Source organism: Nuphar pumila, chromosome 13, assembly GCF_984573655.1.
Source record: "Nuphar pumila chromosome 13, dmNupPumi1.hap1.1, whole genome shotgun sequence".
Taxonomy (NCBI): domain Eukaryota; kingdom Viridiplantae; phylum Streptophyta; class Magnoliopsida; order Nymphaeales; family Nymphaeaceae; genus Nuphar; species Nuphar pumila.
Window position 1 is genome coordinate 12,869,616 of NC_143261.1, and position 72,089 is coordinate 12,941,704.

The following is a 72,089-nucleotide window of genomic DNA, read 5'->3' on the forward strand; positions in this document are numbered from 1 at the left end:
CTTGTAAGTTGTTGGTTGAAAAATCAAGTGGCTAAATTTTTAGGCAATAAAGGGTAAAAGTGTTAAGTAAATAGTAAATTGGTCATGCTTATTATATTTTCTGATTTTTAGTTAGCGATGGCATTTTTAAGAAAAGCAAGGGCTATTTAGGTCATTGTCAAAAAATGGCAAGCAATTGCTGACTAATTATTTAGGGGTATAATGGACCTTTCATTCATGAGGTGCGTGTATCCTTGATGAGCTGAATACACGCATGTGTATATTTGTGAAAAATATTGGCTACTTGCGAATCCCCTAGTTGAAACTAGGGCTGCAAACGAATCCGATATGGTTCAGTATCTTTTTCGAGTTTTCCAGTTATAGATCCTTTAAGTAAAATCCAAATGTGCATTCAAATCAGATTCAAATCTATTCAATTGGATTACTTTAGGATTTAGGCCGTTCGGGTCAACATTTTAAGTCTATCTAGAATTTATCCAAATCAAAATTTGATCCAATTGCATTTTTACATGTAAATAGCTTGTTTTTGTTCAATTATTTTCAGATCCAATATTACCACATATATTTTGAATTCAGATTAAAACTTACCTACTTGAATCTGATTCAGATCTGAATCCATTGTTTAAATTTTGGATTTGAATTGAATCTAACAAGAATCCACCTGAATCCCACCTATTTGCAACCCTAGTAGAAACTCATAGGTAGGTCATTTGGAGTAAATCTGACTCTATGAATGTATTGGACAAGGTTATAACACCTTTTCAACATGAAAATATGGATTTTAAAGGGTTGAAAAGTTGGTACATTGTAAGCTATTGATTTTTCATGCCTAAAAAAATCAGACTGTTAAAAAAACATGAACCAAAGTCTAGATTCTACTCCATCAAACATTAGATCACATTTGGTGGGTCAGATCTGCAGATCTACTATATATATATATATATATATATATAAGAGAGAGAGAGAGAGAGAGAGAGTAGCTCTCTACCGTGTAGGGATGGCAGTGGACTGGTGGAAAGTGGGGCCCCGCTCCGGTTTGCCCCGTTTGGATCGGGAATGAAGGGTATGAAACGGGGATGGAGGCGGGGACGAAGGTTATAATCCATCCCTGTTCGGGGATGGAGGCAGGATGTACCCTTTTCCCCGCCCCGTCCCTGCCATTTTCCCGCCTTATCCCCGTTTGAACCGGGGATGGAGGACATGAAACGGGGATGAAGGCGGGGGTGGAGACCTTGTCCCCCGCCCTTCCCTGCCCCGCCCCGCCCCGCCCCACTGCCATCCCTACTACCGTTTTTTGTGGCTACAAAACTGGTGTTGGGGGGTTCGGGTTGTTTATCACAAATCTACCCTATAGATGTTTTTGGTATGATCAATTTTCTAAGAAATGACACTAGGATCATGCTTTTTTTATATATAAAAAAAAACATGAATTTTTATGCTTTAGATATTTATAAAAATTTTACATTCTATTTTCAAAACTTATAAAAACCTACCCACAGCCTCAGGATGCAATGGGCACAGATCAGTATAGAGAAAGAGAGATAGAACCACTTTTCTTGCTAATCAGACTTTCAAAGGGTTTTTTCCATGTTTAAATCAAATATGACCATACAGATGTGTTCAATATGATTCATTTATTAAGAAACAACACTTAGATAATATTTTTTTGATAAAAAAATATTATTTTTAGCAGCCTTGAATGTTTAAGAAAATTCTAAACCACCCATCTTTTAATCATTATAAAAAAACGTACCTGAGTATTCGAATAGGACGATCTAAGAGTCGATTTCTATGAAATCAAGCCTGTAGAACACCCCAGGTGGGGCCGCACCGTCTAAAATATTATTCCAGCATAGTGACAAATATCGCGAGATTTAAGAAAATCTCTCGATAATATTGCGAGAAATTGCCTGAAAGTTTAAAACGGCAATTTCTTGCAAGAATTTCAAATTATCGCAAGATTTATGAAAAAACATAAATACTGCGATTTAAATGCAATATTTACGTTTTAAACAGCTATTTATTTCAATTTAAACATGATATTAATGAATTTTATTAATTTTTCTTATAAAAAACATTTTTATATTTTTAAATTTATTTTTATTGCCAAGATTTTGCCCAAAAAAAAGTGAGATTTATGGATATTTTTCAATTTCTCATAAGTTTTTGAAAAACGAGAAATTGCAGATAAAAACTTTTGTCACTATGTATTCCAGGCATGGCTTGTATCATTTCAGATCATAATCTGGAAACTCTGGTTCATAAGGAAAAAAAAATCATTTTTTTGAAAACAGCAAGTTCTCATTGAATAAAATCCAGAAAGAATGTAGCAGGGCAGTTAGAGAGCACGTCAAGCGCATTTGTGAAGATTGTGATCATCCCATATATAGATATCCTTGGCAGGTTGGGTCCACTCTACGGGATCATCACGGAAACTTCATGCTTGACTATTCCCAAATCTGTCAACGTGGTTACAGTTGCTGGGTGAGGATTTTAAATGTTATCCAAAAGTTCTCACAGCTTATTATTGAAGTCAGTTGGAAATATGAGATGCATGAAGTCCTTAGAGTTTTGGCCACGGAACCCCTGAAACGGCCTGTAGATGACCTTCTTTGCGTATTAAGGCAGGTTCCTAAAGAACAGAACACTATTGCTCCTTCTTTGGCTGTAATGGCTATTAATCCCAGCCAGATTCCTCCCTTTTAAGTTGGTGGTGTTTAATCTCTAGTTAATTATTAATAAACAGGCAGGGTCTGCCTAACCCCTTATTTTCTCTGTCGAAAAAAAAAAACATGTAGAATACACCTCTACTGTCAGATTTAAGAAAAACAAAGAGAAACCCTTCACCGATTAGTTGGGCAGTAAGCTAAAAAAAAGTAGTTAGCAGCTACTACCCCCTCTCTCTCTCTCTCTCTCTTTCTCATACACACACATATATATATATATATATATATATATATATATATATATATATATATATATATATATATATATATATATATATATATATGAGTAGAGCGTAGGTGCAGTTGATACCTGCTTGATGGGTTTTTCTGTTCTTTCGGTGTTTTTTTCCAATTCAGATCCCATAAATGTGTTTGGAATGGTTGATTTACGATGAATCCACACCTGGATGATGTGTTTTCGATGAAAAAAAATTGATATTTAGAGCCTAAAAATTTTACAAAGATTTTTTGAACATTATAAAATCCCATCCATGTGTTGGAATTGAATGCTTCTAATCCCTGTAAAATTAAGTACATTTGTACGGTCAGAATTTAAAAATAAAACTAAAAAACCTAAAAAAACCATCAAGCACTTATCACAAATACCTACGCTCTACTGGTCTGTATATATATATAGAGAGAGAAAGAGATATGCAAAATTGATACATACTAAATGGGTTTTTCTGCCCTTTTGGTATTTTTTTTCACAGTTTCGACCCCGTAATTGTGTTGGGCATGATCGATTTCCGAGGAATCCACACCTGAATCATGTGTTTTCGATGAAAAAAGAGCCTAGAAATTTTACAAAGGTTTTGGACCATTGATTTTTTTGAACCTTATGAAAACCCACCCACCTGTTGGAATCGAACACTTCACGATCTAATCCCTATAAAATCAAATACATAGATCACATGTGTACAGTCAGAATTTACAAATAAGACAGAAAACCTTGAAAAACTTATTTAGCACATCATTTTGCACCTCTCTCTCTCTCTCTCTGTCTCTCTCTCTATATATATATATATATAGTGTGAATTAATTATTTTCAGTGTTTTTTTTGCAACTTCAACCATGTGGATGCATTCAACATGGTCCGTTTGCTAGGAATAGACTCTTGGATCATTTTTTTAACAAAAAATATGATTTTTGCATGCTTGAATATTTTACAAAAAAATCTAAGCCATCAATTTTCAAGCCTTAAAAAGTCATTAATGGCACTCATTAAAACTGAGCATGTAAATCACATCCGTAAAGTCAGATTTAAGAAAGAAAAACAAAAAAGACCCATCAAAATCTCAATTTGTATACATACAAGGACATTAATTCGAAACTCAGCTCGGATCTTATAAAAAGAAAAATAAAGGTACTCATTCGATTGGATTTTGCTTTTTCATCAATTTAAAGAACAGAAATATTTAAAGAAAAGTTTTCGCCGCGTTTTTTTCATCAAGGCTAATAATGTAAGCTCATTTTAATGACTTATTTGAGCTTCAACAGGTGATTTGCCTGTTATCTGGAGCAACAATCCAACGAATGGTTAGGAGCGACTCATGAACGTCACAAAGTTGAATGGCATCACAAGTTCAAAACCCATGATACGCATCCACCAAGTTCATTGGTGGGCATGGAAAAAGATGCATTCTTTTTTAGGGGACAAGACTTCTTTCTAGTTGTACAGATCTGAGTGAGGATGACTGTAGCCGTTGATCTCTGGATCTGAGCCAGGGATGCAAACGGATTGGATTTGGATCAGCTAAATACATGAGAGAGTTGGATCCGAATCAGGTCGGAACAGCCAAAAATAACAAAACCCCAATTCTGGATCTGACCCCTTTGCATCCCTCATCTGTACCAAATATGTGAAAATGCCCCATACAATGTCCAGATCTGACCAACAAGAGAAATCCACTAGCTATATACTGATATAGCATGGCAATCAATTGTGCCTTCTTCAATAAAGGATGCCAATTTTCCCAACTACCACATTGAAGAGAACTTTTGCAATCCATTCAGGCTGTTAAAATGTACACTGCATACTCAGCAATACAGAGAAACAAAATATACGTGGTTCGGCATTTGCCTACGTCCACGGATAAAACGGCTTTCACTTCTTTCTCACATGACGATTATGCATTTGGTTACAAGGCAGCACAAATAAATAACAAACTCAATCTTTCTGGATAGCTACCAATAAAGCAAAAGAGGTAACTATCCAAGATAAGTACAGAAAAAGCAAGAGTAACCGTATGCTACAAATAGAAAAGATATCCTATTCAAAATACGCCAACAATCTCCCCCTCAAGTTGGTGAACAGATATCCATCTGTCCCAACTTGTTTATACTATCAACATGTTTCTCTTTTTCTAAGGCTTTAGTAAAAACATCTGCAAGTTGATCTTGACTTTTGACTTGGGGAGTTCTAATAATTTTAGTCTGGATTTTCTCTCGAACAAAGTGGCAATCGAGCTCAATGTGCTTTGTTCTCTAATGAAATACTGGATTGGCTCCAATGTGAATATGAGCTTGATTATCGTACCTTAACTCCATAGCTTCATCAACTTTATTTTTCATGTCTCTCAACAGAGACTTGATCCAGATGGGTTCATAGGTTCCAAGGGCCATAGAGCAGTATTCTGCTTCAGCACTCGATCGAGCAACAATATTTTGTTTCTTATTGCACCATGATACAAGATTGCCTCCAACGAATACTGATAATGCATGATTATGCATTCATTTTATTACAAAAATCATGCATTTAAGTGTATTTTATTGGTTTACAATTCATGCTTATGATATTTCAGGGTTAAAGAAGTCACAGTTCGAATCTTGCAAAATTCGGAGTTAAAACAAGGAAGTTACGACCGTTTTTACTGTTTTTGAGTGAATCCCACGACAATTCGGACTATGATCCAGTCAAAAACACATTAAGTGGATCTTGGATCCAATGCTAATGTGTTCAGCAACCATTTAAACCCAAACCCACTTCATAATTTTTTAGAAACTTCTCTTGAATTTGCGCTAAACCCTCTTTTTTGCAAAATACAAGTAGTTCGGTATTAATTTATAAATAAGAAAAACTTTAAGAAGTTATTTAGTAAATAATTTTAACCTAAAAATTACTATAAATACATAGCATTGGGGGCGTGAAGGGCATCTTCAGCCCATTTCATGCCACCCCAATTCTCCTCTTTTCGTCTTCTTTTGTTCCAAGCTTTTTCCCTTTTCTCTTCTTTCTTCTTCTTTTCTTCTCATCAAGTAATGGAGGAGTGTTGGAGTTTAGTCCGGATTGGGGTTGCACATATACACCGTGTGTGATGCCTTGAATGCCAACTTCTCAGCAGTAGATTCGATGGTTTGAGAGGATAAATTCATGACTTTACGTCTAGTCTCCTCACACTGAATAATAAAAAACACCGTGTTGAAGGGAGGTAACGGCGTCATCATAAGAATCTAACTTCTCAGTGATTCAAAATCGGGTTTAAGGCTTGCTAGCAGTTTGAAAATTTTGTCTTCCTCTATTCGAGTTTTAATGATTTCAGGGTCGACGGTGATGGGACGGTATTGAGCCAGTTCATCCCATAGGCCTCGAAGAGTCCCCAAATAATTATGAAACAATTTTTCTTGTTGAGTGAGAAGTGAAATTTCTTGTTGAATTTGGTAAATGCGAGCAAGATTATTTTGCTCACCATACACATCACGAATACTATCTCACATATCTTGAGCGGTTTCTAGAAAAAGGAAACCCTCAGCAATGCTAGGATCCATAGAATTATTTAGCCATGATATAACCAAATGTTTTGCAGACTCCCATTCATCATAATGGGCGTCATCCTGTTCAGGACGACGAATTTTTCCCCGTAACAAGGCCCAACTTTCCTTTGCCACTGAGAAATAAGTTGGCAGCCTTAGACCAACTGATATAATTGGTTCCATTTAATGGAAGATCTTAAGGGTGGGGTTAGCTTCTTGAACCACCATTGTAGCATTTACAGGATTTTGCGAGAATGTATCCATAAGGCACACAAATCAGAGAGATACCTTGAAGGAACGCGATGAAGGCAATGAAGAGAACAACACGCCACAACGATCAATCAAGGCTATATGAGATCGAAAAACGAGGAGCTTTGATACCATGTTAAAATGCACACTGCATACTCAGCAACCTACATCCACGGATAAAACGGCTTTCACTTCTTTCTCATATGACGATTATGCATTTGCTTACCAGGCAGCACAAATAAATAACAAACTCAATTTTTCTGGATAGCTACCAATAAAGTAAAAGAGGTAACTATCCAAGATAACACAGAAAAAGCAAGAGTAACCGGCTACGAATAGGAAAGATATCCTATTCAAAATATGCCAACACAGGCCATGACAACATGGTATAATCCTAGACCCCGAGCTCCAACATGTGAAACTTTATAATGTTACAAACTGCTACTGTAGAAGATCTAGGGAACCTAGTCGCGTCTAGTTTGATACCAAACACAGATAGATTAAGATTTCTGATTCCTATGCATGACATTCTTCTTGGGAATGTTTGCTTCAGCAGTAGGAAAGTGAAGCACCTTCCTTATGAAAGGCACATTTTTTTTTCTAAAGAGTCGCATGGTCAGGTGGGAAAACACTTTTCTAAGGATGGAGGTGTGGAGGCACTTTCCTTGGAAATGCAGAGTTTCCAATATAAACACTGGGGCCCACTGTACTTGTCAAACCAAACTCCAAACACGCCACAAAGATCAAGCACGCATTGATGTGTTGCCATGTGCTCGAGCATCGGTAGCCAACACAAGAAAATGACATGAGTTTGGTGTATCTATTGAATTGAGCTCAAGCTCCACTGATCTGTCCCATGTCTACAGGTCTGAAGTACAATTGTTATGAAGTATTTGTACCTTTGGTTTAGCTCCAAAATGCCACCTGAAATAGAACTTGTCGAAGAGCAGCTTAAACATGAAGAACCCAGATACAAGTGAAGTTCTTCCCATCACCAACCAAAGATACAAAGCTTCTTCAATAATGATGTGATAAACAGAAATTCTGGAAACTGACCACAGGGATAAATGGCCGTTCGGTGTACTTGCATTAACGTGGCTTGCATGAGTCATGATCCTGGTCAGAGTTATGGGGGCCAAATTCTGTGTAAAAGTTTGATACTTGCATATACATGGTGACTTGTATAATATAACTTGATATTTCAAAAACATGGTAACTATAATATGGGTCAGAGACAGGGATGTCAATGAATCAGACTTTATCTGATATCCAACCAACTTTGATTCCATTTAGTTGCATTTGGTAAGCCAAAACCATATCCAATTATAATTGGGTGGAGATATGGTTTTGATTTTTTGCTACTGAATCCCACAAATATTCAAATTTGATGGATATTTAAATCTGTTTACATGCAAAAAAGCAGACCTGATATGAGCCTTTCACCATCTCAGTCCGAATCCGAATTTGAATCTATTTAGCCAACATCCGATTAGTTGAATATGGTATTAACCACACCAGGCCCAGAGAACAAAAGAACCTTTCGGATAAAAGAAAATCAAAGAGGGATTGTCATGCCATATCTGCAGCAGAGACAAGGACAGCCTATGCCAATACCTTACTAAGAATGGGCAGGTGTGCAAACTAGTGAAGGGGTTGGTTCACTTTTGGACATGCTTTGTTTTACTTTGCATTTCTTTTTCAGCCACATTTGGCATGGTGCTAGAACCTTGTTCAAATATGTTTTAGATGGTATCCACCTATATTTAGATGCTAAAGTGTAATTTGAAGCCTTCCATAAACTAGGATATCCAACTACAAAGAGTGAATCCAAACCATTTACATCCTTAATGTTAGATTCCGGATCTGACCATAGACTAGGGTGAGTCTTTCTCAAAGTTACCGAAAGCTTATTAGGTAAGTGAAAAACATGCTTCTCAAAAACTCGCTTTGAAAGCAGGATACTCCTCGCTTTCAAAACTTCATGGGAATCTCAATTCCCCTACGCTTCTTCTATGCATTCCGCACACATGGTATATGTTTCCCATATGCTTTTCTCATATTTCTTTTCATGTATTTTCTCTCACGCTTTCACCCACTTTTCATATATTTTCTCTAAATTGATAACCATCGTGGTTAGATTTTAACGAAAATTCAATTCTTTTACTAAAAATTTATGAAATATAAAAATAATCAATTTTATTTTAAGTTTTATTTGCTTCTTGTTCTATTCTTATTCAATTACCATGTTGCTTTATGTTTTATTTGCTTCTTGTTCTATTCTTATTCAATTACCATGTTGCTTTATGTTTTATTTATATTTCACTTTCAGCTTTCAAATTGATAGTTTGCTTCCCGTATCATTTCCCGCTCCCTAGTTTGGCAACCTTGGTCTTGCTTTAGATCCAAAATTCAATAGCCCTTATCTGGACTGGCTTTTAGGCCGATCACTGAAGGGCTAAGTTCCACACTTTTAAAAATTTACATGTAAATTTATTTTACGGAGGTCTTAGAGCCACACTCTTATCTGGGCATGGAGATGGAACTGGCCAAGTGTAAATAGGTCCAAACAGGTACTGGATACAGATCCAATCAAAGCAAATCTTTGGATTTATTCAGTCTTGTGGTACACCACGATTACAAAAAGACTGTTCAATCTTGTGGCTGCAAACAATTAAGGGAGAAGGTTCTAGATGAAAACAATAGAAAATAACATGATAACAAGAATAATTGCTCTGCAAAAACAAAGCTTTCAAAACAACTTTAGCACACCATTATTTCACCGCTTCGGCAAACAGTGACAAATACTGCAATCAAAGACACCCAACATTCTAAAGCATACCGACCATCATTTATCTATCCCCCATAGAATCATCAAATCTCCTACTGCGTCAACCTCTTTGACACCAGTGACTTGTGCAGCAACTCACACAGATTACACAGTAGAGGAATGAACCACAACAAAGGGGATAGTTCTTAGTAAGGTGCCATTTATAAGCAGGCGGTTCAGTATATACACAAGCCTCTAACTAGAAGCCATTACTAGAACTTAAAGAGTGGAGGAAGTAGTGATTTCAGAGGAAGTAAAAAATGAGGCAGATACCCATCGTCAGCGTGCACTGACAAGGAAGGGATGCTGACAGACTCCACACTCTATCGTCTCCGATCCAGAGCTTGGAACTTGGACCTGCAAGTGCAAGTGATAAGAACATGCACAAAATCATTCCCAACAGAGAATAGAGAAGGCGTAGTGTCAGTTTCAAAGAGATTAGGCACCTGCAAATGGACGGTGCATATTGGGCATGCAACTTCTCTCATCCTTCTCCCAGATCCATCAGAACCAGCTCGAGAAGAATCTGTCAGAATGTGACTAATCAGAGAAAAAAAACACTTGTGGTGGTGGATGCCAAATGGAATATAACCAGGGTATCAATGAAGCTGACCTGATGATGACTTTCGATTTTTGTTCATTTCTTCCTGTGGTCCAAGAAACAAATACAGATCTTAATCAGAGTTTGGCATGATCCTGCTCGCAATGCCAAGATAGTGACAGGCTTGACATACACAATGCTGCCTTAAGGAAATATCTCACAGATGACAGAACATGCGGTCTTAGGGATGCCACCGGATTCTTATTTTCATTTGATTAAAATAAAAATGAGGTTTACAGTTGAAAAAATCAACACTCAGATGGAAAAAACCAACCAACATTATAACCGCAAGTCCTTTCTCTTTCCTTTTTAACATAAAAGGATAATAATTCATCAGACATTAAATGACATTTGTCAAATGGCCATGATACTTTTCCACCGAAGTTTTCTAACATTTCAAATACACCAAAACTTTTAACCTAGGTTGAGCACATAACTCCATGAGTTGACCCCCATTAATATTTTATGTTGAAATAACACATTTACCCTTTCAAAAGTAACTAAAGCCCAATTTAGTTCCACGACTTTAACTCATCCTTGTCCTAACTCCTTCATCTCAAATGATAAAAGTGATCAACAAATAAAAACATCTTGCTCTGGCAATCTTACACTCGCAAACAATGAAGGATAAATGTGTATTCAGCAATAAGGAATATTGTTGATACATTTCTATAGAGGTAACAACAATAGCTTTAACATTATAATAAACATAACCCATGATCAAAACAATGGTAGTAGAAAAACGAGGGCATCTGCTTCAAGGTGGAAAAAGCTTGGGATCATTTTAAAAATGTGAAAACTCTGGTGGGCATCTTGATTAAGATAAAAAATTTGGTAGGTATTTGAAAATTACCCTAAATTAATATAAGATGTCGACCAGATTGCTGTTAACACGAAAAAATCCAACTGGATAAACCTAGTTAAGGTCTTCCATGAGTTGCCGGAAAAACATCAAAAAAGAAACATAAAAGAAAAACTCCAACAAGATAGCCCACAAGTAGACTTTGACTGAATGTAAAAGCTATACAAATTAAGGATGTCGCTCTAGACCATGTACAGATGCTAGTGAAAGTTGCAAGTGCAGTTGTTAAATGCAAGCCCAAGTGACGCCAAGTCAGACTAGACCCATTGGTGGACTAGTCAACAAATTGGCTCCTTAGGTTAAATATAACGTCCACAGCAGCAATGCTTGTTATAATGTTAACAGAACATTAAAGAAGTGATATATGATCAAATTCCTATGTAATTTATGGATCTACTAAAGATTTATATTGTACCTGAAGCTTCTTGGCAAGATCTTCATGGCTCTGCACTCCAACTGCTTTATTGGTTTCTTTGGCACTACTCAACCTTTGAGTTACTTCAGCCTACAGGGAGAAAAAAAAAAGGATGGACAGTTTTCTGAGCTGAATGAGAGAAAAAACCTGATTCTTCCACCATAAAAACAACAACCAGTGATATACTATTTGCATCTCTTTTGCTGTATAAAGAATATGAAAATTTGGACACAAAAACAAAAATCTCTCTCTTTCTCTCTCTGTGACATCCAGAGTTAGAGACCAAATTACCAGGCAGTACTAGATCTACAAAATTTTCTTATACCTCATCATTTGAATATGTGTGTGTGTGTGCATAATCAAAACCATCACTAACAATTTCAATTTTGTTAGAATGGAATCAGGGACACAGTCAAACCCGCTTATACATTTTGTGATACACATATATGTGGATTAGACATATAGATCCAAATAAACAGATCATGTATCCACTTGACTACAAAAGTGGGGCTCAGAACCTGACCAACTACAAATCTGGACCCAAGTCCATCAGGTCCAAATAACATCCCAGACCAAACCCATTCTCCTTTCCAGTAGTTCATATCTGGATTGGGTACACCCTAGTCCACACCTGATGATTCACAGCCATGTGAATCAATGGCATTGGAATGCTACAACTATAAATCCGCCAACAGTATGCCTCTCTAGAAGCAACAGCCTAGCACCCCAATATAGCAATCATCAGTCATCATAACTAGCAGTGTCAATGGATCGGGTTTGGTTCGGACCCAAGTGGAACCAGACTTGGACCAGATTTTCGGGTATGGTATCAGGTCCAGACCTGGGTCTAATCGGATCTACTATAAGAGAAACCATACCCGGACCTGATAAGAACTACATGAACCAGACCCGGACCAATAAAACTACATGAACTAGGGGTTGCCATCCATCTTGGGTATCCACCAGAAAAAGGAAAAAAAACCAATAAGTTCACTCACAGACGCAAGTAAAGACCATACCAAGCATCTGTCACAAACTCTCACAGGTTGAGCTTGATCATCATTTGTGAGAGCAATTCTACCACTGGTGCACTTATCACAGAATATATCTCCACAGTTCCTGCAATGATGCTGAAAATAACAATGGTCGAAAATTATGCCAAAAGCCACCTTACAGGAAAGCTTATTTAATTATTCCAGCCAAAATAATTGCAATATGAGATACAGCCAAGGGGGAAGAATTATAACCTTACGAAAGAAGGCCCCAAAATCTGTTCCACATGCTGTGCACTTTGATACTGCTTCATCAGGGACCTGATAGAGCAATAGCAATAATTTTTTATCGCTAAATTTGAATATAAAAAATAAACAAATATGAGAAAGAACAAATAAATTAGTCATGCTGGTTTACATCACAAGAAGGAATACATATAATTTGCAAGCAAGAAAAACATCTCTCTTTAGAAAAAGTATGATACCAATCCTGTCAATCTGTATATAAAAAATTATCTTGGTAGTCAAATTCTTGCATAACATAGAGCCTAACCCAGTGTTGTAATTGTAAGTATCATACGATATGGTATGATAAGTATAGTTACTATTTACTCTAACGATACGATACACACTCGTATCAAGATACGAGTGTATCGTATCGGTATCGAGTGTATTGTATGATACACTTTAGATGCACATTAAAAAGGCCAAAAAAAAAAATTTACTTTGGGTTTTAAAGACCTTCCTAGGGCCGATTTCTCCATTTGTGTAGAGGCCATTAGAAGAAAATTTACACACCCATAGGAGACTTGAGAACGTTTTGGGGTCCGATTCTTGCACAAGAAAGAGGTTTTTGTGGTTTTCTCACGTAAGAGTGCATTTTCACTCAAGAAAGTGAGATAAAGTAACAAAAAAACTTTGTTCTTTGCTTCATTTGTGTATGATTGAAGTTGAAGGAGGGTAAGCTCATTTCTTTTTTGATGCTTTTAGAAGATATTACTTTACTTTTAGTGGGAGCGAGCAATACAAGCAATGACACGTGCTCTGGCAGTGGCTGCACAACCAAATGTGTGTTGTTAAATGTTTAATGACATATCTATGTTTAGTTAATCTTATTACATAGATATATTGTGTTCTTGTATTTTATGATTTTTTTTGTTTTTTCAGAATTTTTTTAGATTTTTAAAGAATCTTTTTAGTGAAATTTATGATTTTTTAGGATACGCTACTCTACGATACAATACGTATCTTACTTTGGGCCCAACTGATACGGGTAACGATACACTACTTACAACCTTGGCATAGACTACAAAAGCCAGTATCAACATTGTCCAAACTCTCTAGTCAAGTTCTTGCATAAAATAGAGCATAGAATATAAAGTGAATCTGTATACCAAAATTATCTTGATGTCCAAATCCCTGTGGTCAAGTTCTTGCATAATGTAGAACATAGACCAGTGTTGTAAGTATTGTAACACATTGTACGATATGAATCATTACTATTAGGGTTGTCGATATGATACACACTTGTATCGTGATATGAGTGTGCATTGTAATCGTATTGTATGATAGGACTGACTTCCCCATTTGTGCAGAAGCCATTAGAGGGGAACCCATGCACCCTATAAGTCGTGAGAGCGAATTGGGGGACGATTCGTGCACAAGAGAGAGGGCTTTTATGGTTTTCTTATGTAAGAGTACATTTTCACCCGTTTTCCACTCAAGAAAGTGGACTAACGTAAAAAAATCTCTATTCTTAGTTTTTTATTGAGTTTTTTTTTTAAGGAAGATGGTATCAAATGACCCAGCATGGCAATAAAGCACTCAAGTAGGGAGTGTGAATCAAATGAAAATCGAGTGCAACTTTTGCCATAATGCTTTTTCTGACGATATATCTCGGTTGAAGAATCATTTGGTTGGAACACATCAAAATGTTACCCTATACACGTTAAGTAATTTGTGGAGGCCGTAAAACAACAATGATAACAATTGCTTAACACTTCAAGAGAAAAAAAGCAAGAGAAGAAGATGAATGAAGCTGTAATGGGGTATGTGCAGCCATGGGAGGATGTTTATAATGTAGATGGTGAGTTACTTCTGATCCTAGAGGCCCTAGTGTAGGATCAAAAGTAGGAAACTCTGCAATGAAGTGGGTGTGACTGGTGCTAGCAATAGTGGTGCAGGTAGAAAGAGAAGAGGAGGAGGTAGAGCTAGAGGCTCTATTAGGAGTTTAAATGTCCAAATCTAAACTCAAAAAAAATACTGATAAAAATTATATATATATACCCTCCTTGCACCCAAGTTTTTTTAAAGTGCCACATCGCTGCACCCACACCCGCACCTATGTGACATAGGTCACAACCGAACATTCACACTGCTATGACCCTTAAACATTTAGTCGAACAAGCGAATGTCACGGTTGGGAGATAGTTTTATGTAGGAATGTCAACAGGTCGGATATCCGACCGACCCGAACCCGATTAGTCAGGTTTGACACAAAAATTTGAATTTGATTAAGAAATCTAGTTGGATTCAGGATTTTAAAATCAAATTCGGATTCAGAGTCGGTTTTAACCTAGATCCGATCAAATTCGCAAGAGTGCAACATGGCATATACATTTTCAATAAAAAGGAGACGTCGATGAAACTCGAACAACCAACCTTGCATATGAATCAACAACTTTAATGTCAGTTGCTTATAACCCAAGGACTTCTGCACTTGTGATAGGTTATGAAATGTTATTTTATATAATGACTAATAGCTAATCTGATCCAAATCACTTTTTTAAGCGGATTTTGGGCCAGACTTGGTTATTTAATGGTTAGTCAGATTCAAAGTCGGTTTTAATAATCTCTTGTCCGACTCTGAATCCGAATCCGAGTCCGATTATAATATATCTAATTTGTTGGATTTCGTAATGCCCACATCCAACCCGAATCTGACCCGTTAATTTCCCTATTTTTATGATATTTGCATTCCTTTAAATGTGGCAAATTCATTTTATTTTTAGGCCATGACAAATGTCATAATCATTATTGGGCTTGAATATAAAATGCCTTTATATCATAATTTGAGAAAAAAAATTCTAAATGTTAATATGAATGAAGTGAAGGCATATTGTGATGGGATGAAATAGTAACAGAAGAAAACTAGGTGTACCATCATGGCAGGTGGGTGCACTTACAGAAAGTGCAATGACTTTGATGAATTTCCTTGTCTATTGCCCCAAGGAAACTGTATTTTTTAAATCAATTGATCTGTTTGATACGCCCAAGATGGCAGATGGGTTGCTCAGGGTGTTTGATGAGGTTGTGGAAGAGGTTAAGCCTGCAAATATAGTCTAATTTATCATTGATAATGCACCAAATTATAACGCAGAGAATTGGACCCCATGTGTTGTTGCATAGACCTCATTTTTTTGAACACCGACAACATGAATGACATAAAACAAACAATTGAATGTTGCTAAGAAATTGCAAATTTATTTCCAGTCATGCATGCATTTTGAGCTTGGTGAGAAAGTATACCAATGGTGTAGAGTTGATTCATAGTTCAATTACTAGATTTGCCACAGACTTTTTGAGAGTGTAAAGTCTAGTAAAGAATAAAATTGCATTAAAAAATATTTTATTCAAATGAGTAGAATGCATATTCCAATTTACAAAAAACATGCCAAAAGAAATTGTGGACAATGTATTTAGAAGTGAATTATGAGACTATTGTGTGAAGTTGTTGAGAATCACCATACATTTTGTCAAAGTTAGTAGATTGGTTGGCAGTGAAGATAGACTAGCTATGAAATATCTCTATGAAACGATGGATAAGGAAAAAAAAGGTCATTAGAGATAATTTCAATGGGAAGAAAGTTCAAAAAAGGATAAAGCAAAAAAGGTTAAAAAAAGCACATCATTGATTAAGGGTAGATTGGGCAACTTCATTAACCTCTTCATGCTACAACATGTTATTTGAATCCTGCATTTAGATACTACCCCACATTTAAACTTTACAAGAAAGTGAAGGGAATTTTGGATGGAATCGAGAGGTCAATCTCTGATCAACATATCCAAGATGAAATTCATGAAGAAATGAAGATGTGTGATAATGCATTGTATGATATGAATAGACCTGCAACAGTGCGGAACCATTCCATGATGAGTCCAAGTAATTTATTTTAGCTATTTTAATTTCATTTTGTTATTTATTTGTGATGTTTTATATCTATTGTTGTTTTTTCTTTTTCTTTTTGTATTTTTAAATGTGGTGGATTAGGTTTAAGAGTGATGTTCCAAATTTGAGAGTTTTTGTAATTCACATTCTTAGTCAAACATGTAGTGCAAGTAGATGTGAAAGAAATTGGGGCAATGTTTAGCAAAATCATACAAAACGAAGGAATATATTAAAACACAAAAGACTCAATGATCTCGTCTATGTTCGCTACAACCTACAGATAGGGCAAAAGTATATTTAATGTTATAAAGTTTATTTGTCATTTTCATGTGTTCATTTAAAGTTTTTTTTATATCATACAACATCCAACTAATTTTAATTTTTTCATATTATCTTTTTAGGAAAATTGAAAAGTTATCATCGAGGCATAAGGAACAATTTGATCCCATCAGTCTCGAACATTTTGATGTGCTGGTTGCATGGGTTCAAGAAGAACCAAGTGTTTTAACTGAAGAGAACATTCAGTGGATCAACATAAAAGGAGCAAAGGAGGTAGATAATGAAGAAACTAGTTACATTGAGGGTGATGTAAATGTGGATGATGAAACAAGGAAGAAAAGAAGAAAAAGATAATGATGATGATGATGATTGAAATCATATACATTTGCTTTTATTTATATTTTGGAAAAACTTACAACAACAACAACAACAACTACGCCTTCATCCCAAAACAATTGGGGTCGGCGATATGAACCAAAAAAGAAAATCATTCTGGGTCTTCCACATGAATCCTTCTCCTCAAATCATTTCTATCCAATGCCATGTCCTCGGTGAGATTCAAAGCATTCATATCCTTTCCTATCATCTCCATCCAAGTCTTCTTAGGCCTACCCCGACCTCTTTTAACTAATATATTTTCTCATTTCTCTATCCTTCTAACTGGAGCATCATTAGGCCTTCGCCGAATATGTCCAAACCACCGTAAACGATTCTCTCTCACCTTATTTTCAAAGGGTGCAACGCCTACCCTCTTACGTATCTCCTTGTTCTGAATCTTATCTTTTATTGTATTTCCACACATCCATCTAAGCATACGCATCTCATCTACACTCATTTTTTGAATATGATGTCTCTTGGCAGCCCAACATTCCGTACCATATAACAAAGCGGGCCTAATAGTCGTCCTATAAAACTTTCCCTTCAACCGCAACGGCATTCTACGATCGCACAACGCTCCAGTTGCACTTTTTCATTTCATCCACCCAACCTTTATCCTATGATTTACATCTCTATCAATTTCACCATACTTTTGAATGATAGATCTCAAATATTTGAAACAATCATCCACCGGTATTTCTTGCTCACCAAGCTTCACTACACTCCCATCACTACTTCGTTGCTTACTAAACCGACATTCCATATATTCTGTCTTACTATTACTCAACTTAAAACCTCTTGCTTCCAATGTTTGTCTCCATAATTCTAACTTAGCATTAACCCCAGCTCTAGACTCATCAATCAAAACAATATCATCAGTAAACAACATACACCATAGCACATTTTCTTGAATTGACCTCGTAAGCTCATCCATCACTATAGCAAATAGGAAAGGGCTTAAAGCAGATCCTTGATGTAACTCAACCGTTATAGGAAAATTGGTTGTCACCCCTCCACAAGTGCGGACATTGGTTACTACTCCTTCATACATATCTTTAATTATACTAGTGTACTTGAGAGAAACAATTTTCTTCATCATTGTCCACCAGAGAACGTCCATAGGTACTCTATCGTAAGCCTTCTCCAAATCAATAAAAACCATATGCAAATCTTTGTTCCTCTCTCTATATCTCTCAATAATTTGTCTAAGAAGATATATAGCTTCCATAGTTGATCTTCCAGGCATAAAACCAAATTGATTCTCCGATATCATGACAATCTTCCTCAACCTATGCTCAATCACCCTCTCCCAAAGTTTCATAGTATGACTCATGAGTTTTATACCACGATAGTTTTTGTAATCTTGTATGTCACCCTTATTCTTATATAGAGGCACCAAAGTATTCTTTATCCACTCATTAGGCATCTTATTTGTCCGCCAAATCTTGTTAAAAAGATTTGTCAACCATTCTAAACCTTTCTCTCCCAAGCATTTCCAAGCCTCGATAGGTACACCATCTGGGCCAACTGCCCTTCTTGATTTCATTTTCTTCAAAGCCTCTGCAATTTCTTTCTTTTGAATCTTGCGCATGAAGTCACGATTCATCTCATGAAAAGGAATGGACAAGTCTCCAAGATCCTGAGCATGACTCTCATTAAATAGCTTATCAAAATAATTTTTTCATCTCTCCTTAATCTCCTCATCTTTGACTAAAACCCTTTGTGTTTCATCTTTGATACATCTAACCATACACAGATCCCTCGATTTCCTATCTCTCATCTTTGAGAGCCTATAAATATCCTTCTCGCCCTCTTTGGTATCCAACTTGTCATAAACCTCCTTATATACCTTATCCCTCGCGTTTCAAACTACTTTTTTAGCTTCCTTCTTTGTTATCATATATTTCTCCAAATTCTCATTATCACGACTTACTTAGATTTCTATAACACTCTCTTTTAACCTTAATAGCTAATTTGACATCCTCGTTCCACCATGATGTATCCTTACCTAGCGGTGCACCGCCTTTAGACTCACCCAATACCTCCTTAGCCACCTTTCTCATGTCACCCGCTATCTTATTTCACATTGATTCTGAATCATCCTCGAGACACCAATCAGCTTCCTTAACTACCTGTTCTACAAACATTCCTTGTTTAGCTCCTTTCAGTGTCCACCACTTAATTCTATGATTTATCCTATGTCTATCCCTTTTGCGGCATTGTCTAATTCTAAGATCTAAAATTAAGACTCAATGTTGTGTAGCTACACTTTTTCCTGATATAACCTTACAATCGATGAAACAACCCCTATCTCTCTTTCTAAGTAGGAAAAAATCTATTTGATTCGTATTAACCCCACTTTTAAATGTTACTAGGTGAGACTCCCTCTTCCTAAACCAAGTGTTTGCTAAGATCATATCATAGGACAAACCAAAATCTAAAATCCTTTCTCCACTTTCGTTTCTTTCTCCTATACCATAGCTTCCATGGATACTCTCAAATCCATCCCTACTAATGCCTACATGTCCATTAAGGTCACCGCCGATGAAAAGCTTTTCTCCATAAGATATCCCTTGTACTACTCCATCTAAATCTTCCTAAAATTGATGCTTAATAGAATAATCTAAACCTACTTGAGGTGCATAAACACTAATAATACTAATAATATTCGTACCTAATACTAATTTAATAAGTAAAATCCTATCACCCTTCCTACGGACCTCAACTACATTATTTATAAACTCACGACTCATAACAATCCCTACTACATTCCTATTCCTATTTATTCCTGTATACCAAATCTTATATCCCCAAGGTTCTATCACTTTTGCTTTCTCACCTACTCATTTGGTCTCTTGTAGACATAAAATATCAATCTTTCTCCTACACATAACATCTACTAACTCTATCAACTTACCAGCTAAAGACCCTATGTTCCAAGTGGCTAACCTAATTTTATGGTCTTGGACTAACTTCTTTACCCCCACCCGTCCAACAAAGTGAGGGAACCCTTGCCTATTTGACACCACACCCGGGCATCGGTGTGACGCGTCGCTTCTAGGCGACAACCTAGCAACCCTTGCCCATTTATCACTGCCTTCGGGCCTATAGAGTACAACGCGTCGCTCAGTAGGGAACGCCCCAACAAAATTCTCATATTGGTTCATATTCATAGGGTATGACTAAGTTTTTATGTTGGCTGTCACTGGCCTACCGCAACCCTCCTCCTTTATCCGGGCTTGGGACCGGCAGTGTATAACTAAACAGTTATACACGGGCTTGGAAAAAACTTGGTTATGTAAAATTTAAGTATTCACAAACTTGGTTATTTTGTTTTTGTTTATATATTATGAAACTCATGTCTTATGGCACGTTCTTAATTGCATGATATTTCATATTTTGCAATGTTCTTCTGAGATATGCATGCATTATTATCTTTATTATTTGATCTTTGATGATGTCTTATCATAAATGTTTGTATCTTGTGCAAATCATCATTGATTCATGTGTTATATTTTTTAGGATTTTTCTTGAGTTTTTTGGATTTTTTAGGATTTTTATTAAAAATTATGATTTTTATGATATGATACTATACATATCTATTTGGGGACTGAACGATACAGGTTACATACGCTTTTTACAACTTTGACATAGACTACAAAAGCCAGTATAAAAAATTGTCCAAACTCTCTGTCAAGTTCTTGCACAAAATAGAGCATAGACTAAAAAACCCAGAAAGCTTAAAGATAATTAATCTTAACATTCAATTTCCTAAAAATCATGAATCAGAAATTAAAGAAAGCACTTACCACTGTCATAGTTTATCAACCATAGAAAAGATTTCCAAATCCACTAAACTGAATAAAAGTTGGGCTGATCAAATGAGTGCTGAGCCAATACAGGTTTGCGTCCAATTAAGACCATACTCCAGTGAATTGAATTCCAATAGAATGATTTATTAAAAAATTCATGAAGCTGAAGTTATTATGATATTGAACTTGTGGACCTCTCATTCACGCAAATAATTTAGGATTCTCCCAACTTGAACAATGGTTTAAATTAGTGAAAAGCAGTCCAGCCATGATTCTAGAGTTTTGTTTCCTCATGTACCTGCATAACTTTTACATACACTTGACAGGTTTTGCTGAAGAGGCACAATGATTCTGCCCATGTGGTAAAAATTGAAGGGTGGGTAGACAAACCAGATCCACACACATGGGCATTGAGCAGTAAAAAATAGCAAATCACTAGAAAAAAGAAATTCCTTCAATTGTTCCAGAAAAGAAACATAGTCGGTGTCAAATGAGATAGCTGGATGGTTAGGCCGCACTATCATAACCGGGGTCTCAGGTTCGTATTGTTAGAATAGAATAGTATTAGAAAGATCGGGTTTTGGATCCATATCCAGACCTGATATGTATATGGCATTATTGTAATTATTGTAAAGAGCATTATATATATCAAAAGACGTCACCCAGTTAGGGTGAGATCTTTCACAGCTTTTCTTCTTCTTCTTCTTCTTCTTCTTCTTCTTCTTCTTCTTCTTCTGCCTTGAGGGGCAGAGGGCCTCGCCTCAAGGCAAGGCGTGCCTTTTCGCCTCCAGGTGTGTTTTTTATAACACTGGCAGGGACAGAATTCCAAGAAATCTCACATGGTATCAGAGCGATCATAAGAGGTAACCCTCATCGATCCAGGCTGCAGATCTCTCTTCTTCCAATTTCTTCTTTTCTTTCTCAGATCTGCAGATTTTTCTCCTTTTCTTTTATCAGATCTGTCAATCAGATTCTATATTTCAAATTAAAATTTTTTGCTAGATTTGATATCGATCAAGTCGGTCTGAAAAAAAATCAATTTAACATCTCCTTTTATATTTTTCTTTATCAAATTCCAAAAAAAAAGGAGGAAGAAAGTCATGTCACAGATCTGATTATTTGTCAGAACATTGATTTCATCTTCTAATAGAGTTCTATTTGTTTTCTTCCTAATTAGACTTATTTTCTTCGTACACTTTTCAGTTTCTTGATTCTAAATTCCTCTTTTTTATTCTTTCCTGTCCAGATCAGATCCGACGTGATTACGAATTTTTATCAACACGTCAGATCTGGTTGTCGTCCTCGATATTTCACAACAGATCTGGTTGTCGACCTTCATATCTCATATCAGATCTGACATGATTTTGGTAAACGTCACGTCAGATTAGATCTGCCGTGTATCCTCCCTATAAAAAAAACTGATTGATCTGAATATACATATAATCCTTATTCTTGTATGTAAATGTCATCAGTTATTGGATTTTTTCTGCGCATCACTATTACGCAAAGGGCATACTATCTGTTTTGTTAGTCAATCTTATTTCTTTTCTTTCATCTATTTTTCCGATGGCCGCAATCAATGCTTCTTTTCTCAGTCACCTAGTCACTGAAAAACTCGATTCTTTCAATTTCATTATCTCGAAGAAACAAATCATCTCTTTTCTATGCAATCATGATCTAATGGGGCACCTTGATGGGTCAATCTCGGTACCCTTGGAGTTTGTTCTTAAACAATATCATAACAGGATAAAAGTGCAGAAAAAGCTTTCAAAGACAAGGTCAAAAATCCAGATTTTACCATGTGGCACAAAAATGACCAGTTAGCCGTAGCTTTCATTACAATCACTCTCTCTCGTAAAGTTCTTCACATTCCATTTGGAGTTCCAGCAAAAGAGTTATGAGATATTTTGCATAAATGGTACGAAGAGATTTCTACTCCCAGGATTTACCAGTTGAAGGCACAATTCGCAGATCTAAAAAGGACAGATTCACATATTGCTAAATATTTCAACAAGATCAAGGTTTTGGTGGATCAGCTTGCCGCCATAGGCTCTCCATTGTCAGATGAGGATATATGTTCTAAAACTATTAGAAGCCTTGGGTAGGAAATATAATATATTTATCACAGTTTATACTAATACAGTTCCTCGTCCTCCTTTTAATAGACTGCGCACAATGTTGCTAGAATACGAAGCACGAAACGATGTTTAATATATCTGGATTTTCAAAGGACAAAGTGAGTCATGATGTAATGATTGCAACACATTCCTTCAACACCTCTCGAGGAAGAGGATGCAGTCATGACCGCAATTCTGGTGGTTGTAGTATACTTCTTATTCCCTCTTCATCTACTAATCAAGCAAACTTGGTATGTCAGATATGTGAAAGAAAGGGTCATACGTGTTCCAACTGCTATTGGCGAAATATTCCTACTCATCGGCTGCCCACGGTACCGATTCCCGCTCGCTTTAGGGCTCCTACAGTTGCTGCCCCAACATTCACATCATATGGATCAGATTCACGTGCTCCAACGAATTTTGTTCAAGCTCCTCTCAGTACTTATCCTTCCTCAGTCATAAGTTCTCATGACTTAGATGCACTTACTGCTGGTTTTGATCTGTTAGAAATCCATGGGCTGCCAACATGCACTTTTAATCTCCAACTAGACCTTCTTCAGGCAACTCCCTCACAAGGCTGAATTATGGACTCAGGGGCTGCACACCACGTAACAAGAGATTCAGGTAAACCCTCTCATGTTAAACCTTATCATGGTAATGGGAGTGTGATTACGGGAGATGAAAAACACCACCATATTACTCACATAGGTACTGTTGTCGTCGTCCCTACTAGTAAAAGGCATCTTCCCTTGTCCAATACTTTTATTGTGTCTAACATTAAAAAAAATCTTGTATCTGTGTCTCAACTTTGTCGTGATACTAATTCTTATATTTCCTTTTCTCCATTTTTTGTTTTTGTGAAAGGCATTCACACGAACCAGACACTAGCTGAGAGAAGAAGGTGCAGAAACTTATATGTCCTAAATAAAACTCTACAGTCTTCTTTGTCATTAGTCAGTCATTCGTTCTATGCATCGTCAGGTCCAGGAGTTTATTTGCAAGTTAATGTTTGGCATCATAGATTAGGACATTGCAATTCGAGTTTTCTTGATATTTTATGTAATAAAGTTATGTCACATAGACTCGGCGAACCGGGTGCCGCACCCGTGTCGACGCGATGCGGGTGCGCGTGCGACACCCGGTGTTGTCAACTCGACCTTGGGTGCGATCAATGCCCATAGTCATTTGTGTCTAATTTTTAGACTTAAAAAAAAATTACACCTGATGAACTTTGTTGTTGAAGGAGGATTAGGGCAAATTTTTTTTGCCCTAATCCTCCATTCCTCTCCTCTCGACCTCTCTTCCTGAAGCCTCTGTCGGACCCCGCCGCCGCCGCCGACCGCTCTGCCTCTGCTCTCCTCCTCTCCTCTTCGACCCCTCCCCTGCACACAAAGGGAGGATAGGGAGGGGCTTCAGCCCCTCCCCTGCACAAACTTTATATATATATATATATATATATATATATATATATATATATATATATATATATATATATATATATATATATATATACCCCACCCCCGCACCCATGTGACATAGTAATAAAGGTTTGATTGATGTTCAAAAAAGAAATTCTTCTTATTGTATTAGTTGTTGTATTTGTAAAAGTCATAAACTTTCATTATCAAGATCTAATAAAAGAGCTTTTTTCCCTTTTAAATTGATTCATTATGATGTTTTGGGTCCTTCCTCAATCATGTCCTTATCCAAATCCAAATATTTTGTGATCTTCGTAGATGATTTTACTCATTTCGCTTAGATATATTTTCTAAAATCCAAGAACCAAGTCCTAAATGTCTTTCGTAGATTCAAATTATATGTTGAAACTCAATTTTCTCGAAAAATCTTAACCTTACAAAGTGACGGTGATGGTGAGTTCATGTTCACTCAGTTCACACAATTTTTACTTGATAATGGCATTCACCGTGAGTAAAGTTGTCTAAGGAACTTCCAACAAAAGGGTGTGGCAGAACGGAAACATCGTCATGTTGTGGAGACCGCCTTGACCATGATGTATGATGCTAATCTCAAGTCTTACCTTTGGTCGGAGGCCTTCCACATAGCAATTTATTTGATAAAGAGAATGCCTCTATCTAACCTTGGAGGTGAGTCATCCTATTCTTTCTTGTACGGATCCTATCATAATTATTCTTGGTTACATGCGTGTGGATGTCGATGCTTTGTCCATATTGATGGTATGATGCGGAACAAATTATCTCCCAGAGCCACCATGTGTCCATTCATTAGGTACGACGAAGAGTACATGGGATATAGATGGTTTGATCATGCTGCCAACAAGGTTCTTATCTCTCACCATGTTTTTAATGAAGATGTTTGTGGGGCTGCCTCCTTTGAAATCCTTAATAGTTAGTTGCATTCTTTTTGGCCATCATCTACACCACAAACCCAGAGTATTTTTACTGACAAAGTTGCTGCCAATAATACCCCACCAGCACATGAACAACAGCCTCGTTTTCAATTCTTTAAAAAGTTCTATAGCAGACAAGGTGGACAGCAGTCTGGAATATGCAGCAACTCAACTGAAGAACCACTTCAGCCCACTATTTCCACTGCTGATCAGATTATAGAGCTCTCAAATAATGCAACAGAAATTAGTACCTCCAATCAGCCCTATAGCTGTTTTTCATCTCAGCCATCCAATAATGCAGCAGAAGTTAGTTCCGTTCAGCAGCAGAAGTCAGTTCCGTTCACATGTCTAGCAGGGTACGACATCCTCCAGACAAATGGGTCAATTATTAATCCTTCTTTGTGGACTTTCAAGTATATGATGCCTTGCTTTCTAATTTTCAAGAGCCTCGGTCTTTTGTTTAAGTCATTCGTCATTCCCGATGGAATGATGCTATGCTATGAATGAAGAAATCGCAGCCCTTCATGAGTGAAATACATGGGAAATAGTTCCTCGACTGGCAAATAAAAACGTGGTAAGTTGTCGTTGGGTGTACAAAATTAAACGCAAATCTGATGGTAGCATTGAGCGCTTTAAAGCCAAGTTGGTAGCTAAAGGTAATACTCATGAACATGGACTCGATTTTGCTGAAACCTTTAGCCCAGTAGTTCGCATGGGAACGATTTTTGTCTTTGACCGTATCTAATGGATGGGATTTATTCCAGTTAGACGTTAAAAACGCATTCCTTCATGGTGATTTGTATGAAGAAGTATATATTGAGCATCCTCCAGGCTATCCTAAGGGAGATGCTCACAACACTGTTCTCAGACTCAAAAAGGCTATATATAGCCTAAAACAGGCTTCACGAGCATGGTTTGATACATTCAGTAATGTTGCTCGTTCATTTGGTTTTGAGCACAGTCATTATGATTATTCCCTATTTGTGCATCATGACAAATCTGCGATCACAATTATCTTGGTTTATGTGGATGATATAGTCATCATAGGCGGCAGTCATGCCAAGATTACTCAGTTGAAATCTATTCTTCATAGTCAATTTCATATGAAAGATTTGGGCCCTCTTCGGTTCTTCTGGAGTGTGCAGGTGGATCAACAATCATATCGTCTTATTCTTTCGCAACAAAAGTATGCTAAAGACATACTATATCGCAGTGAAATGCTGGCATGCAAACTTGTATTCACTCTCATGGCTATTCCCACTCAATTGGGTCATGGTTCTTCGGATGATGCTGATTTTTCGAACCTAAAAAATATTGAAGCATTGTTGGTGCCTTACAGTACCTTACCTTCACGCGTCCAGATTTATCTTTTTCAGTGAACCAAGTATCTCAATTTATGCATAAACCTTAGATGCATCACATGGAAGCGATAAAAAGGATTCTTAGATATATTAAAGGCACTCTTTCAGATGGTCTCATTTATCTTCGCCTTTCTTCGATGAGCCCTCGTGTCTCTATCAAGGTTATAGCTTATTCTGATGCGGATTGAGCCCATGATCCTCTCACAAGGCGTTTGGTGACTGGTTATGGTGTTTATTTGGGAAGGCACCTAGTCACTTGGGCTAGTAGAAAGCAGAAAACTGTTGCCCGCACTAGTACAGAGGCAGAATATCAGGCTATGGCAGCTGTTACTGTTGAAGTTGCTTGAGTTAAGCACATATTATTCAGTTTGCACCAACATATATCGAGCACTCTGCTCTATTGTGATAATAGGAGTGTGGTTGCTATCTATACTAATCCAGTTCAGCATGGTAAGATGAAACATGGCGAGATTGATCCACATTTTGTTCGAGAAAAGGTTGAAGCCAAAGAAATTCGGCCTGTCTTTATTCATTGAGAGGACCAAGTGGCTGATCTTTTCACCAAAGCTCTTACAGAGCGCCGTCATTGGAAGCTAAAATCCAAACTGTCCATGGTCGTCGACCATGCTCAGTTTGAATGAGCATGTTAGAATAGAATAGTATTAGAAAGATCGGGTTTTGGATCCATATCCAGACCCGATATGTATATGGCATTATTGTAATTATTGTAAAGAGCATTATATATATCAAAAGACGTCACCCAGTTAGGGTTAGACGTCCTGTTATCTCACAGCTTTTCATTTGTGCTTTTCTTCTTTCTTGTCTGTGTTGTGCAGGGACAGATCTCCAAGAAATCTCACACGTATCTCGTGGGGTTATCCCCAGAAAAGAAACATAGTCAGGGTCAAATGAGATAGCTGGATGGTTAGGTCGCACTATCATGACTGAGGGGTCTTGGGTTCGAATCTCATGGGGTTATCCCCAGCTTGGCTATCCAAAAAAAGAAAAGGGAAAAGAAAAGAAACATAATCAACAACATATACCTAACGATCAAATGTATACCAACATCATAAGACTCTTAATGAACCCGAAGCACATCTAAGGCTGAACTTATTAACAAGTAAACGTAAAAGGTAACTATCATCCTAAAAAAGGAAAAAAGAAATGGATCATTTATCATGATCCTCACGTTATGCAATACCTCCAACATCATTTGCATCATCTACTTCTACACAAATTAAGAAACTAAAATCAAATAAATGAATAAAAGACAAAGAACATATAAACTATAAATTAAATACTTGCTCCCCTAGCAATTGCCAACATAAGCCACAATCTGAGTCCAGCTTGAAGCACACTCAAGAGTAAAGCTTAAAAAGGTTTTTGAGTGGTCTAACGACAAGCTATGATTATTTATAAACCTTCATGACTGAGAAACACACCATACCCCTCAAAAAACAAGCTAGACACCCCACCATTCCTGGGAAGCTAGGGTACAAGTTGACAAGTCCAGCTGCTAGTGAGTTGCCCAGTCTGGTTGAAACAAGTCAAGCAAACAAGGTTCAACATACCTCTTGAGATTCCACTTGACTAGATGAGAGATAAGAAAGCCCTTGACTCGATAAAACTTGTCCATCTCATGAATCAACTTGACAAGTTTCAAGCAGTCACCACAAAGTGAATAAAATACACACCAGTTTTCGCTTTTTTTATTTTCTTAAACAAAAAGACAGACAGATAAAATCACTTATAAAAGCAAATCAGTATTTACATTATTGTTTTCTTGTTGAAATATTGTTGAGATCGTCTCAAGAAAAAATATATTTTTAAAGGAATTTCCTTGCTGGCATTACTGTGAAATTGATAATGGCCATTATGGTTTTTTAAATTACGCATGAAACATCATTATGACACCAAGAGACTTCCCCAAAAAATGATCTTTGGCCTAAAACAGAGACAACACTTTTGACTTTTCCTGTACGACTGGAAAATGCAGAAAGCAACCACAGAGGGTGATTGCTAAGTGATATCAAGAAGCCCAGTTCTCAAACAATCCATGTTTTTGCATCTGGTTGAGGTATTACAGAAGCAAGCTCGCAACAAAGGATAGAAAGTGCTGTTGGCCAAGACAACATGGTCTTGCAGAAGATGAAGCAATTAAGACCTAATTTTATTGAAGGTACATAGACAAAAAACAACTACTTTCTTTCAGATTGCTTTTATCAAGGATACAAAAAGCTTTTCGAGAAATCAACAGATCAAAGTACATTATTAGTAGGGGTGGCAATCGGGTCGGGTTGGCGGGTCAGCATTGTTAAAAATGTATCTCCTAAACCTTGTTGTAAGTATAAATATATATACTTATATACTTAGAGATACATATACATATAATATATTATATGTATATGTATCTCTACATATATAAATATATATATTTATACATATTTTATTTTCTTACCCGAAAAGGGTATTCTTGTAATCTTGCGCATATTCCATTCAGAAATATGTTGTAATTTATTTTTTGCAATTTGCATTTCTTTATTTTTTATTTTTCATAAAGGTGCATTGGGGGTCCCCCAATAGAGTCGTTGGGGGGGGGGGGGGGGCAACGGTCACAAATGTGACCGTTGGGGGCTCCCCAATGACTCCTTTGGGAGCCCCCCCTTTGCACCCTTTTGCTTTGTATAAATAGGGGTGTTCCCCCTTGTAATTCTTCAAGCTTGAGAGTCTCAAGCATTTGCTCTTTTTTATGAAATACATGCATTATTGCATGTTTATTACTTTTACGCTTTTTGCGTATTTTGTTCAAGTGTTGTGAGAGTGTTTTCGTGCACTTCTTTTATAAAGTATTTATGCTTGTATGTGTATTGTCTCTTCATAGACAATTTCACATGGTATCAGAGCTTGGTTGGTGATAGAGGATTGTGGGATTCTCTTCTTTTCAAGTACCTCGAAAAGCGTGCCTTCGGATTTTTGGAGGTTGGAGTAGTGGATCTTGCTTCTCAAATATTTTAGAAGGATCTTGCGCAAGCTAGCATTTGAAAAATTGTGTTGGTACGTCATTTCTCCCTTTCTCTTTACTTCATAATGGGCAAAGAGTCTCATTTTACTCTTGGCTTCAAATTAAATGAGTTCAACTATCATATTTGAGCCGGAAACATGGAGGCTCACATAAAAGGAAAGGGGCTATGGGGTTATCTGCAAGGCACAATTCCGGAACCGGAACCCAAAATAATTGTGGTTAACGAAAGTGAAATCAAGATTCTTGAAGGAGAAGAAAGGGTTAAAGCCCTTGAAGAGTATTCTAAGAAGCACGATGAATGAGAAATGAAGAATTTCAAGATTCTTCCTTGGTTCTTTTCATCCGTTGAAACTAAGATTAATGCCAACATTATTAAGTTCAAAAAGGCATCGGAAGCTTGGCATTATCTTGAAAAAATGTATACATCGAGGGATCTATCTCATAAGTATTATCTCCAAAAGAAGGCTCTCTCTCTTACTCAAGGTGAAATGACTATTAGGGAATATTTTGCCGATCTTTCCTCCATTTGGGACGAGCTTGCCATGCTTGAACCAAAATGGAGTGGATAGGCAATTGAACTCCGTCACAAGCAACTTGAAGAAGATCGATTCTTCAATTTTTTGAATGGGCTAAGGCCCGAATTTGAGCAAATAAGGTCTTATCTTCTATCCTCATTTACTCCTCCCTCTCTTGAAGATGTACTCACCAAATTAAGTGGTGAGGAGACTCGTATGAGTTTATGTAAGCAAGGATCAAGTGTTCTTGTGGTTCCTTGTAATCATGAAGAAAGCAATGAGGTCAATGTCGTATCAAGACCCGGGAACAATGTTAAAACCTATAGTCCTCCTCATTTTAAACCACAAAATCAAGGTGAAAATGGTGGGCAAAGAGGAAAAACAGACTATAGCAAAATTATTTGTCATTTTTGTAAAGAATCCGGACATATCAAACTCATATGTCCCAAATGGAAAAAGCTTCTTGCAATGGCTACCACCGGTGTACCACAAAAGGAGGAAGCATCATCAAGTGGGTCACTCTCTTTAAATCAAATAGTGGAAGCCCTTCAACCTCTTCTCAAGGGAGCTACCTCCGGTGCCGCCGTGTCTACTTCATCTTTTTCAGGTAAAGTCTCTTGGCTTTTGGACTCCGGTGCATCTTTTCATATGTCCCCAAACATGTTTTCACTTTCCGATTACTCAAAAAATGTTTCTCCCTCTTTTGTTTCCACTGCGGATGGAATCTCTCTTGAAATTAAAGGAATAGGTAATTTTGAAACTCAAGATTTTTCTATTCCAAAAATTAGATTTATACCTAAACTTAACTTAAACCTTCTCTCTGTTTCTCAACTCTCGGACCATAGTTGCGATATTAAATTCTCTTGTAATAAATGTTTAATACAAGATCGTCGGTCCGGGAAATTGATTGGGGAAGGCTTTAGAAAAGGAGACTTATACTATATGGAATCTCTTCAAGTTCCAAAATCTTTTTGTAATGTGACCCAAAACAAAGATATAAATGTATGACACAAGAGACTTGGTCATCCTAATATCACCAAGCTGTCTTATTTACATTTTGCTAAAGACCTATGTAAAAAAAAAATTCTTGTAATGATTGTATTCTCGAAAAAATGCAAAGTTTGCCTTTTGAGCAAAGAACTATGTTCTCTTCTAAAACTTTCGAAATTGTTCGTTCTGATGTTTGGGGACCCGCACCTGTTGCTTCAAAAGGAGACTTTTCTTATTATGTCATTTTTGTGGATGATTTTTCCAGATATTCGTGGATTTATTTTCTTAAGTTCAAACATGAAGTTTTTTTGTGTTTTAAAACCTTCCATTCAATGATCAAGAATCAATTTAACAGTAATATAAAGATTTTTAGAAGTGATTCTGGAGGGGAATATCTCTTCAATCAATTTAAAGTATATCTTGATGATCATGGAATTGTCCACCAAAGGTCTTGTCCTAAAACTCCTCAACTAAATAGGTTGGCCGGAAGAAAACATAGGCACATCAATGAGACCACTAGGACCATTCTTATTTCCCAAAACATTCCTAAAAACTTTTAGGCAGAAGCAGCTTTTGCTTCTGTTTATCTGATAAATCGCTTATCATCTAGAATATTAGGAAAAATATCCCCTTTTGAGATTTTGTATAAGCTTGAACCTGATTATAGTAGATTACGAGTTTTTGGGTGTTAAGTGTTTTATACTTACGGATAAGAATGACAAACTCTCCCCCAAGGCTATCCCTTGCACCTTTTTTGGATATTCCGAAACTCAAAAAGGGTTTCGTTGTTATGATCTTCGAGATGATAAGTTATATGTCTCTAGAAATGTAACTTTTTTAGAAAATGAAAGTGGATTTGAAAAAAATGTTTCTCAACAAGAAAATTTTGATTATTTCTTTATATTTGACTTATTGTCTAGTAATGATGATATATCTAGTGATGATGATGATGTATCATCAAATCATGCTGAGGAAAATGATGGTGATATTGGTGAACATAACTCACTCAATGAACAAGAAAGTAGAATTTCAAGTGATCCAATAACCTACTCTCATAGAAATCAAGACACCTTTAAAAGTGCTATAGACCAATATAGTGAGCTTGTTCCTACCCTCGATCACCGAAGATCTGAAAAGAATAGGAGACCTCCAACCCGTTTTGTTTCTTTTGATTCTTTCTAACCCCGGTATAGGGCTTGTCTTAGTGCCATTCACTCTTATTTTGAGCCAAGAAATTTTGAAGAAGCTAAAAAATGTTTAGAATGGCAAGTAGCTATGCAAAATGAACTTAATGCTCTTAAAAAGGCTGAAACTTGGAATTTTCAAACTCTACCCATAGGAAAGAAAACTATAGGTTGTCAATGGGTTTTTAAGGTTAAAACTAAGAGCGACGGATCTTTGGAAAGGTATAAAGTTCGCTTAATTGCTAAAGGGTATGGGCAAGAGTATGAAATTGATTATGAAGAAACTTTTGCTCCTGTAGCCCGAATGGTTACAGTTAGAAGTCTTATTACTATTGTCTCTATTAAAAATTGGAACATTTTTCAAATGGATGTGAAAAATGTTTTTTTAAATGATGATCTCAACGAAGAAGTGTATATGGATGCTCCACCAGGCATGAAGATTCCTAAAGATAAAGTTTTTCGTCTTCGAAAGGCCCTCTATGGTTTGAAACAGGCCCCCAAAGCCTGGTATGACAGGTTTACCAGTGTAATGCTGGAAAATGGTTTTTCCTCATGTTATACTGACACTGCTTTATTTACTAGAAAATCCAATGCAGGGATTGTGATATTATTACTCTATGTTGATGACATGTTAATTACAGGTGACGATGTTCAAGGAGTCAAGGGTATTAAGTCCGTCTTGACTTCAAAATTTGAGATGTCAGACTTAGGATTTCTGACATATTTTCTTGGAATTGAGGTTGCCTATTCGCAACGTGGTTATTTTTTATCTCAGTCTAAACTTGCTTGTGAGATTATTGACAGATCAAGAATTTCTGATGACAAAGTATGCGAAACTCCTGAAGTTGTGGGAGCAAAAATGAAGATTGACGACGGTGTTCCTTTAACCGATCTTACTCCTTACAGGCAGTTGGTAGGTTCTTTAATGTATCTTAGCATTACTCGACCTGATTTGTCACATGTTATACACATTGTCAGTCAGTTTCAGCACGCTCCTACAACCGTTCATATGAGTGTTGTGCTTCGCATCATCAGATATTTGAAGGGAACAATGAATAAGGAAGTATTTCTATCTTCTTCTTCTGAATTAAAATTACTTGCTTATACTGACTCAGATTGGGGAGGTGACCCTAGTAACCGTCACTCCTCCACTGGCTTTTGTGTTTTCTTAGGTGAGTCTTTGATCTCGTGGCGATGCAAAAAACAACAGAAGGTCTCTCTGTCATCCACTGAAGCCGAATATAGAGTCATGGCATCTACCACCATGAAAATTGTATGGATTCGACGACTTTTGAAAGATATGGGAGTGTTTATCAGAGAACCAACAAAGTTGTGCTGTGACAATAAAAGTGCAATTTATATTGCCAAGAATCACACCTTTCACGAGCGAACAAAGCATATAGAAATGGACTGCCATTATGTCAGAGAAGAATATTTGAAAAAGGTCATTGATCTACCATACGTGACGTCTGAGTATCAACTTGCAGACTTCTTCACAAAAGCACTATGTTTGCCCAGATTTCATTTCCTTCTTGACAAACTTGTGGTTATCGCACCGTAAGTTTGAGGGGGGGTGTTAAAAATGTATCTCCTAAACCTTGTTGTAAGTATAAATATATATACTTATATACTTAGAGATACATATACATATAATATATGTATCTCTACATATATAAATATATATATTTATACATATTTTATTTTCTTACCCGAAAAGGGTATTCTTGTAATCTTGCGCATATTCCATTTAGGAATATATTGTAATTTATTTTTTGCAATTTGCATTTCTTTATTTTTTATTTTTCATAAAGGTGCATTGGGGATCCCCCAATAGAGTCGTTGGGGGGGGGGGGGGGGGGGCAACGGTCACAAATGTGACCGTTGGGGGCTCCCCAACGACTCCTTTGGGAGCCCCCCCTTTGCACCCTTTTGCTTTGTATAAATAGGGGTGTTCCCCCTTGTAATTCTTCAAGCTTGAGAGTCTCAAGCATTTGCTCCTTTTTATGAAATACATGCATTATTGCATGTTTATTACTTTTACGCTTTTTGCGTATTTTGTTCAAGTGTTGTGAGAGTGTTTTCGTGCACTTCTTTTATAAAGTATTTATGTTTGTATGTGTATTGTCTCTTCATACGACTGGAAAATGCAGAAAGCAACCACAAAGGGTGATTGCTAAGTGATATCAAGAAGCCCAGTTCTCAAACAATCCATGTTTTTGCATCTGGTTGAGGTATTATAGAAGCAAGCTCGCAACAAAGGATAGAAAGTGTTGTTGGCCAAGACAACATGGTCTTACAGAAGATGAAGCAATTAAGACCTAATTTTATTGAAGGTACATAGACAAAAAACAACTACTTTCTTTAAGATTGCTTTTATCCAGGATACAAGAAACTTTTCGAGAAATCAACAGATCAAATTACATTATCAGTAGGGGTGGCAATCGGGTCGGGTCGGCAGGTCAGCATACCTCAACATGAACCCGACCCGTTTATTAAACGGGTCATCTGTGGCAAACACGAACCCAACCCATTTATTAAACGGGTAACCTGACACGACACGGTTAACCCGTTTAATAAACAAGTCGGGTCGGGTAAACGGGTTGGTGGGTTAGCGGGCGGGTTGGCGGGTCGGGTAAACGGGTTGGCGGGCCGGTTCGGGTAAACGGGTTGACCTGCCCGCCTAACCCGTTTATTAAACGGGTCAGCCGGGTTGGTGGGTTGGCATACCCCTAACACGAGCCCGACCCGTTTAATAAACGGGTTAGGTGGGTCGACCTGTTTAAGCCAAACCCGAACCCAGCTAAGAAGCGGGTTGGCGGGTCGTGTCAGATTTTGCCACCCCTAATTATTAGTATCAACTAAGCTGCTTCAAAACCAACTATAAAATCTTGTAGACATTAGAACAAAAAACTGAAAAGAGTATTAATACATTGAAAAAAGAGCACAATAAAATAGTTAGTACAGTAAAATGTTCTTTTTTTTCGAAGGCAAATAAACGAAGAGGATAAATTGCAATTTGGCAAACGAAAAAAGAAACAAAGTTCATGCGAACCACAACATGGAAGCAAAAATAAATGCATGAAAATAAAAATTTCATCTTTCAGAAGCATACCCAGAAATCTTTTTCCTCATTGGCAGGCTTAATAATGTTTATCCAATCAACAAAGCCTTTCTTCTTTTCTGTTGTCTGGTCTGATGGTTTACCAGCATCAGTGTTTCCACTACTTCTCACTCCCATTTCCTTAAGCTGCAATTTGGACAAATAAGAAACTGTAAGCCAATCCACCATGTGACAGTGTATAGTATTTGACAATGAAAGGCCTTCTTGCATCTCTCCCTAACCTATCACTCATCCAACAGTGATAAAACCTCAATCAAAAAACATTTATCCAACACCAAAATCTTTCACCCTAAAACCTCAAACAAATAGAAGCAAAGAGCATATGTAAAATAGCTAGGGCTTGCAGACCAAAGGAAAGTGACCAAATGCAAGCAGAATGATTTCTGCAGCGACAAAAAGAAAAAAAAACAGACCAAAATGCAGCACAATTTTCTGCAGGGAAAAAAGAAAAAGAAAGACCATGTGACTGTCTCAAGCTTGCTTAAGTCAAAAGCCTAGACCTGTCAAGAATGACTTGCCCATGCCGCATCACTTACAAGATGGAGTTTCTCAAGAAGAATACAGAAAAGGGGAAGAATGAGCATGCATGTGCACATGGACACAGTGGTTGGAAAAGCCGTAACAAATAAAGAGTACAAACACAAAATAAAAATTTGTGCTTCCATGATAATCAATACAATACAAACCACCAAAGGAGCATAAATTCTAGATTATGATTCTAACCTGCACAGTAGCAGCAGTTACTGTGTCCAAAATGGTACTAGTGGTATATCTATTTGATTGCAGGCGTATGCGCCTTGGCTCAATGTCAACAGCACTCTTGGACCAAAAAGTATATATAGATGGATCATTCACCTGGAAAACTCAGAAATAAACAAGTAGTGATTAAAAAAAAGTAAAGCCATTAAAGGAAGAAAAAATATCCTGCAGGTTATAAAGGAACTAAATAGCTTACCTCCCATCTTGCAATTGTCTCAAGTGGGTATATCCTAAGCATCCGATTTGTATTTGGCTCAAGCATGCGGATCCCATCCAAACCAATCTGCAAAGGAAAGAGGAAAAAGGTTTAAATGAGATTATCATATTATAAAAGAATTGATAAGCATACCAGAGCACAATAACATATTAATCTACTAGAGAAAAAGGACAGGGTGTGACTTTCTGCAAGAAGCATCCAACATGAACCTTGGGAAGGAATGGATGCCTCTACCGTAAGAGGCAGCATTACTTGTAAGGAATGACTAGATAAGGCTAAGATGGCATACACAAAAATATCATACAAAAAACAGAAAAAGGACAAAAGGACACTGATTCGACAGTTGCATGGGATTGTAGAACAGCATAGCAAAATTTCTTGATCCACTAATACAGGTTATTGGCTACACTTCTTGCAAAAGTTATGTCTATAGTCAACATCATCACAAAAATTTACATATAAAAAAAAAAAGATTCAAGTATCTTGGAAGGGTGAATTCAAGTTTCCATTAAGACCCTCTTGTATTCTCTGAGCTATTTTCAGTAAGACGTACATTTAAAGGGGAAAACCAAAGAAGAATGGTGTAATACTGATAATGGATCATTTGAATCATGGATCACATCATCCTTGGCCAGGAACTGTCTGTTAACAAGGAGATACATCTCAGGCACATGCATCAACAATATGACAAGGAACTAGTGCATTTCCTTATTTTAGATCTTTTTGATTGTTTGCTTCTAATGAAAGTGTTGTAGTCAAAAATGGAAAATCCAAGGTTAAAACTTATAGTGGCTATGACTAGCATAATTTATTTTATTCGATCATGTGGAAATTTGATAAAAAAACAGGCCTCTGTTCTTGATTTTAGCCCCAACTTCCATTGTCAGAAGAACCCTGAATTTCATGCAACTGGCAGCATGATGTGCTAAGGGGTGACCTTTTGGTTCAATACGGGCCACCATATCACTAATCCTTAACAAACATAAAACCCCAGAGTCACTAGGTATTTGCAGTCCCAATAGGTCATGTAACCACTCAAGAGATAAATGATACCAATAGATTTATTCTATCTTCCACAGCTGTGACCCTTGGTCAAAGTTCTGTGACCAAAATAAGTATGCAGTCAAATGGATCTAGCTAAGAATCCAGAATAAGCCTTATGGAAACACCTATTTAGAATACAAAATTTGACCTGCTTATCCTCTAATTGCAACCTTTTGCCCTTTCAAAAGTTTACCAAGAGGAAAAAATAACCAGATTCAGTTAACCATAAACCAGTGCTTCAAATAGTTGGCCACCCAAAGGATAAAGATGTGGAGACAACTGAAAACCCCACTCAAAACCTATTGTACTTTATGTACGATACATAATGTAACATATTTGCAAATTATATAAATGATCTGCTGGCAAGTTTTTATAGGCTAGATCCAGCAAAATGTCAACACAATGTTGTCAATTTGTTCCCCGTAACAAACATCCCTCTTTAAGTGACTCCAACATGCTTACTACATGTTTGGGCTTCAAAAAAGGAAAAAAAGAAAGAAAGAATCCAATATCCAACAAAGACTTCAAATTACATTTTGGTTCATGAAGTGTAATCTCGAAATGCATGCACAATCCTTTTGGCAATATTGCTCCTTTTGATCAAGTGGATGTGGTGTTCAATGCTACCAGAGCATAATAATATTTTCATATTTGCTTATATTTTACCATTCACTAAAGAGTTCCAATATTGCTAGATAGACTGAGAAGGTAATTTTTTTTTCCTTTTCCTATTTGAAGGGAATAGAGGGGAAGCCTCAAACAGAATCAGTGAAGGTGATGCACCCTGCTATGGAAACATAACTGCCACTTCATGATGATATTTTTCAATCACTATCTTTTAAAATCAACAAGCAAGTAGAGCTGTTCATAAGAGTATGGTGGCAAGTGGCTGACTGCTGATCTTCATGCTCAGCTTTTCACTGACTTGCATGGGCAAAGGGTCCAAGGTTTATAAAAGATGATGTGCAACTAAAGGCAAGTTCAAATTTTTCAAGGAAGAAAGCGCTTGAAAATGCAATAATTCATAGACTTGAATGCCCAAAACAAGAGCAAGTAGTTCTAATCTTAGACAACCCATTTTATATTCTCAAAGATATTGATCCTTGGTATTTTTATAAAAGGAAGACAGGATCACTTCATACAACAAAAGGAAGAGGAAGTTTAATCAGATATGTATCATACTTTCGGAATATGGTATCAAATGACAAATTATCTCATGATTTCCAAAACAAAGGAAAGACAGAAATCATATCTATAAGAATAAGAGTGAAATCACGCAGTCCCTGGTCCAGTTCTTGTACATGTAGTATAACCTACATTAAACTATGCAAAACATGCAGAACAACCAGATAGAGAACACAATTGTGCATAGCGATCATGGTATTGTCCTAGATTTTCTGCTGGTAAGGATGGTGTATGGTCGTTTTCTTCATACACAATGACAATACCAGATAGAAGTCCTCTTTTCAAGCATTTGATTAATCGTAATCCATGTCCGGGATTTTTAATTCACCAGTAATATAGGACCAAAGAAAAAAACTCAGAATCCAATATTTTCTGTTTCTTCTGTATCAAGAGCTAACCATTGGGATTCAATCCTAGAAATGTAAGCAAAATTAATTAAACCAACAAAAGAGAAGGATGCACCCCACGTAATTCACATTGAAAATAAAGATTGAGCAAAAAGAAACAAAGACATGACAAACCACGAGATCTACTATTCCATTCACAACCTGGCAAAGAACATCCATGGTTCCCTGAGAAGCCCCTTCCGGCAACAGCTTCACCCTGAACTTCTGCACTCCGCTCCTCACATCCTCCTGCGTCTCTGCCTTCGGGACCGCTCTCGTGATCTTCACCGAGCTCGACTGCTCCTTCCCCGCCGAGAACCCCGTGGACCTCCCGTAGTCATCGAACCTGGACCACACCTTACCAGACGTCCCACGCGCCCCATAAGGCTCCACGCTCCCACCATCATAGGCATAAACACCCTCACCAAACCCATCATCTTCCCTGCCGAAGCTCCGACTGCTTCGAAACTGCGGCCGATCATACAATTCCTGCCCTAGTTCCGGCACGCGACCCTGGTTATACCCCTGGCCGCCATACCTCCCGGAATTTCCATCCAAATAACCCAAATTATCGTACTTCGGCGCGGAATCGTACGAATTATACTGCGGAGTCGTCGAAACAGGGTACGATGAAGGGTAAGGCGGGGGGACGGAGGAAGGGGGAGGGTTAGGGTAATTGGGGTAGGAAGAGGGTTGTTGCTGGATGGGTTGGGGAGGGTAAGGTGGGTCTAGGGCGTAGGAAGGGTTGAAGGATTGTGGGTGGGGTTGGAACTGAGGGGTTTGGGTGTAGGAAGGGGCGGTGGGTGGGACGGGATCGGGAGTTGGGGAAAGATGGGGGTAGGAAGGATAAGGGGAGGGGTAATCGGGGACGTTGGGGATGGTGTTGGTGGTGGAATAGGGCGGGGCGGAGGCGTAGGAGGGTGGCTGATTCTGGGGGAGGTGGTGGGGCGCCGGTGGTGGTGGTGGTTGGTGGTGGTAATACGAAGAGTTGTAATCGACACCACCACCTTGCTGCATGGTGAAGGGCGTAGGAAAAGGGTGCGGGGGAGGATTCGAGAGATGGGAATTGGGTGGGATTTCGATCTGCAACGAAGGGAGGGAGGGGTTTTCCACTCTCTGGTTTCCTTTGAGAGAGAGAGAGACGAAGCCGTAGCGTTAACCTTGAATTTCGTTTTGGTTTTCTTTTTTGGTTTAATTTCATCATCAGTAAAGAGGCTGTGACACGTATCAGAACTGTGGATGAAAAAAAAAAGAATTAATCTGGATCTGCCGATTAAATTAGAAAATAAACACCGACCCAGATGAGCTGCTCCTGGTTCAGCTCGTAAAGAGCTCGGACTCGTGAAATAGGCTGAACACAAACAATGAGCGTTCGGCTGGGATCAGCTCGTGTAGGCTGCTCATTAACTAGTAATAATCATATTTTATACATATTATATCATAAAATGTAGATGGTTTGAAATGTTTGGCTTGCAAGTAAGAATTCAAATTCTATAAATTTTATTTTGTAAATGAGTTGGTCTGAGCTTTGGTCAATAGAAGTTTATATTTTATTATTTTTTATTTAAAAAATGTATTTTTTTTTATAAACAAACCTGCCTGGTGCTTTTTGCTTGTTTAACTCAAGCTCACCATGAGCTTGATCTCGGCTTGGCTCACCACAAGAATGAGACAAGCTTGAATACCCCTTGTTCAGTTCATTCAACTAGTTTACCAGCCATCTCTACCTGATGGTATGGGGTTGGGTAAAGGTTCAAGACACTTACAGTTTACGTATCAGATTGGGTTCGGATTATCATACGTCTCACTCTCATCCTAATTTGAAATATCAACTATATTTTTTAAAATATCATGAGTTTTATTGCAGTTTATTTAGATGCCGGTATAATCCTGAAAATATTGTGATAAATTTAAAATGTCACTTATTTAAAAGTATCATGATAGTAACTTGATTCATGTGGGATAACAACAGATTTAAAAAAATTGTATTCTTATTTTGTATTCCGACTTTTTATATATTTTCTATACTTTTTAACATTTTATAGTTGCCCATATCTTCTCAATATTTTCTTAAGAAAACAAAAGTTTTCAATTTATGATGATAGCTTTTCTTCTTCGAGAAAATCCTGATACCAGATTTTGTGATGTCGGATCAGACCTATAACACCTAAAAGAAACCTGATAAAAGATATATATGAAAGTATATAATATGGAATAGTAAGATTAAACTGCATAAGTTTATTAAGAAATTATAAGCACATTATTCTTTTATGTAGTTAGATTAATGTTTTTATACTTGTCGTTGGTAAATTAACATGATCCCGCTGACTAACCTGATTGGAGTTAAACGGGGAGTTGACTCCGGCCACACTCAATTGGGTCAAGTGTTATTATAGGCTTTTAACTATGAACAGACTGTTTGGAAACTGGTAACTGAGATGGGAGAGAATACATTTGGTAAAAAACTTAGTCAAACTACCTTATGGTGGCTGTTTGGGAGAATGGTGTCAAGTAGTTTATGCATTTGAAAAAGTCCAACTTTTTTTTTTTGTTTTTTTAATAGGCAAGTTGGGGTTAGGCAGATCCCTACCAGTAGGGATGACAGTGGACCAGGGCGGACGCGGGGGACAAGGTTTCCACCCCTGGCCCATTTCAAAATTTTGCCCTTCATCCACACCTTCATCACCTGATGGGTTTTGATTTTAACCTTCATCACTTGTTCATTCTTTATTTCATGTGCTTCATTCTCAGTCCACATGGAGAGAGGTTGTGCAGGACTCCGTTTTTTCGGTCTTTCACTGATGTCACCTTCCGTCATTAGAGAAAGGAGATGAGAGAAATAAGAGCTCGCTATCCTCATTAGAGGAACGAGAGGATGAAGATATAAGAGATAAGAGAAAGGGTTTTATGTTAGAGTTAGAAATATATATATATATATATATATATATAAGATTTTATAATATGTACAAGAGTATAATAGTAATTTCTTTAACAGGAGATGGCAAAAGTAAGTCCATCATCATCTTTATCCCCCACAAGGGTTTTGATTTTAACTTCCATCCTCGGTATATTTCCTGTTTCATGTCCTCTATCCTTGGTCCAAACAAAATGAGGTGGGGCAAGACCCCATTTTCCCTGGTCCACTGTGTAATACCTGCAATTTTTTAAATTTTTGTATTTTTTTTATTTAATGATAAATCAAAATTTTAAATTTGATAGACAATGTATTAGAAGGTTTGTAAGGTTTAGGGAGAGCTTTTAAAATAATAAAAAATAAGTCCTACATGCCCAAGGTCGCACTGACCCTATAGAGTTCGAAATTTTTAGAAATAAATTGTGAGAATTTTGGATTCATCCTTAAAAGAATAATTAGAATAAATAATTTATTTATGTGAAGAATTCAAAATTTAATAATAAAATTTAATTAGATATTGAGTTAACTAAATTTTCATTTAGTAGCATTTTATGTGAATTTACAAGTTTATTTATGAAATATTTTGATTGAATTTAAAGTGAATTTCATAGAATGGATTTTCAAAAAATTAACTAAAATTTATAAAATGGTAGGAGTCCATAAATGGGTTGTCTCATCCTATGTAGCATCTTAATTTAAAGTTTACAATGATAAAAACAAAATTAAATTTTAAATTGAAGTTAAAATAAAATTTACCAAAAACCAAAATAAAAAGAAAGAAAGTCAAAATTTACCATTTTCAAAGGGAAGAGCCCATAAGGGGGGCACCAACCCTAGAGCCCTCTAGAAGGGGCTGGACCAAGTCAAAAAAAAAAGAGAAGGAAAAAGGAAAGAAGGGAAGAAAAATAAATTAATTAATTTAAAAAAAAAAAGATGAAAAAGTCAACTTGCTTACCAAGCAAGCAAGTTGAGTTTAGGAAAGGGAGACCAACACATGGGGGTCGACTTACCCTTTTCCTTCTTATATTAGATATATAATATATACTAATATATGTACATACTGCACATATATTATATGTATTGTATAAAAGAATATAGATATATAAAAAAATATAGAGAAAAAAAAGAAGAAAGGAAAGGATTTACCTTATGATTTGGAAATTCCACCAAGATTAGATCAAGAGCTAAGATTAACTATAACCCTTTACCTAATTTTTTAGGTTATATAAGGAGAGGAGGGGCTCACTCCCCCCCCCCCCATTTTGCCTCTATTTTATTTTTCTCCTTTCTCTCTCCCAAATCCCCATCTTCTTCTTCTTTCTCTCTTTTGCCTACACCTCTTCCATAGGTGTTTTCACCATTGGATCTATAAAGAAAAATCTTTGTGTGGTCGAAGGAGGCATAAGGATGGTACATTCAAGATCGTGGTACATGTGGATCACTCGGTTTGTGCGAAGAGTCCAACTGAATCGCGTAGAAATTGATTTTTTTTGCCAAAAGATAGGGAGATCTATACTTTTCTTGTGAAACATAAGTTGTGGCATGAATTCCATCAATTTTTCATAAGTATAGACCCTAAACCAAGCCCCATACACATGGGTTTGGCTTAAGACTATTGAAATATGAAAATAAAACGGGTTTTTGAGAGAAATCCCTTTTTGAAATTGAATTCTTTTCAAAAATTAGTTTCTAAAAAAAGAAGACTGTAAATTTTTAAAATACCATGTTTATGCTATGATTTTTCTGTAAATCTTGATTTGGGTCAATAGTATATGTTATGATAGACGTTCTGTAAAAATTTGAAGGATTTCTATGGTCAAAATCCTTAGATATTGCATTTTTAGTGATATCGGGTTTTTTAGAAAAAAAAATGGTAAATTTAGAAAAAACATGAAATAGTTAATTTATTTCTTGTAAAATTTAATTATAATTGGTAGAATATGTGCATGTTGATATTTTGTATTTATTTTATATTTTTTATTTTTATTCATATAGTAATTTCATACTTTATTCATTAAATCTGGTTATTTAGCAATTTTAATTTTGAGAAACTAGGCCTTGTGTAAGACGAGCCTATTTTTCAGTTGATAAAAAATAGATTTGTCGATTGTAGGTTATGCTAGTCTACGATGTATGATTTTATTTAAATTCTTGAATTGATTTATGTTAAAAAAAATTTGAATATACGGATTCGGGTGACTCAGTTTGGCTCTACCCGAATGCATAAATCTGATATTACGTATTTTTGACCAGACATTCGATCGATAAAACACTCATAACTCTCTCGTCTTGAGAAGTTTTGACGAGTGGTTTACTGCATTGGAATGCTAACAAAATTTGTCGAAACAAAAAAGTGCATGTCTGTAGTAAAACGTTTGTAACTTTCTCATATGAATGAATTTTTACAAACAATTTGTGGCTCTAAAAAGCTGACAAAATTTCCTTTAATCTGTAAAAAATTCAGTTATGTTCATCGACTAAAATTTTTTCTGTAAACTCTATAACAGTCTGACTGAATTGAATATTTTATAAATTGAAATCGGTCTAAGGACTGAACCCTGATATTTGCATAGGTTGTTTCATGATTTGTGTAATTTTATGATCTGTACGCAGAATGTGTATACATGTATAAGTATGGTTTTATGTAGAGTATAACATGTCTATGCTAAGGCATGAATATATGCTTAAATAATAAGGCATGTTTGCCTAAAACGGGGGGCTATGCGTTAAATAAGGGACCGAGGGGTCTGACTTGCACAATATAATTATGAAAGTTTAATGATATCCGTGTTGTTAAATTATGTAAATTCATGTGATGATGATGACGACGACGACATGTATGCAAAGTTGTGAATGAAATTTGCATTGATTATGTATATGCACATGTGTTTGTAAAGCATGAATGAATGTTTATCAATGCAAATATTTTATAAGTGCATCCATTGCCCTGAAAGAGGCAGAATTTTTTTGATGGATTTAATTTTGATAATTGCATGAAAAATATTAAGTTAATTAAGCGAAACATTACAACATCACAAGTAAAAGATGCTTACTAGGATAGTGGCAAGTGATACATTTGACTTCGTGGGATACATTATGTTTCGAGTACAGAAGGTTGCTCCTCCTCACCCATGAAGATAGAAGAAATCCTCTGCATTAGACTGTGGAGGAGAAAAAAGATACTCATGAGTGAAATTTTGATGCATCGAGATAGTAGTATTGAGAGTCTCTCTAGAATTATTGTCCCTCACTCAGGACTGGTGAATGGTGCCTGACTAGGCCAAAGTCACCCTTGTATGAAAATATTCATGCACCATGACTTTGATCCAGGTTCATGCTTGTGTTTATACCCATGAGGCTAACAAGTGAAACCTAAAATTGTATGTGTATTAGGCATAGCATGCATCATTTAAGAAATAAAATATAATCAAAGGTAAGAACTGGTTCATGCATTGGATAACTTTTGCATTTGGTAAATTCATGCATTTAAATTATTCATACATTTTATCAGCTTCGATTGAAATGGACAATGCATATTTGTTTAATTTTGGTATTCAATATGCTTGCTTAATTAATTGAGATGCATGATTAATTCCTCATATTTAATTTATTGCATTATGAAAAGTTAAATGCAATTCTTGTTTCGTATTTCTGTTTTACGAGTTTAGTATAATCTACCCTATTGAGACATTTTGTATTTGACCATATATGATTTAATATTTTTCAAGAAGTGAGTAAGGCTTGCAAGTGAAGGTAGGAGGTTGCGACGGGGACCGATCATACATTTTCTATACCTTCGAGATTTTTTATTGAACTCTCATTAATTTCTTTAAATTTAATTATTATTAAATAAATGTAATTAATTATGAACATTTAATTTTTTTTATTTTATGAATGCTTGAGTAGTTTTATTTATTTAGACAATTGTATGGTTTTGCATAAATACGAGAAGTAACATGCCAACTTTTAGACTTGATAAAAATTTTATTGTTATTTGTTAAATGGTTTAAAATGTTTAAAAAAATCACCATTTTTTGAGTTTTAAAAATTGAGGTGTTACACACTACCATCCCTACCTACCACTTATACAACTATATCATTGGGTTTTGAACTTGCAACGTCCCACCACAAGGTGATGTGCACTAGATGCTCCTTGCATGCAAAGCCCCCTAATGGTGAGACCAACCCTTTTTCATATTTGCACTAAAATCCGAAATTGATAACTACCACCTCTTACAAGTGGTAGCTGCCAAATTAAGGGATTGATAGCTGTCACTTTTTTTAATGCATAAATTGTCTCTGACTGTCAGGTCTCAAACAAAAACTAATTTCAACTCTGACCTTATCCACTCGTTCTTAAGCATTGGGAAATGACAATTTAAACTCCACATGACCAGACCCACTCGTTCCCAACCCTACCAACCATTAATAAGAGTTGGTTCAGCTAGGTCCATAGCTATGTCACATGAGTGCGGGTGCGGCGATGCAACACTTTAAAAAAACTTTGGGTGCAGGAGGGCAAAAATAAAATATATATATATATATATATACAAAAATAACTCCGCGTGTGTATGACTGTTTAGTTATACACTGCCGATCCCAAGCCCGGATAAAGGAGGAGGGTTGCGGTAGGCCTGCGACAGTCAGCATAAAAACTTAGTCATACCCTATGAATATGAACCAATATGAGAATTTCGTTGGGGCATTCCCTACTGAGCGACGCGTTGTACTCTATAGGCCTGAAGGCAGTGATAAATGAGCAAGGGTTGCTAGGTCGTCGCCCGAAAGCGACGCGTCACACCGGCGCCCGGGTGTGGTGTCAAATAGGCAAGGGTTCCCTCACTTTGTTGGACGGGTGGGGGTAAAGAAGTTAGTCAAAAACCTTAAAATTAGGTTAGGCACTTGAAACATAGGATCTTTAACTGGTAAGTTGGTAGAGTTAGTAGATGTTATGTGTAGGAGAAAGATTGATATTTTATGTCTTCAAGAGACCAAATGGGTAGGTGAGAAAGCAAAAGTGATAGAACCTTGGGGATATAAGATTTGGTATACAGGAATAAATAGGAATAGGAATGGAGTAGGGATTGTTATGAGTCGTGAGTTTATAGATAATGTAGTTGAGGTCCGTAGGAAGGGTGATAGGATTTTACTTATTAAATTAGTATTATGTACGAATATTATTAATATTATTAATGTTTATGCACCTCAAGTAGGTTTAGATGATTCCATTAAGCGTCAATTTTGGGAAGATTTAGATGGAGTAGTACAAGGGATATCTTATGGAGAAAGGCTTTTCATCGGCGGTGACCTTAATGGGCATGTAGGCATTAGTAGGGATGGATTTGAGAGTATCCATGGAGGCTATGATATAGGAGAAAGAAACGAAAGTGGAGAAAGGATTTTAGATTTTGGTTTGTCCTATGATATGATCTTAGCAAACACTTGGTTTAGGAAGAGGGAGTCTCACCTAGTAACATTTAAAAGTGGGGTTAATACGAGTCAGATAGATTTTTTCCTACTTAGAAAGAGAGATAGAGGTTGTTGCATCGATTGTAAGGTTATACCGGGAGAAAGTGTAGCTATACAACATAGAGTCTTAATTTTAGATCTTAGAATTAGACAATACCGCAAAAGGGATAGACATATAGTAGATCCTAGAATTAAGTGGTGGGCACTGAAAGAAGCTAAACAAGGAATGTTTGTAGAGCGGGTAGTTAAGGAAGTTGATTGGTGTCTCGAGGAGGATTCAGAATCTATGTGGAATAAGATAGCGGGTGGCATGAGAAAGGTGGCTAAGGAGGCATTGGGTGAGTCTAAAGGCGGTGCACCGCTAGGTAAGAATACATCGTGGTAGAACGATGATGTCAAATTAGCTATTAAGGTTAAAAGAGAGTGTTATAGAAATCTAAGTAAAAATCGTGATAATGAGAATTTGGAGAAGTATATGATAGCAAAGAAGGAAGCTAAAAAAGTAGTTCGGAACGCGAGAGATAAGGTATATAAGGAGGTTTATGACAAGTTGGATACCAAAAAAGGTGAGAAGGATATTTATAGGCTTGCAAAGATGAGAGATAGAAAATCGAGGGATCTGGGTATGGTTAGATGTATCGAAGATGAAACGCAAAGGGTTTTAGTCAAAGATGAGAAGATTAAAGAGAGATGGAAAGATTATTTTGATAAGCTATTTAATGAAAGCCATGCTCAGGATCTTGGAGACTTTTCAATTCCTTTTCATGAGATGAATCGTGACTTCATGCGCAAGATTCAAAAGAAAGAAATTGCAGAGGCTTTGAAGAAAATGAAATCAAGAAGGGCAGTTGGCCCAGATGGTATACCTATCGAGGCTTGAAAATGCTTGGGAGAGAAAGGTTTAGAATGGTTGACAAATCTTTTTAACAAGATTTGACGGACAAATAAGATGCCTAATGAGCGGAGGAAGAATACTTTGGTGCCTCTATATAAGAATAAGGGTGATATACAAGATTGCACAAACTATCGTGGTATAAAACTCATGAGTCATACTATGAAAATTTGGGAGAGGGTGATTGAGTCTAGGTTGAGGAAGATTGTCATGATATCGGAGAATCAATTTGGTTTTATGCCTGGAAGATCAACTATGGAAGCTATACATCTTCTTAGACAACTTATTGAGAGAAATAGAGAGAGGAACAAAGATTTACATATGGTTTTTATTGATTTTGAGAAGGCTTACGATAGAGTACCTAGGGACGTTCTCTGGTGGACAATGATGAAGAAAGGTGTTTCTCTCAAGTACATTAGTATAATTAAAGATATGTATGAAGGAGTAGTAACCAATGTCCGCACTTATAGAGGGGTGACAACCAATTTTCCTATAACGGTTGGGTTACATCAAGGATCTGCTTTAAGCCCTTTTCTATTTGCTATAGTGATGGATGAGCTTACGAGATCAATTCAAGAAAATGTGTCGTGGTGTATGTTGTTTGCTGATGATATTGTTTTGATTAATGAGTCTAGAGCTGGGGTTAATGCTAAGTTAGAATTATGGAGACAAACATTGAAAGCAAGAGGTTTTAAGTTGAATAAGAGTAAGACAGAATACATGGAATGTCGATTTAGTAAGCAACAAAGTAGTGATGGGAGTGTAGTGAAGCTTGGTGATCACGAAATACCGGTGGATGATTCTTTCAAATATTTGGGATCTATCATTCAAAAGTATGGAGAAATTGATGGAGATGTAAATCATAGGATAAAGGTTGGGTGGATGAAATAGAAGAGTGCAACTGGAGTGTTGTGTGATCGTAGAATGCCATTGCGGTTGAAGGAAAAGTTTTATAGGACGACTATTAGGCCCGCTTTACTATATAGTACGGAATGTTGGGCTGCCAAGAGACATCATATTCAAAAAATGAGTGTAGCTGAGATGCGTATGCTGAGATGGATGTGTGGAAATAGAATAAAAGATAAGATTCGGAACGAGGATATACGTAAGAAGGTAGGCGTTGCACCCATTGAAAATAAGATAAGAGAGAATCGTTTACGGTGGTTTGGACATATTCGACGAAGGCCTAATGATGCTCCAGTTAGAAGGATGGAGAAATGGGAAAATATATTAATTAAATGAGGTCGGGGTAGGCCTAGGAAGACATGGATGGCGGTGATAAGAAAGGATATGAATGCTTTGAACCTCACCGAGGACATGGCATTGGATAGAAATGAATGGAGGAGAATGATTCATGTGGAAGACCCATAATGATTTTCTTTGTTGGTTCATATCGCCGACCCCAATTGTTTTGGGATGAAGGCGTAGTTGTTGTTGTTGTATATATACAAAAATAATATATATATATATATATATATATAATTTTAAGGTTTTTTTAAGTCCAAGATTTGAACATATATGACCCTGGGTGCGTTGACCACACCTAGGGTTGGGTTGACCACACCGGGTGTCGCACCCGTAGGTGCACCCATGTCGCGTCGCATCGATGCGGGTGTGGCACTTGGTTGGCCGAATCCCTGTGACATACATAGTGTGTTCCACATTGAGCATCCCACACCTTTTAAGTGGTGCTGCTTGGATTTAGCAATCTTGGTCCTATCAAATGTGTTGTAACTTGGATCCAATTCATGGAGAAGCTGTGGCAGCACTTTTTTCATACATTAATTTTTAGAGTGAATGGGTGAAGACTTCAGAGGGGTTTCTTTTCACTGCCATAGGACCATTGCTTGGTGTAATAATAAAGTGGATGTCACCAAATTGACAGGACACTATGATTTGGAAACCCACAGGATGCGTCTTTTGTCACAAGGTCAAAGTTGGGTGTACTCATGATGGGCAGGGGACCTCAAGGATTTTACCAATCAGAGGCCAGCCAGTGATGAGGTTTTTCCCTAGACATAAAAAAGTGGTTGGTTTCTAATGTGTTTTATTAGTGACGGCTTGAGCCGTCACTAGTTCTCAAAGGAACATCATTCAAAAAACATCTCACCGTTGTAAGGCCAGTGAACATGAATAAATCAAGAGGAGGAAAAACAGCTACTACGGGATTATCTTTATAATTTATATGAGACAAAAAACAAAACAGCAAGATGAAAAAAATATGAAACAAAGCATTCAATTCACAAATCCTCTAGTATGATGCAATATCATGTATACAAAGCAAAATCACAGATACATAAAGGGAAATGAAATAAAAATCCAATGCAAAATCTACAGAAAAACAAAAAAGAAGAGAAACAAAGGTTTTGATAAAAGGTAAGAAAAGCAAGTTCTACCTCACCAAATCACCTTTTCACATTTTGGAATCAACAAAGTCAAGGTCACCTAATTTTTCTGCAAAAATCAACAAAAAATTAAGTAAAACAAATTAAATAATATGCAGAATTTGTTGTAGCACTGGGTAAATAGGAGAGGATGTCATATTAGCAAGACAATTAAGCAAGTTCTTCAATGTCACATGTTCAAGGCGATAAGTTGTTTAGACATATGAAACACCACATATTTCAGAAAAATGTTAGACAAAATAATCAATTATAAATAAAGTCAATAGACACCTTCAATTACCTTCTCTAAGATTCACACAATCTTCTCATGACAAATTTACCTTTGAGCATTGAAAGTTCAATAAAGCAGGGAAGCGAATTTAAATAATAAATGAATAAGAAAAAAAAGTATCCTAATGGCATTGAAAATAATAATTATATCTTACAAAAAAATAAAATAAGAATCAAAACGAAATTCAAGATTAATGGCAATAATGCAACTGCATTTAGAGCTTCCCATTAAGCAATAAATTGGACCTTCAAAAATTAACTTCAATATTAGGCCAAGTCCTATGACTAAAGTTGGTTCTGCAGCTCCTTGAACAACATTAATACCTAAGCAACATGCAGAAATAAAAAATAGACAAGGATCTCCCAATTGGGTGCAGTTTCTTTGTGTAATAAATGGAAACAATAATCAAAATATCTTAAAGCTTTATTTGCCTGAAAAGAAGATCTATTTTCTAGATAACTATTTGTCCAAGAAATTGACATTGACTACTTTATGGAATAGAAACTCATTTAGAAATAATGAGAAGAATGAATTTGGTATCAAACTTATTAATGAAGAGGGAAATTAGGTTGAATGGGACATCTCAAAATGGATGGGGAAACTCTACCTTAACATCACTGATGCCTACATTGTTTTCTTCCAAGAAGCTAACAAACTCCTTGAAATTCTCCTTTGTATGATGGTAATGACCACTATATGGCCAAAGAACCTGCAGTAAATGATAAACACGCTGAGCAGAGAAAAAAATGAGCTTTCAAATAGGAAGAGTTCAACCCACCCCCACCCCATTTATATGCCTCTTTTGGATTCATCCCATATTGTGAAAGGGCAGCAAAGAGAGGCCGATATCCATGGAGAGAAAGAGAGAACGGTTTAAGTCGTTGTTTAATCCCCACCCACCCGTTCAGCAAGAGTGAGAGAGATCCATCCCTTACCTGCAACAGGGAGCTTAGTTGGTAATCTGGTGGTGATGCAGGACGGTGGTCACCCATTCGATCGGGTGCGCAAGAGAGAGAAGTGGGAGCAGATGCGTACTTACCAAATTGTGCGGACGAGCGTGGGGAGGATCTTTTGGCTTCATAGTTTTTTTTTTTTTAAGATAATCAGCGACGGACGCAACCGTCAGTGCTCCTTAGAAAGGGCTGACGACACCATCAAGCTGTCACCACTTCTTATTTTTGGAGTTGTGTGATTTGGCAAAACACAAATTTTTTTTTTTCGTACATCACTTCAATCACCACCATTGGGGCCAACCAAAAAGTGTTGACGTCATCATTTTCCAAGGGACGGTGGTGATGGACAATGGCGATTTTAAAATACAAAAAATTTGTGTTTTGTCAAATCACTTGATCCGTCTTTGTCTTTCATGTTGGGAATGGTGGGTCATATGATGGGACACGTGGCACATTTTCATTGGGTAAATCTGAATCTAATTGAGAGAGAGAATCACAGAGGAGGCCCCACAATTGACAGGCTGTCAGCCAAAGATAGATGCCAACTAGGTGCAGTGGTCCAGTTACAGTGTAAAATGTGATTGCACCTGATCGGCCCTCCATAAGCAGTAAGAAATCCAGAAGAGAGACCAAGTGTTATTGCACCAGACATATATGGGGGTATCACCGGAACTGGTTTACCTGAACCCGAACCGAACCAATTAACCTACAGGGGGGGGGGGGGTATGGTGATAAATAATAAGACACGATTAAAACCTGGGCCTGGACCCTTATGGACATGGGTATAGTTTGTGAAATTTTATACTAGACCTGGACCCGACCCGAGTTTCAATTAAGACCCACAATTTTTCAATGTAAAAATGATAAAAAAAATATGGTTTTAACGGGTATGGTTTTTGTAGTTCTTATCGGGTCTGGGTATGGTTTTTTTTATAATGAACCTGATTAGACCCGATACCATAACCAAAAATCTGATCCAAATCTGATTCCACCTAGGTCCGAAAGAAACCTGACCGGTTGACACCCCTACACCTTAGATGGTTCTTGGTCTCTTCTAACTCGGAGGAGTTGATTGTGAAATCCCCTAGTTGGGTCCCTCCCTATTCCCGGGTCCAACTACTGGTGAAATGGCCACTGAAAGATCTTTTTCTTGGGGCCCTAGATATCCATGGAACAGGGTTTCACTGATCCATCGTTTGTCATCCACACAAAAGAGCATAGATCCCATTTAGGTATATGATTTCCCTACCTTTTTAATGAACTAGTGGAGGCCTCAACTTTGAAGTGTCTCAACCAAACGTCCTCCACGAAACCTCTTAATTCTAAGGAGCTGGTAAAAAGCGTAATTCTAAGGCTCTGGACATAAATGGTCTAGATTTGTTTCAGATCTAACTACAACCAGATGCAAATTAATTTGGTCCAATAAAATTGCATTGTCAGTCAGCACTTGGATCAAACCACCTCTTAATTAATTATCAGTTTTCAATGCAATTTTTCTTGTTTTGGGCTAGGTCAAGCAAAATTTCTCCACCGCCAACCTCTCTCTCTCTCTCTCTAAAATATTCATTAAAAAAAACATCATTTATGCAATTGAAAAATTTCTGTTTGTATAAACGGCGCATTGGGCTGCATTATGATAGCCTCCAGAGCAGGAACAATGCAAAAACATAAAAATCTCATTTTTTCTTATATATAAACTACATAAAATGCAAATAAATATACAAAAATTATGAAAATATTTCACTCCCATTAATGTCTCAAAAGCATGATATTTTCAAAACCGCTAATATTATGAAACTATTTCATTTTTTAAAAATTATGTTGGCGTTTCAAATTATTGCGATATTTTTAAAATATCCACGATACTTGTCAACATAGCTCTAACTCCATTTGCATCGCTGGTATAGTGTCCATAATCCATTTCTATTTGCACCTCGGTGAAACCATATGCCTGGTGCAACCTATTCTGCAAATCCTACGTCACAGTGACACGAATTGACGCGCTATGACAGACCGATTTAGACATGGATTCATATGAATCTTTTCATTATTTTTAAATAGTTTGTTATAAATGTAATAACATTTTAATTAAAACAATATTAAAAATTAAAAATAGCACTTTTATTAATTAAAAAGTTTTACAAAATCCGCGTCAGTGTCCTATTTTGGAAAAAAAAAATGGAACTTGCAAATCTAAACCATGTCGGGTCCTCATATCTTCATGACATAGAAACACAATTTCTGGTTAGCCAACGACTCCTGTGTTGTGAAAAAATTGTGGTTCCAGTATGATCTGATCAGTTTCTCATTAAAACACCTAGGGGTTTCTGACTCCTAGATTTCTGCTGATTGATTTTCCCAAGGAAATATAGCATTCAAAGAGAACAGACAAACAACAAAGCAAGATTCCATCCAGAAACAGAAAATCCATTGGATTGGCATCACTTGATCTGCTTGTACTGCATGGAACCGTGCATGCAACATTTCACGTGAAGGAAAACACGGCCATATCTGCTCATGAATTCCAATTACTTTCTACTAGCCGAAGAAAAACATAACACAGTAGCTATATATCTTTTTGGTAGGAACACAGAATTTATTAACGTGGGCATATTGGAAGATACACCCTTTGTAAGGAACATGAGACTACACAACAACAACAACATCTAGGCCTTCATCCTAAAACAATTGGGGTCGGCCATATGAACCAACAAAGAAAATCATTCTGGGTCTTCCACATGAATCTTTCTCCTCCAATCATTTCTATCCAATGCCATATTCTCGGTGAGGTTCAAAGCATTCATATCCTTTCCTATCATCTCCATCCAAGTCTTCCTAGGCCTACCCCGACCTCTTTTACAACAACAACAACAACAACAACTACGCCTTCATCCCAAAACAATTGGGGTCGGCGATAGGAACATGAGACTGGTACAAGAAAATTAATTAGTTTGCAAAAGATTGGCATTCAGCCTGATCATGATTAGAGGGGATAATACGGTAAGATTCAATATATATATATATATATATATATATATATATATATATATATAGAGAGAGAGAGAGAGAGAGAGAGAGAGAGAGAGAGAGTATTTGGTACTAATGAAGGTATGAAACTATATATTAACAAACGTCTTTTTCATATTTTTCAGTTTTTTTTTCAGGCTCGATGGATGTAATCTACAAGGTTTCTTTTGTGAAAAATTGGGTTTTGAATCATGTGATTGTGACATGTAAACAGGATTTCAATGGCTTCAAAAATCAACAGCCTACAATGTACCAAAATTTCATAGCTCAAAAAAAATTAAAATAAATAATATATATATATATATATATATTCTTCACCCTGTGCCACAAATCTTGATATTGGGATTTCCTTGGCACGCGCAATTCTCCCACAAAATTAAAGCCACATTTGAAAGTGAGGAAAATCTCACATCAAAAGAAGGCATTACAAATGAAAACTTCTCTTTGTGAAGAACTTTTTCATGTTTGTGTGACACACGAAAATTGTGGAGAGATATTGGTATATATTAAAAAAAATAAGAATGATGTCAAATTCCCAAAGTATCACAACATTTTCAGTAGGCTATAACATTGCAATCTTTTTCAGGATTTCATTTTTTAATCTTGTGGTAAAATCATGATATTTTCAAAAAAAAGGTCTCTCAGAATTGTGATGATGGATCCACCTAACTATTGCCCGCTAAAAACAATCTTGGTAGAATACAAAGAAGTTCCATAAAATGGACAGGCCAGTGGGTTCGGGTCCAAATCAATCCAATTAAAATAGGGATGACAGTGGACTAGGGGAAAATGGGGGCCCGTCAGGCCTCGCCCCGTTTGGACTGGGGATCACTAAAAGAAAAATGCTAATTAACGACGGCAATTTGTGACAGATTTTTTCCGTCGCAAATTTGTGACGGATTAGCAAGAGAAAACTCTTTGTCGCTAACATTCAAAATATTTACGAAATTAGCAACGAAAATATTTCCCTCGCTAAATCCGTCACTAATTAGCGATGGATTATCGACAACATTTTTCTGTCGCCAAAACACTAAAAAAATGCTAATTAGTGATGGAATTAGCGAGGAAATTTTTCTGACCCTAATCTGTTGCTAATTAGCGACGAATTAAAGATGAAAAATTCTCTCGCTAATTCCGTCGCTAATTTCGATTTAAACCATCCCACCTGAGGTGCAAAATTTTCCCTCCTCCCGTTCAAAATTTCCCTCCCCTCCGTTTTTCCCTCCCCCCGTTCGATTTAAACTGTCCCCACCTGAGGCGCTTCTCAGGACGCCAGAAGCCGTGCCCTTCCTCTGACGATGTGCAATGGCCTCTCGCACCCTCTGAGCGTGACAATGGCGCCGGCCATCGGAGATCAACTCCCGCTACCTCTCCCCCGCGCCGTCCTCCTCCCGGCGGTGCCCCTCGCCAGTCTCCACCACTCGTCCCACCTCTCCCTCGCCGGATCCCATCTCCATTACGACCCCAAAAATGTCGCAGTCGGCCGATCGACGCCGCTCCTCTACCCCCTCCTGCGCGTAAACTCTTTCACTGGCAGTTTATTCCGTGAAGCGGGTGCCAGAGGTCCTCTTGCCATCGACACAGAGCTTGTCGGTCTCCTTCCAGGGGGAGTCGTTCTCCCTCCCGATCAGCCGTCGCGAGAGGCCATTTGCGGCTGCCCGCGTCCCTTCTCTCACCGTGATGGGCTCGCTGCGAAAGAGCGTCTCGACGCTGGAACGCACCAGTTCTGTGCAAAAAAAATTGCTCCCTGCCGAAAAACGCGCTAGCAGATAGCATTTTTTTTATTTTTTTATTTAAATTTAATGACGGATATTATCCATCGTTAATTTAAAATAACGAAGGACTCGCGATGGATCATGTCCGTCGCTAATTGATCGCAAATTAGCGACGAAAGTAGCAGCAGATAAGTTCTGGCACTACTTAGCGTCGAAAAATTCGCGATGAAAGTTATCCGTCGCTAAACTGTTTAGCGATGGATTAGCGACGGATTTAGGTCATCGCTAATCCACAGATTTCTTGTAGTGGATGAAGGACATGAAACGTGGATGAAGGTTAAAATCCATTCCCGTGTGAGGATGGAGGTGGGGATGGACTTACGCTTTCCCCCACCCTTGTTCCGATCCCCGCCCTGCCCCGTCCTGCCTCATCCCCAATCCTTTTAAGGGATGACAATAGACCGAGGGGAAAAGGGGCCTTGCCCTGCTTTGGACCGAGGATGGAGGCGATGGTGGAGGTTAACCTCCATCCCCGCGCGGGGATGGAGGTTCGGGTTTTGAGACAAGGTGGGGGTAGAGAACTTGTCCCCCGCCCCGGTCCATTGCCATCTTTAAATTAAAACCTAATCCGTCTGGATCTCATACGGTCCCATGGCTGTGATGAAGCAGCTATACATTTTGGTGTCCATGTAGGAAATTAATGAAATGAGTATAGGTAATAGGGGTGCAAAAGGATGGAGTTTTGTCGGACCTGCAATCTAAATCAGACACTTTATTCTCAGATGCGGATTAGTAAAGATTGAAAAAGGTATTTGGATCGGATTGGGTTTTACACATTCAGATCATTTTTTGGATTTGTCTTGGGTTCAGACCAATGTTCTATATGATATTTAGGTTTTGATACAGATCCATTTGCACGTTTTACATGTAAAACCTTTTCTTGTACTGGATCCAGAGTTGGATTCGGATTGACCACACATAATTCAGATCTTGATTCAGATAAGGAGGTCCGGCTCATATCCAATCTGTTTGCTGCCATAACTGGTGAGTTGTTGGCTATGGCATAGATTCAACTACAGCTAGGATGAGCAACCTAATATTTAGTTATAGGTCATGAGTTATGCAGACGAATTAACAACATAGAAATCTATTTCTAAACGATAAGCAGTCAAGATTTCAGAGCTGGACACCACCTTATTGAGGTCAATCATCAGGTTTTACCCGACCGATTAGCTGATTGGGTCGGACCCATAAAATATTAGTAGATGGACTTGGTTCTGATTTAAAAGTTTCTAACTGTAATTAATGCGATTCTAGATCTGGCTACGATTTGGCAATTTCACACAAAAAATCTTATGTTTTTTACAGTCCCTGACCTGGCTTTGATACAAAAAGGCTCACTACTTCTTCCGAGCCTATGCACACCCACACCCTATTCCTTGACCAACCACCAAGCTCATTGGATCTAAACTCGTGATCAGCAAAGTGTGCTTCGTCCTTACTCATTTTTCTATGTATAAACCGGGTTAATGTTTGCTACAATCGATTATGCCTGCAACTGACTTGGCAAAACCCCTTTTTGGGGGTTCATTCTAATCTCATGCATGTGAATTTAGATATTCGTATTAGTAAGAATGGCTTTTGGATCATCAAAATTTGACGTGTATAAGTTTTTTTATGGCAATACAAAAAATGGACAGTCGTAGGTGGATCAGTTTTATTTGGGTTCGAAAAACCATGTCTTTAATCGATAAACATAATTTAAAAAACGATTTTAGGAGGCTAGATTGAGTCAAAATATATATTTTTAATTTATAACCTAAAAAAACTGCACCCAGCACAAAGACCTGGCCGCCTATCATACCTACAATTAGGGGTGGCAATCGGGTCGGGTTGGCGGGTTGGCGGGTCAGCATACCTCAACTCGAACCCGACCCGTTTATTAAACGGGTCGGCTGTGGCAAACACGAACCCGACCCGTTTAATAAACGGGTAACCCGACACGACCCGCCAACCCATTTAATAAATGGGTTGGGTCGGGTAAACGGGCTTTCAGGTTTGCGGGTCGGGTTGGCGGGTTGACGGATCGGGTTGGCAGGTTGGCGGGTCGGGTTGACGGGTCGGGTTGGCGGGTCGGGTTGGCGGGTTGACCCACGCGCCTAACCCGTTTATTAAACGGGTCAGCCGGGTTGGCATACCCCGAACCCGACCTGTTTAATAATCGGGTTACGCGGGTCGACCCGTTTATTAAACGGGTTGGCTTAAGCCCAACCCAAACCCGCCTAAGAGGCGGGTTGACGGGTCGGGTTGGCGGGTCGTGTCAGAAATTGCCACCCCTACCTACAATCATTGTGCCGGCAGCGTAAAACTCCAAGGCTAGGCCCTCGAGGCCTATGCTATGAGTTGGCTTGCGCAAAAAGGGCAACCCCCATAGGAATTGAACCTTCACCCCCTCTAACTGCCAAGGTCCCACCCTACAATACCATTCACCCTTGGGGCAGGGATGGCAGTGGACCGGGGGAAAACAGTTCCCTACCCCAGCTTGCCCCGTTTGGACGGGGGATGGAGGCGAGGATGAAGGTTAAAATCAAAACCCGTGCAAGGATGGAGGCGGGGATGGACTCATGCTTTTCTCTGCCCCGTTCTGTTCCCCGTTGGTAAAATAACTAAAATGCCTTTAGGGATGATAGTAGACCGGATAGAGACGGGGGCACCACCCCGCCTCACCCCATTTGGACTGGGGATGGAGGACATGAAACAAAAATGGAGGCAGGGATGGAGGTTAAAATCAATACCTGTACAGGAATGAAGGCTAGGATGGAGAGCAGAATTTTGAGACGGGGCAAAGGTAGAGAGACCTTGTCCCGTGCCCTCGCCCTAGTGCACTGCCATCCCACCTTGGGACAGTCAAAACCGGACCACTTACTGTAGCAAATGCATATACGGGCAAACCAGTCGAACCCAAATTGGCACACGTTACCTTACTTGATGGTTTTTGTTCACCAAGTTGGATCAGGCCTAAGAACCAAAGCCAAGTACCCACACTCCTTGAATTGGGTGCAGATTCTTGATGCAATTTGCTCGGCATTTGAGATAGGTTCGGGTTCTGGTCCCGCCTCATGAGTCATGACAGCATCAGGCAATGGCAGGTATGATTAAATTAATGTGCAAATGGGCTGGCCCAGCCTGACAAAGTTGCAGTGCCGTGCTTGTTTGGGCCTGGACCTTGGTGTTCACCCAACCTCGCCAGCTTTGCCCAAAGACTCCAATGTCTCAGTGTGGATCAGGTCAAAGATCCCCCAGATTCATGAGTCTTTGGCTCAAATAAGGAGGGTTGGTCCAGATGCACATAAATCTCTCTCTCTCTCTCTCATGTCAAAATCTGGATTCTAAATTTAGTTATAAGTAATAGGATTTGATATATCACACAAGACCTGAGATCCAAGGTAATGCAATGACAAGCCTTGGTCGAGTTTGGTTAGATCTCAATTCCTACACTTCTGCTGCTCTGCATGATCAATGGTCAATAAAAGTGCAAAACAAAATAAATCTGGACCTAGGCCCGATATGTTGAGAATGTAGGCCCCGGAGACCCACAAAACAATAGTGGAACTGTTGGTGGGACTGAAGGATGAAAGAAGCATCAGTTTACTGAGGGGGCCCCACCTTGGCTCTAGTTCTTTATATCATGTCTGAGTCATCGCCATCAACGCCACCATTTCCTATACAAGTTTTTCTTCTCAACATTTTCAATCCGATGCATATGGGTATGCTTTTATAAGGTTTGAAAGCTCAATGACCTATCGTTCATAAATTTTGGAGCTTTCAAATACAATTTTTCCATCCAAAATGCATGATCCAAGTGTTTGTTTTTAGTAAATCAATCATGCTGAACACATCTCTAAGGTCAGAATTTTGAAAAAAAAAATACCGAAAATCCTATAAATGTATTTATTAGATAGGTTTTCTACTGGGTAGGTTTTCATTTTCCATAAGTTCATCGTCTGTTCGATAAGAATGATACTTTTAATTTGTATTTTTTAATAAAAAAAATAAGACTTTTTTAAATCATATAATTTTGGTATTTTTGCAACTGTTTATTTTGCAGTTGCCAAAAAAATCCTGCACACAAGTAGGATTCTGACCATTCAAACGCCCATCCTCATTAATAAATCTTTTTTTATTGGATCATAGTTATGATGTTTTTTTAAAAAAGGACTTTATCTATGACGTCAGATTTGATAAAAGCTGCCTTCATCAATGAGATCCCATCGTCTCCGAAAATGACTCTCTCTCTCTCTCTCTCTACCTTTGTTATCATCTCTCTCTAAAAATCTCGATACGTCTCTCTCTTTCTCTCTCCACAGCTGTTAATGTTATTGTGCAGTAAATAAATGATACTAACTGAAATCCAATTTTTTTATTGCATCTGAGTGTGTTCCATTCTGCAGCAAACGACGCACTCCTCCTTTCACATCTAACATTAAAGGACTAAAACACCGTACGGGCTCAATCGCGTTGGAAATTGGAGCTGAACTCCCTGCCAGCTTCGTTTGAATTTCAACTTTGCCAAACGTGGAAACGAGACGAAACCTTTCTCTTTTCTTCTTCTTTTTTCCCTTTGTTTCTTATTACATCATGCAAGACGATGAAGTATTGTTCACTAAAATTGTTGTGCATCTATTTATATGAGATCTACAGTTACTATAATGATTCAAATTCACTAAATAATTAAAACCATCATAGGTCCTAAACCTGAAATTCATATCCATCCCAAGAAAAAGAGCATCAAGTGTGAGAATGAACAATGCAGTCACATGCTATGAATCCATTTTTACCATGCATAACAAAGTTGCCAAATTGGATACTATAATTTTTTCTTGACAGAAAAATGGACACCACCATTTGAAAGAAAGAGATTGGACGACCCAGATCTTGAGGAAATTCACAATATACATATGGGCTGTCAACTTTCTATCATACAATAGAAAGCTGGAGCTGGGCCCACCATTCTTTTCCTTTTCTGTTCGTAGTCCTTGTATACATCATACCATTAATGCGGTGCAAGGTCCATTTCTCTCTTATTATGCAAAGACCAATAATGGAATTGAATGCATTCAACTTAATATTGTTGGCTAGAACAAAGTTCTAAATCAACAACTGTGGGGTACTCCCATCAATTGATATTGTTGGTTGACATTTATCAATATTTCCAAACTTTGGGTGACAGCATCTTCTATGATTTCCCTCCACTATATCTGGGGAAGAGCAGCTGGGACGGTAGATGCCATGGTCTCTTTTTTTTATGAAGATTGCTTTAGATTGACAGTTAATACATGATTTGAGCTCCAAGATTAACCAGTTACCAGAGTACGAAGTCGGTGCAAGAAGCCATTCACGAAGTGCAAAGTGAAAAACAAGCATTAAAAAAGTGCCTTAAAACATGAAGCATGAATGGAGGCAAGTAAGAAGTAACAATTCTTACTTTATTACTTTTCAAGCTTATGCTAAAAAAAATCACCTCATATGTAGTTTTTTTGATAAAAATATATTATACAAATTCGTTAAACTTGAAAGGTGCATTTGCAATATCAATGGAAATTATTATTTTATATTAACGAAAGCAAGCTTCTCATGCATGAATTACACACAAGTTTTACATTTTAGAAAGCCAATTTTTTAGGATGTGACTAAGGGCACGTTTGGAAGAGAGAAAAACTCTCATAGGAAAAGAAGGTTTTGCCTATGAGAGTTTTTTATATGAGAAGTTCTCCAAAAAAAATTCACTTGTTTATGTAGCATGAGAAAAACAGAGTGGAAAAATGAAAGAGAAGAGGAAGATGGTGATGGTGAGATGATGGGTGGTGGTGGTGAGATGGGTGGTGGGGAGCGTAAAAATAAATTCTCTTGGTAGTAAACATTCCTCCACCATTTTTTCATGGATGAATGTTTCCTATCAAAAAGTGTACATTTTAGAAAAATTCTCTCATCGAAAAAGTCTCTCTCGTTTGAAAGGGCTTTTCATTTTGCATCTTTTTCTTTCGTCTTTCTCTTCCAAACATGCCCTAAGAGATTAGCTACGTGGAGGATAAAAAATGTACCAAAAGTAAATGAATCAATTCGGAATCAAAATATGGTCCTAATGCAAGTTGTAGAGCCAACAAAAGGATGCCCTTTTAACCTGCAGCCATTCAGAGTTCTTAATATTGCAATAATGGTCCTTGGCAAAGAGGAGGAAGAACTGGATCGGTCAGACTATTTTGCTAGTTTTGAGTTTGGTAATTGATGATGAAATTCATGAGGTTGCCCCCAACAACCCACCGACGAATCATGAATATTGCGTAGTCTCTATCCATCTGTCATGCTTTTCCTGCTTTTGCAAGAGCATAAAATCATATCTATGCTCCAAGTGTTCCCTGTTTGGCACATCATGACATTCAGCAACACTTCATGCAATCAGAAGAGAATGACAGCTTAGGCTCTTCCAGAAGTCTAAGGGTTAAGTATGGCACCCAAATGCCAAATTTTTTCACACTTTCTTTCCTGTGGTAAGCTTTTCAAAATCAATTTCATTTACAGTCGATTAATTAACTCGTACGGGTATGCCCAACCCCAGCTTTCTTAGAAAAAGAAAAAAAAGTTTTTATTAATTAGTGGCATGGAAAATAAACAAACTTTCATTTGTTTTACAAATAATTTCTATTTTTATTTTATATATTTAGTTAAGAGATTTTTTTTTCTTTTCTTTGTTTTGGATAGTCAAGCTGGCGTTAGGCAGACCATGACCAGTGTGAAGATTTACTTGTTGCGTCCCTTAGGATTTCAGAAACAATGTCACAAAAGTTGTCATTGAGAAAAACTTGGTGAGGGAAATATTATGATATTGTAAAAAATTAAAACAGAAATGGGAAAATATTAGCATGCATAAAAAATTATCATATTTATAAAGAAATATATAGAAACTGCAAAAAATATAAATAATAAAAAAACCATACAAACTATTTCTGATATCATGGTGCACACAAGATATTTCCAAGATAAGCGTTTTTTTTTTTTTGGAAAATATCATGTTTTTTGGGTATTATATCATCATTCTAAAATATTGCCACATAAATCATATTATTGTCAAAATATGGTCGATATTTGCGGATGAAACCCATTCAAAAGGTTTGTCTTTCTAAATCTTATTGACACCAATGACACCAAAACTATCTAAAATGTTTCACAACATAATTTACTTGATTAGTTGAGTCTATAGGCTCTATACACATTTGTAAGAAAACAATCCGAATATCCGATCCATGAATAAAATAATAGTTTTTTTTTAAAAAATCTTTCTTCACCACATCTGACATCCCTACAACTTATCTCACGGGAGTCACGAGGGACTCAAACCCTCTTTGATGCCTAGGTTTTAGTCAGACACAGCTAAACCTCCCTTCTTTTCCTTGTCATTATCATCAATTCTTTTTTTTTAAGCAAACAACACAAGTCTCCCCACTTAGCAACATAATTGACTTAGTAAAATAATGGTCGTCTCCCTTCAACAAGTCTCGAAAATTTCGGTCCCTAGTACGGGGCTTGCAACCCTAGGCACAGTCTAGTTGATTTGTGTACGGGACAAAATTAAATAGCACATATGAATGCTACAAAATTTCCTTACCTTTTTTATGTGCCACTTACTATTTATGCTCCGGAGATTTTGCTTTTCTAAGAGTCTCGAGAACCGCAACAACTTCCAGCAAACTGACACATCTGAGCATTTTTTTATAATAATTGGACAGTTTCAACACAGTTGATGTAATAATTCTCACCACATCCCCAACAACTAAAAACAATAAATATGGTATTCAAAACTATGTGTACATCTACTGAGAGAGAGTTGAGTCACAAAATCACCTGCACTGACCTATTCATTACCCCCCATCTGTTACTTCAATACTTGGAATGTGATGGAGAATAGCATGCTTCCTCTTTTCTTTTCTTGCTTTTCTATCCCCCTTTTCCTCTTTTCTTTTTCAGATGAAACTTTGAATTGGTGTCTCCATAGTTCTCACTACAAGTCACATGATTGGCTTTTCCAAAGTTACCCTTACCCTACAAGAAAAGTCATGGGTATATACTGTAATCCCTCAAAGTTGCATTCTTATTTACTACCTATAAGGCATAATAGGTAATAAGAGCCAATTTAATTAGTAGACACCTGGCCCAGCCCATCTTTAAAACCAACCTAACCTAACCCATTTGAGAGAGAAGAAAGTTGATCCGAGTCAAAAATAAATTTTACCACCGGTGTGTATTCTACATGTTGGTAGCTTATTCTCGGTTGTAATATAAAAAAAGCTAATTTAATTAAAAAGCCAACATGATCACTGCAACCAGACCCTATTAAACCATGACCCAGAAGCTAATCATAAAATCTTGGTGTTTTTATGACTGTTGATTTGTTGAATTGTCAAAAATCCTTTATACACTGCGATCTTCACTAAAGAAACAAGTAGATTACATCTATTGGGTCAGATTTGATGAAAGGTGAAAACAACCTATAACAATAAAAATCTCACAAAATTTGTTTAACCTATAACCCATGTTTTCATGCTTTCCAACGTTTTCCTTTCCCTGAAAAAAAAAAATCAAGGCATGAAGATAGGATGAGTGAATCTCATTCGGGTCTGGGCTGGTGGTAGTTAAGCAAATTACTTACCAAGCGAGGGTGCTTCTTGGGTTGATGACCTATCAAAAGCCGTATAAAAGGGGGGCCATGATTTGCCACCTTTTTCACATTGGAGCCCCGGTCTCGTAACTCCACCACAAACCTCTCTCTCTCTCTCTCTCGAATGTTCACCTCCTCCTTGCACCCATAAAAACTTTCCCTCTCCCACCACTTATTCAGAGAAGAATGGCTGTTTACACTCAATACCCAGACTCTTACTTGCTGGGATTCTCCAGCGAGCCAACCGAATACCAAGAAACAGTCGGTGGGTTTTGTTGTTTACAACAGCAGCAGCAGCAGCAGCAGCAGCAGCAGAGAAGCAACCCTCTCCTCCCCACCACATGCAACCAAATCATCGATGCTTTCCTCGAGAAACAGAAGCAAGAGATAGACGAGTTCATTACCCTCCAGGTAATATAACCATATACTCCCCACATTCTACCCTCCTTCTAGTCCTTATTCCTTCTTTAACACCACCCGCTTATTCTTGTTATGAAGGGGGAGAGATTGAGGGCGGAGTTGGAGGCGCAGAGGAGGGAGCAGCTGCAGGCGGTGCTGAAGAGGGTGGAGGCGCGGGCGTCGGCGCTGGTGGGCGAGAGGGACGCGCTGATCGAGGGGGCGCGTCGGCGAGGGGCGGAGCTGCAGGGGCTGCTCCGGCGGCTGGAGGCCGAGTGCGCCGCCTGGCTGAGGGTCGCCCGAGAGAGGGAGGCGGCCGCGGCCGTCCTTGCCGCGGCCCTCGAGCGCCTCAAGGGCTGCGGCGGCCCTTCCGGCGACGACGACGACGCTGAGTCCCGCTGCCTTGACTCCAACGACCTCGCCGAGGAGGAGCACCACAACCACCGCCTTCTGCCACCGTCGTCGTCTACATGCAGAGCGTGTGGGGGGCAACAGGCACGTGTGGTCATCCTGCCCTGTAGGCACCTCTGCACGTGCGGACCGTGCGGGACGTCGATTCGCACGTGCCCCGTCTGCGGCTCGGCCAAGAGGGCGAGCCTCGAGGTCTTCTTCATGTAGCCATTGATTGAAGACCTGAAAAGAGAAAAAAAAAGGAATGAAAAAGGAAAAAGGACTAATAATAGAGAATATTAACGTTTTTTTAAAATTTATTTTGGTTGGTATTTTTTTTTTCCTTGGAGTATTTTGGATGAATTTGATTCGTTATAGTTAACTCTCGTCTTTTCCATCTTGAGATTTACGAAAAGGAAAAGAAAAAGTGGGGAGGGGAATTTCCTTTTTATTTATTTTCATGTTGATTGTTTTGAGTGTCATTTCTCAGTCTGAAACTCTGTGAGGTGAGAGAGAGAGAGAGAGCAATAGGACGAACCGACATCCACAAATAGCAAAAAAAAAAGGAAAAAAAAAGAAAAAAAAGGAAGAGTTTTGGAAACTGAACCAGAGATTTCCTTATTTCACGCCTTCCCGAAATCAAAGAAACGTTATTAAAATGAACCTAAAAGGAGAAGAAAAAAGAAAAAGATAAGACACGTTGGTACCGTCTTTAATATGTCCATTTCTTGCATAATTTTTAGATGGGTGGTTTGTTGATGGGTCCATATCAAGGATATGGACCCTCATAGTATGATCCATGTAAAATATGGAAGTTGATATAATACTAATATTTGATATATTACATAGATCACATATTTTTCTTATGGTGGCAGTTTTCTATGGCGTAAACCTTTATAATCACCCTTTCTCAACCCTAGGAAGCTTCATGCTTTGCCTTTGATAAGAAACTGGCCCACACAGATGCATATGAATATTTTTTATTCTTAAATTTACTTTTTGACAATTATTCTTAAAATTGTTAGTAAAGTTATGACTAAGTCTAAATAAGGTTATTTTTATATATTTTCATAGTTTAATATAATGAATAAATGGGATACGACTGACCTGCTCAGATATATATGTAGGTGGGGGCGTGGGTTGGCCTACATGCTCCTCTGTCCTGACCTATATAGCCATTAAAAGAGGGAGGGTCCGGTCCGTGGGCGCGTTGGGGATCGCGTACTAGTGATACATTCGTTAGTTTAGGAGAGAGACGAGGGTGGTTTCGACTTTCGACATTGGTGAACAAGTCAAAGCGTCAGTTTCGACCAAGCGAGTCATTGTTTGTTTGATCCTTTCCGGGTCCCGGACGAGTCGTACTCATATCCGATCGGAAAAAACTGAGATGGTCCTTTTTTCCCCGAGACGTGTCTGTGGCCCTCGATCGATGCCGAGCGACGAATCTTGCGCATGGGATTGAGATCTTCTAGGGAATCGTCTCGGACCAAACCATGACGTCATGTGACATGATTCCGATTCGACGTGGGTCCTCGTACATGACTCCACACCGCTGATGACGTTTTAGGAGGACGTATACAACAGTGACCTGACAGGGTTGCCCGAGGCTTGGTCACGGTTCCGGGTTGGGAATATACGGGCCCATTAGGACCAAAGGAAAAACAAATCTGATGTGTCTAATATGAGTCAGGCCTGTCAATGAATCGGGTCTTCCCTGAACAGAAACACTACCGACATTCAAGGTCTGGACCTCCCAAACTAAAGCTCAGTTAGGTATTCCCACGTCAGACCCACAAGATCTTAATAGGAGATGGACTTGGATCCGTTTTGGAAGTCCATCAACCAGACACGAGTTGATTTTCTGTAAATGGTTTAGAGTAGCGATTTTACGGGTCGGGGGTTTGCTACCCAAATAATCTTGCCTAGGCCACATTTGATAGGAGTCTGATCCAGACTCCAATCCAGCACCTCAAAGTCGGATCTGCGTTCGGACCTGTGTCACAGATGTGGATATTTTGAAAATATCGTAATCTTAACAAAATATCTTCTGGGAAAAATATTTTTGGACAATAATGTGATACTTTGGAAAAATGCCTGTATTGAAAGTATCATATTTTTAATACGATTTAACCTGTTATTAACACAATAAAAATGTCTCTCTCTCTCTCTCTCTCTATATATATATATATATATATATATATATATTCACATTAAAACGTTGGTATATGTAATTATGTATTTACATATACTGATGTCTTTTTATTGATTTTTCCATGAAAAACCAGAATTTGGAAAATATAACAAGAATTTCCCAAAAACGCGATTTTATGAAACTATGGTTCGGAGTTTGGACACACATAGATCGGGCTCGAGTCTGACCACTAACAGCCCTAGTAGGAGCTCGCTTGAGTCTTCATAGAACCCTTGACTCCATTGACCGAGTCTTGACCTAAAGATGCTAGGAAAACTAGTTTGCTCCCAATCTTTGTTGGACCAAGTATTGTATAGCCATGCTTTGACTCAGTCAAAGACATGACTGGGTCCGATTCAAGGACTTGCCTTGTGCTTCCTACGTGTCAAACTACTTAACGCTCAATCAAAATAATTCATAATTTGGTTGGAATCCATCATGAGGTGATTCAAGGAATCCCCAATGCTCACCATTGTTTGGGAGATGGCATCCGTAAATTCCCCACAACTCCCAAATCCAGCTACATTTCTAGTTGAAAACGCTAATGTTGGACGGCCTTGTCATCTCTCTTTTCATCTTCCTTCTCAACCATATTTTAAGTTCTATTGGCTGTTTGGGAGCTGGCATTTGGCAAGGATATGCCAACTCCAACGAGTTGCCAAATACCAATTTGGGAACAACTATGAGAGTTTGGCAATTCCTAAGGATCTCAAATCATAGATTTAGAATATTTAGGATTTGACATTTTCTTTTTAATTTCAATATCTTCCATCAAATTACCAATTACTCCTCAAATTGTACATGAATGCATGGGAAGACTTGCTAACCGTCACAGTATTAGACCTGAAGATTTTAAGTTACAAGAAGCATTCGAAGATCATGGAAACTAGATTCTCAGGAAACTTGCTCGGAAGCATGAAACCACTTCCTTTTGTGCTTCAAAAAGTTTATGAACTCTTTTCTTGGGAAAAAATAGCCTACTTTTCCTAGTATAAATATTGAAACCAATTTTTCTTGAAGTTGGAACTGGTTTTCATGTTTGAATAAGTATTTTTTTCCTGAAAATCTATGTTTTTGTTATAAAACACTCATATATTTTATTTATTTTTTTTCTTTCGGCTTATTACTTGGCTTCCTTTATGTTTCCTAGAATTAGTCAGATCTAATTTGAGGGTTTGTGAAGGTTCATTGATCAAAGTCTGATGAAAGAACTCAACCAATTTCTAAAAATTGAGGATACAAATCAAAAAATTGAATTTCGGTTATTTGGAGAATCATATCAATTGGTGGAACCTTTGATAAAAGAAAGATATTCTGTGAGTAAATCAACAACATATTCCTCGTTAAAAGCTCTCTTGTTGCTTCACTTTTCACACATCAATTTTCGTTAAAAGCTCCCTTGTTTTCACACATCAATTTTCTCATTACCACTTCTTGCATTAGTAACTATCCAAACACATTCTTATCAGAAAAACTAGACAAACACATAAATAGAAAATGAGGGTTGAAAATTAAGTGAATGTTCCTTTTCCCTCCTCTCCTTCTTCCCACTCACATAAATACTAAATATGAAGAGAAGGATAATCTTTTAAGCCCTGTTTGGAATATAGGAACTGGAAAAGGAGTTAATGCATTTGGCAAAAAGTTGGTCAAACTATCACCTGGTGGCTGTTTGGGATCTGGTTGCCGCGACAGGAGTTAATGCATTTGGGATGGGAAACCGCATTGTATTTACACTAAAGCATGGAATTGACAGCTACCACCTCTAGGAGGGGAGGTCGTAGCCGCCAAATCCAAATCCAGGATTTGGCAGCTGCCACTTCCTGAAATGCCACTTCCCATCCCAGCTACTAGTTTTCAAACAGGGCCTTACATGTTTATGGGGAAACACCAAAAAATATAAGTGTTTTAACTTGAAAAGCTTACCCAATATGAAGGATAACTAACAGGATAGCGACCTTACATACCGCCAAAGGCCTAGCTAGGGGGGGCAGGACTGGGCTGTAGCCCAGTCCTGCCTCCCCAAACAGTTAATTTTTTTTTTTTAAAAGCCCAATCCTAGCCCAGCCCTGATTCCATATGAAATAGATTTTTATCCATTTTTTAACCCAGCCCTGACTGCAGCAAATAGTTTGATTTGTCCATATGAAATAGATTTTTATTAATAATTGTAGCCATTTTTTATTTTATCTCAATTTTTTTTTTCAGGGGCGCTGGCCCCGAACCACCGACTATCACACAATTTTTTTTTCTACACCCCTATTTGCGCCCCCCCCCCTCGCATGAATCCTAGCTACTACGCCCCTGCATACCGCAGGCAGAGCCAGCGCGGCTAGGTCTCTGATCCCGGGATGTTTTTTTTTTTTGGTGTAAATATAAAAAAAATCAATAATTGAAAGAGAATCATCAGAATCTCGTGGGGATAAGCACAATGTCATCCTCTAGAATTGCAAGATGACACGATTAGAAAGAAAAGAAAAAGATGACTTGCTTTTGTAACAACAATGGCAAAAAACACCAACCTTGCCTCAAGCATGACCTACCAATTTTGGTGGCTCATGATTCCGTTTCAAGTCATTTTCTTAAACAGGACGCGGGCTGAAGCCTTTTAGCAGCGCTTCAAAAGCACCACTAAAAGTCGTTTTTTTACAGGACGCGCACGTGCGATGGACATTCAACGACGGTCCATTTGCGTCAGGCACAGGAGTGGTCAGGCAGCTACCACACACACACACACTCTCTCTCTCTCTCTCTCTCTCTCATGATTGTAGCCTCTTGGATCTGGATTGGTCAGCAGAAATTGATGTAGGATAACCAAAAAACATTCACTAAAACGGAGGGCAGATAGAGGTGAGTCTTGTATATGACCGATCAGTGGTTATATTAGATCTCCACCGCACATCTCACTTGGGAACCATGAGAATGCGTCCCATGTACATCTCCATCAAGCGCGATGTGTGGTGGAGGCTGTTATAACCGATGAATCCGTTACATAAAGTAGGACCCGACCCACTCTCCCTAAAATGGGTCCGTCAAGCCAACAAATAGAAGCTCATCGCCACGGGATCTCTGACCGCTAAGTTCATTGCCAAACACATAATAATATCCACACCCAAAATATACGGGAACCCGATGATCCATTTGGTTGTAAATATATACAATACCCAGAAACAAATCCAGACATGATTCATTACGGATCCAGTTTGGGTTGAACTTTTAGACTCATATTCAAAATTAGGGTCTGATGTACCATGTGAGCCGGCCCACCGTCAGGTAGGACTAGGGGTATGACTGGGTCGGTTTGTGTTTGATTTTGTCAGACCTGTTTTAAAAAATTAGACCCATACCTGACCCAGTTTGATTCAAGTCCTTCTCTGGATCTGGTGAATGAAATTGTAGGCCCACATCCGTTAATGGGTTCAGGG

At 37.8% G+C, this 72,089-nt stretch overlaps 2 protein-coding genes across 2 annotated transcripts; one reads left to right on the forward strand and one right to left on the reverse strand.

Annotated features, from left to right (window-relative positions):
• Positions 1-9,413: 9,413 nt before the first annotated feature.
• On the reverse strand, positions 9,414-40,488 carry LOC149817803 (protein FREE1-like). The gene is made up of 10 exons (XM_089986438.1): positions 39,491-40,488; positions 36,693-36,779; positions 36,461-36,592; positions 35,729-35,863; positions 12,678-12,743; positions 12,450-12,560; positions 11,431-11,520; positions 10,166-10,199; positions 9,999-10,078; positions 9,414-9,909 (listed from the first exon to the last, which is right to left on the reverse strand). Exons 1-10 carry the CDS (start codon positions 40,343-40,345, stop codon positions 9,832-9,834), a joined length of 1,668 nt encoding a protein of 555 aa, XP_089842564.1. The 5' UTR covers positions 40,346-40,488; the 3' UTR covers positions 9,414-9,831.
• Positions 40,489-65,847: 25,359 nt separating this feature from the next.
• LOC149817804 (putative BOI-related E3 ubiquitin-protein ligase 3) lies at positions 65,848-66,789 on the forward strand. Its single transcript, XM_089985269.1, has 2 exons — positions 65,848-66,098; positions 66,186-66,789. Exons 1-2 carry the CDS (start codon positions 65,874-65,876, stop codon positions 66,699-66,701), a joined length of 741 nt encoding a protein of 246 aa, XP_089841395.1. The 5' UTR covers positions 65,848-65,873; the 3' UTR covers positions 66,702-66,789.
• Positions 66,790-72,089: the final 5,300 nt, after the last annotated feature.

What these genes read in the sequence shown, in the direction of transcription:
- LOC149817803 (XM_089986438.1), bottom strand. Translation starts at nt 40,345, where the DNA reads ATGCAGCAAGGTGGTGGTGTCGATTACAACTCTTCGTATTACCACCAC. An exon ending in CCATGGATGTTCTTTGCCAG is followed by an intron (nt 36,780 to 39,490) that starts GTTGTGAATGGA and finishes TTTCCTTTGCAG; the next exon opens with ATTGGTTTGGATGGGATCCG. An exon ending in ATCTTGCCAAGAAGCTTCAG is followed by an intron (nt 10,200 to 11,430) that starts GTACAATATAAA and finishes CTTGGACCACAG; the next exon opens with GAAGAAATGAACAAAAATCG.
- LOC149817804 (XM_089985269.1), top strand. Translation starts at nt 65,874, where the DNA reads ATGGCTGTTTACACTCAATACCCAGACTCTTACTTGCTGGGATTCTCC. An exon ending in ACGAGTTCATTACCCTCCAG is followed by an intron (nt 66,099 to 66,185) that starts GTAATATAACCA and finishes CTTGTTATGAAG; the next exon opens with GGGGAGAGATTGAGGGCGGA.